The 72,089-nt window shown below is 33.3% G+C and overlaps 2 protein-coding genes across 4 annotated transcripts; one reads left to right on the top strand and one right to left on the bottom strand.

Annotated features, from left to right (window-relative positions):
- Positions 1-20,672: 20,672 nt before the first annotated feature.
- Positions 20,673-37,446, bottom strand: LOC114173692 (lysine-specific demethylase JMJ25-like). 2 transcript variants are annotated; one of them, XM_028058227.1, is made up of 13 exons: positions 37,062-37,446; positions 36,850-36,965; positions 36,539-36,638; positions 36,313-36,451; positions 35,722-35,785; positions 34,899-35,640; positions 32,963-33,292; positions 32,129-32,617; positions 30,729-30,801; positions 30,562-30,647; positions 30,027-30,146; positions 21,210-21,366; positions 20,673-21,103 (listed from the first exon to the last, which is right to left on the bottom strand). In XM_028058227.1, exons 1-12 carry the CDS (start codon positions 37,284-37,286, stop codon positions 21,286-21,288), a joined length of 2,565 nt encoding a protein of 854 aa, XP_027914028.1. In that variant the 5' UTR covers positions 37,287-37,446; the 3' UTR covers positions 20,673-21,103; positions 21,210-21,285. The 2 variants fall into 2 exon arrangements, with proteins under 2 accessions (XP_027914028.1, XP_027914029.1); XM_028058228.1 differs by having other exon boundaries at positions 21,190-21,366; positions 37,062-37,405.
- A 17,129-nt stretch (positions 37,447-54,575) lies between these two features.
- On the top strand, positions 54,576-65,300 carry LOC114174235 (lipid phosphate phosphatase 2-like). Of its 2 annotated transcripts, none has more exons than XM_028059030.1 (8): positions 54,576-54,627; positions 55,273-55,492; positions 55,591-55,678; positions 55,770-55,879; positions 55,998-56,091; positions 56,655-56,843; positions 56,928-56,987; positions 65,034-65,300. In XM_028059030.1, the coding sequence occupies exons 2-8, from the start codon at positions 55,277-55,279 to the stop codon at positions 65,234-65,236; spliced, it is 960 nt and encodes a 319-aa protein (XP_027914831.1). In that variant the 5' UTR covers positions 54,576-54,627; positions 55,273-55,276; the 3' UTR covers positions 65,237-65,300. The 2 variants fall into 2 exon arrangements, with proteins under 2 accessions (XP_027914831.1, XP_027914832.1); XM_028059031.1 differs by lacking the exon at positions 54,576-54,627 and adding an exon at positions 55,068-55,142.
- Positions 65,301-72,089: the final 6,789 nt, after the last annotated feature.

The following is a 72,089-nucleotide window of genomic DNA, read 5'->3' as shown; positions in this document are numbered from 1 at the left end:
CTGTTTAAAATTTATCTATTTTAAATCAGCATAATGGGCTTCTCTCCTCCCTACCCACCTAGTCCAGGTCATTATCCTCGTCTCTTTTATCTAACTAACTTATGCTTAATATGATCTTGTCTTTGCTTCTATTTGTCTCCGAAAATCTCTTTATTCCATATTTTTAAGTTCATTTTTCAATTTCTCTTTTAATGTCCATATAGTGTTTTCATTCACCTTATAGCTTTCTCAACATGTTCTTGAATCCTATGTGTGTACTCTACAAATCTAAAATTATAAAAGGTTTTGGTCCCAACCGATGGTGTTATGCTTCATGGTCAGGGCACAATGATCAAAGACAAACATATCCAACACATAGAAGATGTTAATGAAGATTCAAGCTTAATTTATAACTTTTTTTTGTGTTTTTAGTTTGAGTCTTTCCCATGAGGTACTTATTGAAACTTTGAATACAACACATAACCTTTATAATTGAATTACAATGAATTAAACATTTTGTGAAAACTTTAAAACAGTAAAAAATGAAACTTGGCATTTTGATGGATTACACAATCAATTAAATTGTTCTTTAGAGGTTCTATGAACAATATAATTAATTACGAAGGGAAATAACCGATGGTGCTTTTCTCGTATGTTTTTATGTTATAATTGATTGGACTTTTTTAATAATTATTTTTATCAATTTTTATAATTAATGCAAAGCGTGTTTAATCAATTAAATGGTGTAATAATTAATTATTTAAAAGAGAAGCTGAAATATTTTGCAAAATTCTTTTCGAATAATCAATCATCAACGAATATAGTCATGTATATATGTCAATATATCTTTTCGAATTGCTTTTTTAAAACTCTATAAAAAGAGTAGAAATCTCAATAATTATAATAAATTTTGCAATCGACCAAAGATATTATTATTTTTGGTTGATTATAGTTGCACTGGACATTAAATTTCTAGGACTTTAAAATGGATATATAATTTTCTAGATTTGGACTTCTCTAATATTTTCTATGATTTTCAAAAGTAGAGGCAGATTTGTGAAAATTTGTAAAAGAGACACTGGAGATTAACTTCGGCTTGTTTTAGGTTAAATGTTGGTAATTTGGATTAAGGACTTGATTAAAGTCCAAGCCCACATTCTTTTCAAATTTGAAAGCCTATATAAGGCCTTTAATGTGCCTTATTTTAGTTTTTGCTTATTCATCTACTTTGTTGTGTTGTTCTTGAATAATGGAGAACTAATTCTCTTAAGATCATTTTACGGGATCAAGATCAAATAAAATAAATTGTGTTTTTCATCAATCATTTAAACTCCAAGTTTGTTTAGAAAAATATGATGTTTGATTTGTTTTTCTCTTAACTTTATGGTTGATCTGTTTTCATTTTTCAAATTTAATTTTCTGCACTTTAAATTTTAGAATATTAATTTTCTTCACTTTAATGCATTTGATTTATTGATTTCATTACTAATTTGCATTTTATGTTTTGAAAATCTAAATCCCCAAATTAATTTGAACTATAAAAATATTAAAGATTAAATACAACTAAGTATGTTTTATCTGAGAATCGACCTAGATTGTGTTTTTTATTAAAAAATTTAGAGAACCTTAGCGTATTTGTTTTTACCTATGTGGAAATCAATATGTTGGGTCCAATTTCTCTTTCTTTCCTTTTTTTTTTCAGAAGATTCTCAAGTCAAATTCCTATTATTTGATATAAGTTTCTATGTGTCGATTTGTGTGTGGCTTTAAACATATTATATTATATTTTATTATGATTATAATAATTAGATATTAAATGAATTGTGAAATTCTTAGTGTGTTAAATGAATTAGATAATAATAAATGAATATTTATAATAATAAGTGTAACATCCCTATTTTTAATAAACTATATTATTTATTTTAAATAAAAAATTTAGAAAATATTCTATTTTTATCAATGTTTTGTATGTAGTTTAAACAGTAAAAAATATATTTTATCATGTTTTTACTTATTAAGAATAACAACAAGAAAAAAAAACAAAACTAATAAAATATATATATATATATATATATATATATATATATTTTAAAAAAATATTAGGTAAAAATATATTAATTAAAATATTCTTAAATAGGTGTGTGTATTAAAAAAAAATCTTCAAAAGAGATAAGTAGATAAGGAGAGAAGATAAAAAAAAAGAAAAAATAAAAGAAGAAGAAGAAGATAAGATCATGAGAAAAGATAAGAAGGAAAAAAAAAAGAATCTAAAGAGATAAACATTATCTCTTAATTAATGAAAGCAAAGCAATGATGATTTTGGCACATGGAAATGCTTATATATATGTAGATGGAAGAAGAAGTTACGTGAAAGATAAACAAAGTGAGAAAAGAAAGGAGAAAGAGGGAGAAAGAAAAAAAAAGGAGAGAGAGAGAAAGAGAAAGAGAAAGAAGAGAGGAAAAAAAAAATAGGGAAAGAAAGTTTAGAGCAAAGATTCAAAGAGATCTAGTCTTTTACAAATATTATTAGTGTGCCCTTCAATCAATAAGGTAAGGGGGGAGTGAGGTTAAGCTTTTATATATTAATCTTGATAAGCTCATGTGTTTTATATTAATCTTTTATTTATTTTGACTCATATATTATTCTTCTTACTTTCATTTAACTTATTTTCATTTATTATCCTCTTATATTTATTTTATTTAATCTCCAATTATATACTGATCTGTTTATTTATTTATTATATTTAATCTCCAAATATGTATTGATCTTATTTATTTATTTTATTTTTTATTTATCTCCAGTTACGCACTGGTCCTATTTATTTATTTTATTTTATTTTTATCTCCAGTTACGCACTGGTCCTATTTATTTATTTTATTTTTTTATTTATCTCCAGTTACGCACTGGTCCTGTTTATTTATTTTATTTTATTTATCTCCAGTTACGCACTGGTCCTATTTATTTATTTTATTTTATTTTATTTATCTCCAGTTACGCACTGGTCCTGTTTATTTAGTTTATTTTATTTATCTCCAGCACTGGTCCTATTTATTTATTTTATTTAATTTAATTTATCTCCAGTTATGCACTAGTCCTGTTTATTTATTTTATTTAATCTCCAATTACGTACTGCTCCTGTTTAATTTATATTTTTGTTTATTTATAACGTTCTTATCCTTATCTAATTATTTATTTAAAGTTCTTGCTTTGATTCTTATTTTATCATTATTTTTACAATTAAAAATAAATAAATGTGAAGTGAAAGTATATATTATTTTATTTAGTGAGCTTGGATATAAGAAAATTGTATGTACATTTTATCGTTGTTTTATATTCTTTGTATAGTTTATACGATGACATGAATTGATAGTCATCACATTTAATGACCTTTGAAAATATCCAAGAGTATGTCGGTTAAGTAAGAGTTAAGTCTGGTTTCAATAAGTTGAAATTAAACCAGTGTCAAAGTGTTCGTATTTGGGAAGTCACAGTTTGGTACACTGCGGGATGAAAGGCAGGGACCATGGTGGGGTCTAAGGAAGTTTTACCAAGTAGGTGAATATCTGGATAGTTCAGAATAGCGCCCTGGACTAGGATATTCATAGGCCAAACTTGGGACTATCCGATACCTGCTCGGCATCGCCAAGGTTAGGTAGTGAGTATATATCTCTTTTGTGAGCCGATGAATGGCTAATATTCTCGAGAAAGAAATAATTATGATTGTACCAATGTTTTATGAGAAATACTCAACTACCTAATCACTTCCCAAAGTAACTTTTGATGTTCAGATTGGATCATCAAAAGTGAAATATGGATCCATATATCTGGTAAAACAAGATCAAGTTTTGTGGTTATAGGTCCAAATCTAGGCCCCCGGTGTTTGCATTGTTTGTTGAGTTTATTAAGATTGATATTTAAGGCTTATAAAGACCTCACTCCTTTCATATTTTTCTTTCATATGTACCCGTTGCATGAGCAGAAGAGGAACCTGCTCAATGACAGTTGTTCAGGATATTATTGGTGGATCTTCTGAAGATTGACTCATGGATAATTTTTATTAATATATTTAGGAGATATTAAAAATATAGATAATCTTTTATTCTGATGTAGAACTCTTAATATTTTACAAATACATATTTTTGTAACATTTCATGAACAATTATAGATATGTATACTATATATATGAATATGAAGTTATGTTATTATTAATGTTCTCTCAAGGATAATCTTATGGAAAAAAAATTAATTCCATATCTTTTTATCAAAAAAATAATTATTTAGTATAGTAGTCGGGGTGTCACATTGAGTGGTATCAGAGCAGTTCCTTCTGTCAAGACCTTGGGTATGGTGTCTTCCATGTTTGTAGTCTCTACTAGTAAGTAGAGGTGCAAGTTGTTTGCTCTTACATTTTTCTTGTAAAGGAGAAATGCAAGATAAGTAGACTAATAAAAGTAAGTAATAACAACAATTAATACTTGTAGTAAGGATAAGTTTTAACAATAGTTAAAAAAAAAATCTAAAGAAAACTAAGGAAATTGTTCATTCTTTCAGGAAAAGATGAATAACGGACCAAACATTACCAATGAGTTGTTGGAAAGAATGACAATTGTCCTGGAAAATATGAGCCAAAAACAAAATGTTGAACCCATGGAAAATCAAGGATTAGAAACCGTTCGCAGGAATAATCCACAAAAATTTAAAGGGGGATTTAATCCTGAAGGTGCTCAGTCATGGATAGCAGAAATTGAGAAAATTTTCATCGCAATGACGTGTGCAGATGCAAATAGAGTCACATTTGCTACATTTATGCTCGTTGAAGAAGCTGAAAACTGGTGGAGATTTACAAAACAACAATTGGAGGATGAAGGGAGACAAATTACTTGGGAAGTCTTTAAACAAAAGTTTCTAGAAAAATATTTTCCAGAGGATCTTCGAAGGAGGAAAGAAGTTGAATTCCTTAATCTTCGTCAAGGAATCATGTCTGTAGGAGAATATGCAGCAAAGTTTGACGAGTTGTCAAAGTTTTGTCCTTACTTTCATGATAGAGTTGATGAACGTTCCCGTTGTTCCAAGTTTGAAAGTGGACTAAGACCTGATATTAAACAAGCAGTTGGTTATTTAGAGATTTCTTCTTTTCCCACTCTTGTAAATCGTTGTAGGATTTATGAGGATGATACTAAGGCAAGACAAATTCAGTGGAGACAAGGAGGGCCTTTGAGGCACAAAAGAAATGATTTTAATAATAAGAAACCTTACCAACTTCCATCTCATGCTTCGTGGAATTCTTCAGGACAAAGACATTCCTCTGCTGCCAATAATTCAGGTATAACCAACCATATCAAATGTTTCCACTGTGGAGGACCTCATCTGTCAAGAAACTGCACCACAAGGACTATAACTTGCTTCAATTGTGGGAAGTTGGGTCATTATCGTAATGAATGCAAAGAATTAATTAAGGAGCAAGGAAGTAGGGGAAGCAACAACAAAGGAAATAATCAACTTGGAAGACCAAAGACAACCGGGACAGTCTTCACGATGAATGGTACTGAAGCTGTTCAATCTGAAGATCTAATCCAAGGTAAATGCATCATAAATGGTCACCTTGTTAATGTACTATATGATTCAGGTGCTACTCATTCTTTCATATCACATGAATGTGTCAAACATTTAAAGTTACCTATCTCTTTATTACCATATGATTTAACTGTGTCTACTCCTACCAATGTTCCAGTCACGACTTCACTTGCATGTACAAATTGCAATATTTCTATAGGGAATAGAAAATTTTCTGTAAATCTTATATGTCTACCCTTGTCTCATTTGGATATTGTTCTTGGAATGGACTGGTTATCTTCCAACCATGTTCTCCTAAACTGTCATGATAAGACTTTAATTTTTGAATCACACATAGATGAAGTTTTTGACTCAAAAGAATTAAAAGAGAGTACTACCAACCACAATGAAATCCCAAAAGGATCTCAAGTATACATGATCTTAACTTCTTTAAAAGTCAAGGAAATTCCAAACATTAATAAGTTTCCTGTTGTTTGTGAGTATCTTGATGTTTTCCCTGAGGATGTCCCTGGGTTACCTCCACAAAGAGAAATAGAATTCACTATAGACTTGGTACCAGGATCAAGACCTGTGTCTATAGCCCCTTATAGGATGTCACCTCTAGAGTTAGCAGAGTTGAAAAAACAAATAGAAGAATTGTTGGATAAACAATTCATCAGACCTAGTGTTTCTCCCTGGGGTGCACCAATATTGTTAGTCAAGAAAAAGGATGGCACGATGAGGTTGTGTGTGGATTATCGTCAGCTTAACAAAATCACCATTAAGAACAAATACCCCCTACCAAGGATTGATGATTTGATGGATCAATTGAGAAGAGCTGTGGTATATTCCAAAATTGACTTAAAATCTGGCTATCACCAGATTCGAGTCAAGGCGGAAGATATTCAAAAGACAGCATTTAGGACAAGATACGGTCATTATGAGTACTTAGTAATGCCTTTTGGTGTGACCAATGCTCCTGCCATTTTTATGGATTATATGAACCGTATTTTTCATGAATTTTTGGATAAATTTGTGGTTGTTTTCATTGACGACATTTTAATTTATTCCAAAAATCATGAAGAACATGAAAGACATTTGAGGATTGTGTTACAAATTCTAAAAGAAAGACAATTGTATGGAAAATGGTCAAAGTGTAAATTCTGGTTGAGAGAAGTTCAATTTTTGGGTCATGTGATATCACAAAATGGCATTGCAGTTGACCCCTCAAAGGTTCAAGCGGTATTGCTTTGGGAACAACCAAAGAATATCACAGAAATATGTAGTTTCTTAGGATTAGCAGGCTACTATAGAAAATTCATTCAAGGATTTTCTAAATTAGCATTGCCTTTGACTAAGTTAACACGTAAGGGACAACCTTTCGAATGGAATGAAGCATGTGAGTTTAGTTTTCAAGAGTTGAAGAAAAAATTAACATCTGCACCTGTTTTAATCCTTCCTGACCCTACAAAAAATTTTGAGGTATATTGTGATGCATGTGGACAAGGATTAGGATGTGTGTTGATGCAAGAAAGTAAAGTTGCAGCTTATGCTTCACGACAGCTCAAGCAACATGAGCTTAATTATCCTACACATGATTTAGAATTAGCTGCAGTGGTGTTTGCGTTGAAAATATGGGGACATTACTTGTATGGAGCAAGGTTTGAAGTTTTTAGTGACCATAAAAGTTTGAAGTACCTTTTTGATCAGAAAGAACTAAACATGAGACAACGTAGATGGATGGAATTTCTTAAGGATTACGACTTTGAGTTGCAATATCACCCTGGGAAAGCAAATGTTGTTGCAGATGCTTTGAGTCGAAAGTCTATACATGCATCCATGATGATGGTGAAAGAATTGGATTTGATAGAATCATTCAGAGACTTGAACTTAGCTGTAAAACTTAGACCCAATAGCATATGCTTAGGAATGTTAAAAATATCAAGTGAATTCTTAGAAGAAATAAAGAGAGCTCAAGAAAGAGATCAATTTTTGCAAGAAAAGTTGATAGCAAAAGTTGAAGGAAAAGAATTTGAATTCCACAAGGATTCAAATGGAATCATCAAGTTTAGAGATAGAATTTGCATACCTGCAAAAGAAGAGTTGAGAAAGCTGATAATGGAGGAAGCTCATAAGAGTAGCTTAAGTATTCATCCGGGTGCTACAAAGATGTATCAAGACTTGAAGAAAATGTTTTGGTGGTCTGGGATGAAGAAAGCAGTAGTGGAGTTTGTTGCACGTTGTCTAGTGTGTCAGAAAACAAAAGTTGAACATAGAAAGCCTTATGGGGAACTACAATCCTTAGATGTACCAGAATGGAAATGGGAAAGCATATCCATGGATTTTGTGACAGGTTTACCAAAGACTGTGTCAGGTCATGATGCAATTTGGGTCATTGTAGATAGATTAACAAAATCTGCCCACTTTCTACCTATTAACATTAGATTTTCCTTAGAAAAGTTAGCTCATTTGTACATAAAAGAAATTATCAAGCTGCATGGAGTACCTTCTAGTATAATTTCTGATAGAGACCCTCGTTTCACATCTAGATTTTGGGATAGCTTACAAAAAGCCTTGGGAACAAAAGTTAGGCTCAGTTCAGCTTATCACCCTCAAACTGATGGACAGTCGGAAAGGACTATCCAATCTTTAGAAGACTTGTTGAGAGCCTGTGTTTTAGAACAAACTGAAAGTTGGGAGAAATTTCTACCACTTATAGAGTTCACTTATAATAACAGTTTCCACTCAAGCATAGGAATGGCCCCATATGAGGCTTTATATGGGAGAAGATGTAGAACCCCGTTGTGTTGGTATGAGAATGGAAATTCCTTAGTTTTGGGTCCAGAGGTAATTCAACAAGCAACTGAGAAGATTAAAATGATCAGGGAAAAGATGAAAACTTCTCAAGATAGGCAGAAAAGTTACTATGACAAACGAAGAAAACCTCTTGAGTTTGAATAAGGAGATCATGTTTTCTTGAAAGTTACGCCTGTAACTGGGGTTGGTAGAGCTCTCAAATCTAGAAAACTTACACCCAAATTTATAGGTCCTTATCAAATTCTTAAAAGAATTGGTTTTGTCGCATACCAAGTTGCTTTACCTCCAAACATTTCAAAACTTCATAATGTTTTTCATGTGTCTCAACTTCGTAAATATATTCATGACCCTTTTCATGTGATAGAACCTGATATAGTACAAATACGAGAAAACCTTACTTATGATGTACTTCCTGTGAGGATTGGAGATCGAAGGATTAAACAACTTCGGGGAAAGGACATACCTTTGGTAAAGGTATTGTGGAATCAACAAGATGAAGGTGATGCAACTTGGGAATTAGAAAGCAATATGAGAGAGATGTATCCCCATCTTTTTATAACCACGTGAATTTCGAGGACGAAATTCCTAAAGGGAGGGGAGAAATGTAACATCCCTATTTTTAATAAACTATATTATTTATTTTAAATAAAACATTTAGAAAATATTCTATTTTTACCAATGTTTTGTATGTAGTTGTATGTAGTTTAAACAGTAAAAAATATATTTTATCATGTTTTTACTTATTGAGAATAACAACAAGAAAAAAAAACAAAACTAATAAAATATATATATATATATATTTTAAAAAAATATTAGGATATATATATTTTAAAAAAATATTAGGCAAAAATATATTAATTAAAATATTCTTAAATAGGTGTGTGTATTAAAAAAAAATCTTCAAAAGAGATAAGTAGATAAGGAGAGAAGATAAAAAAAAAGAAAAAAAAAAGAAGAAGAAGAAGATAAGATCATGAGAAAAGATAAGAAGGAAAAAAAAGAATCTAAAGAGATAAACATTATCTCTTAATTAATGAAAGCAAAGCAATGATGATTTTGGCACATGGAAATGCTTATATATATGTAGATGGAAGAAGAAGTTACGTGAAAGATAAACAAAGTGAGAAAGAAAGGAGAAAGAGGGAGAAAGAAAAAAAAAGGAGAGAGAGAGAGAAAGAGAAAGAGAAAGAAGAGAGGAAAAAAAATAGGAAAAGAAAGTTTAGAGCAAAGATTCAAAGAGGTCTAGTCTTTTACAAATATTATTAGTGTGCCCTTCAATTAATAAGGTAAGGGGGGAGTGAGGTTAAGCTTTTATATATTAATCTTGATAAGCTCATGTGTTTTATATTAATCTTTTATTTATTTTGACTCATATATTATTCTTTTTACTTTCATTTAACTTATTTTCATTTATTATCCTCTTATATTTATTTTCTTTAATCTCCAATTATATACTGATCTGTTTATTTATTTATTATATTTAATCTCCAAATATGTATTGATCTTATTTATTTATTTTATTTTTTATTTATCTCCAGTTACGCACTGGTCCTATTTATTTATTTTATTTTATTTTTATCTCCAGTTACGCACTGGTCCTATTTATTTATTTTATTTTTTTATTTATCTCCAGTTACGCACTGGTCCTATTTATTTATTTTATTTTATTTTATTTATCTTCAGTTACGCACTGGTCATGTTTCTTTAGTTTATTTTATTTATCTCCAGTTACGCACTAGTCCTATTTATTTATTTTATTTTATTTATCTCCAGTTACGCACTGGTTCTGTTTATTTATTTTATTTTATTTTATTTATCTCCAGTTACGCACTGGTCCTGTTTATTTAGTTTATTTTATTTATCTCCAGCACTGGTCCTATTTATTTATTTTATTTTATTTTATTTATCTCCAGTTATGCACTAGTCCTGTTTATTTATTTTATTTAATCTCCAATTACGTACTGCTCCTGTTTAATTTATATTTTTGTTTATTTATAACGTTCTTACCCTTATCTAATTATTTATTTAAAGTTCTTGCTTTGATTCTTATTTTATCATTATTTTTACAATTAAAAATAAATAAATGTGAAGTGAAAGTATATATTATTTTATTTAGTGAGCTTGGATATAAGAAAATTGTATGTACATTTTATCGTTGTTTTATATTCTTTGTATAGTTTATACGATGACATGAATTGATAGTCATCACATTTAATGACCTTTGAAAATATCCAAGAGTATGTCGGTTAAGTAAGAGTTAAGTCTGGTTTCAATAAGTTGAGATTAAACCAGTGTCAAAGTGTTCGTATTTGGGAAGTCACAGTTTGGTACACTGCGGGATGAAAGGCAGGGACCATGGTGGGGTCTAAGGAAGTTTTACCAAGTAGGTGAATATCTGGATAGTTCAGAATAGCGCCCTGGACTAGGATATTCATAGGCCAAACTTGGGACTATCCGATACCTGCTCGGCATCGCCAAGGTTAGGTAGTGAGTATATATCTCTTTTGTGAGCCGATGAATGGCTAATATTCTCGAGAAAGAAATAATTATGATTGTACCAATGTTTTATGAGAAATACTCAACTACCTAATCATTTCCCAAAGTAACTTTTGATGTTCAGATTGGATCATCAAAAGTGAAATATGGATCCATATGTCTGGTAAAACAAGATCAAGTTTTGTGGTTATAGGTCCAAATCTAGGCCCCCGGTGTTTGCATTGTTTGTTGAGTTTATTAAGATTGATATTTAAGGCTTATAAAGACCTCACTCCTTTCATATTTTTCTTTCATATGTACCCGTTGCATGAGCAGAAGAGGAACCTGCTCAATGACAGTTGTTCGGGATATTATTGGTGGATCTTCTGAAGATTGACTCATGGATAATTTTTATTAATATATTTAGGAGATATTAAAAATATAGATAATCTTTTATTCTGATGTAGAACTCTTAATATTTTACAAATACATATTTTTGTAACATTTCATGAACAATTATAGAGATGTATACTATATATATGAAGATGAAGTGATGTTATTATTAATGTTCTCTCAAGGATAATCTTATGGAAAAAAAAATTAATTCCATATCTTTTTATCAAAAAAATAATTATTTAGTATAGTAGTCGGGGTGTCACAATAAGTATCATACTTTATATTTAAATGAACTAGAATTATTTTATATTTTATTGTTTTGTCTATCTATCATTTTATAGTGTAAGGCCCATTAAAATTGTTTTATTCCTTTCTGCCCTAAATTAAAGGTTTGCCCCTTGTGAGTGGGCCTAAGGACTGACCCAAAGGATAAAACTCACCCTAAGTATGCCCTAACTCTCACTTTCTTCTCACTTTCAGAGAACCTTGAGTTGCAGTCGTCAACATCTCTGCTAGGGTTTGATCACTCACCACCGTCAAGTTCCGCCCAAGCTCCTTCTTGCTCAACGTAAGTATTCCTTCCTAGTTCATGTTGGTCCCCCTTTAATCATCTTTCGTTTTCCCAGTTAGGATTTCCTGTTAATCTCATCTATTGTTTCTGTTCCACTTTTATTTTAGCCCTGTAGTTCTTCCCTAGAGTTGTTGTGCTCGTGGTCGTGACGTCAAGGTCCTTGCTAACCCTTTTCCACGTACGGAAAGTTAGGGTTTTGTGAAATCGTTGGTGTCCATGATTGCTTATGTAATATTCGTGTGATTTGATGGTCTGTATACTGCTTTGAGTTTGTGAAATGTATTATTGCATTGTTTGCCTTGGTTTTTGGTCTGTTATGTGAGTGAACAGTGGGGGAGGACTGATAATCTCGCCCAAGCAAGCCTTTCTTGCCTAGGCGAGATGAGCAAAGGCTCGCCCAGGTCTTTTCGCGCGAGGGGTCGCTCAGGCGACAGCTCAGTTTGAGCAAGCGAGCGTCTCGCCCAAGCGAGGAGAGTTTCGCCTAAGCGAGAAAGCGCAGAGGCCACTGTTCCAAGATTTCGAACCCTCGCCTAGGCGAAGAGAGCTCTTCTGAGCAAGAGACTCTCTCGCTTGAGCGAGACTCCTCTGCCTGAGCGAGAGGCTGGGCGCGAATGAGTTCTAGTTTGGCATTCCTTTCCTGTTCTTGGATGTTTGGCATGTAATTGATTGGATCATTGTATGATGGCATGATGGGGATGAGTATACATGATTAGCGGAGGTTTACATGTGGTGAATTGTGAGTTTGGCATGATCTTTATATGAATTATACATGAGAGGTTGGATATATATGTGGTCACAAATTTGGCATGAGCAACGATGAACATTGATGGTTGGTAATACAGTGGCATGGTATTGTTATGGGAGGAGGCACTTTACTCATGGTTGGTAATAACGAGTTGGTACTGATTCAACATGTGATAAATGAGGGTTGGTTACGGATGTTGGTATGAAGTTCCTATGCATGATATATGTATCTATTACTTGGTTGTTTGTATATGTTTGGTAAGTGGTCAGTACGTAATCACTTGGAGTCTCTAGGTGAGACTTCATGGTCTTGCTTCAGTGGTCGGAACATAATTCCATGGCCCTTGTTAGTGGGTGTCCATGGTGGTGCCTCATCTATATAACTTGGTAAGGATTCAAGGTAAGGACTGCATCCTGACACTCTACGGAGTCAGTTAGTCTCACTTAGAGTGGACTGGCTCCTATGGTGAAAGTAGCAGGAGGCCTGAAACTCATTAAGGGCTAACCTTGTGTGTGGGGGAAATGATTCATTGTAACACTTATAACACATAACTCGGGGGTGAGCAGAGGTATCCACCACAAGTGCGAGCATCCGCAGAATTCGACCAGGTTATATGTATCTGGATGAGTCGAGTCGAGTCTTAGTGTATTGGTTTGAAAAGTCATAACATGCTTGTGTTTAAGACTCCAGGACTTCACTGCTATACTATTTGTGTGTGACGTTCTTTTAATTACGCTTATTAATTAAATGGAACGTTACATATAATATTAAATGAATACTTAGATATATATTATATTATGATTATAAACATATATGAAATAATAGTGATAAAATATTATTATTATTATTGGAAAACAAAAAGTTGGATAAACCGATACGTTGAAGGTCTTATCTCTTCCCTGTAGCAAATTAGAAAAGAAAATCTAGAGCAAATTAGCAAACTAGCAGAACTTAAAAATCAAATAGTCAAATTAGAATTTAACCACGAGTAATCATTATATTGTGCCCTATAAATTGTAGCTTGGGTGAGAGTGAAATGAAAGAAAGATAGACAGTGAAAAACAAGGGAAAGATTGAGTGCAATATAAAAAGAGACGACGAGATCAAAGAAAAATTGAGCTAAGGGGACATTTATTATTTTATCATTTTATTTTATTATTTATTATTTATATATAATTATTTTTATTTATTTATTTATATTAAGAAGGGTGTTCTTAATCTCATTCTAATTTTTATTTACTTTCTGTTACATACTAATCTCATTTATATAATTTATAGTTATCTTTAATTATTATTAGTCTCATTCATTTAATTTATATTTATCTTTAGTTGCATACTGATCTTACTTATTTAGTTATATTTACCTTTAGTTTTTTAGTTATATTTACATTTAGTTATGCACATGTTCTTTATTAATTATTTTTATTGTTTATTTTCAAATGTTTATTATTTTATTGGTTTGTGGCAATAATAAAGTTTAGGATAAAATAAATTTGATTATCATAGTTGGAGGTATAACATTAGGAATTTAAATGATTATGTTTTACTCAAGATAAGATGTTTTTGGTTTATTTTTGTTAGCCATAATAAAACTCATTTTCCGATTAATCACTACAAAATTAATTCAAATATTTATAAAGCAAATGAAAAATATAGTGAATCAAAGAATTTATTTATTTTTATCTTATTTCAATATATTGTGATTTTACATTATATTTGTCTCACTTCTCTGCTTTGTTGTTTGTATATGAAAAACAAAATTCAAAAACTCACTTTAATTAGATGGACATTCTAAACATGCCAAATTCATTCATTGCAGATATTATAGCCACTTTTCCAAGAAATTTTTGGCATACAAATGTTGTGAACAATTCAGTAACCTTCCAAGAAACAAGAAGTTTGATCCTTACTTTGGTTGTGACTGTGACTCTAGACAAACCTAGTCTATCTCTATTTTTTACATACCTCTAGTTACATACTAGTCTCATTTATTTAATTTATATTTATCTCCAGTTACGTAGTGGTCGCATTTATTTATTTAAGTTATATTTATCTCCATTTATGTATTGTTCCCATTTATTTACCTATATTTACCTCTAGTTATGCATTGATCTTGTTATTTATTTAATTAATTTTATTGTTTGTTTTTAAATATGTATTATTTTACTGGCTTATGGCAACAATAAAGTTTAGGATAAATATAGAGTGGATTATTGAATTTGGAGGTGTAACCTTAAGGATTTAAATGACCAAGTTTTACTCAAGATAAGAAGTTATTAAGTCATTTTTGTTGGCTATGATGAAACTCATTTATCCCAACTAACCACTACCAAATTAATTCATATCTTTATAAAGTAAGAAGAAAATTTTTATGGATTTCAAAGAATTTACTTTTGTTTTTATCTTATTTTAATATGTTGTGATTCTACATGATATTTGTCTCACTTCTTTGTGTTATTGTTTGTATATGAAAAAGAAAATTCAAAAATCTCACTTTAACTAGATGGACATTATGAACATGCCAAATCTTTTAGTGCAGATATTGTAACCATTTTTCTAAGAAATCTCTCGCAAACAAATGTGGTGAACAATTTGGTAACCTTCCAAGGAACAAGAAGTTTGGTTCTCACTTTTATCGTGACTATAGATATACCTGTCTTCATACAAGGACCTATAGTAATTACTTTCGTTAAGTCACTCATGGTTCATGTTAACCGCTTGATTAACTTTTCCTCCTCTACCGAATGAAGTCTAGTAATATATACCCGAGTAAGAAGGAAAAGTAAATAAATAATATTTCTTCTCCTCCTAGTACTAGAAAAACGTAGAATGTAAAATATATGATGTAAAATATAGGATGTGAAAAGTATTGTAAAATATATAAAGTTTTTGTAAATTATTTTGTGTAACAATTTAGTATATATATATATATATATATATATATATATATATATATATATATATATATATATATATATATATATATAAGATTATGATCTTAAGGATACATCTTATGTTTTATAAAAAAATTTGAGTACTATATACTAATAATGATTAAATTAATTATCTTAGACAAGGATAAATGATCCAAATCTTTAGGTTGGATTATGATCCATATTTTTTTGTCTAGAAGCCATGTTTAGGCTTTACATGTCTTGAATTCCTTGTTTTAGCCTTTCAATTTTGCTATTTTCTTTGTGTGGTGATTTGCGCATATAATTCAGTTTGTGGTGCAATAATTTTGCTTCTAAATGAACACTTTTTCTCTCTTGGAACCTTGGAAATGTACCTTCAAGTCTAGATAACCTTGGTTATCTTAATGTCCAATGAGAATTTTCCTTGTATTTGCTTAATTACCTGATCACCAATTCTTAATTCTCTTTTGCTTTATAGTGCTTTTAATTTTCTGTTTTGAGTTCACACTTGTTAATTAGTTTTTGACAAGTTCTTTAGAGTTAAGATTCCTTTGTGTTTGTTTCAACTTCTTACTCTATTATTTTTTTCATTTAAGTTTTCATTCTACTATTTTACTTCTTGTTTTTAAATTACAAACTATATGATGAAGCATTGGTAGTGCTCATTTCATTTTTGTGCCAAAAGTGTTATTGTAAAAAGTGTTAATAGAAAGAAAAAGAGCACAAAAAGAACAAAAGAAAAGTGCCAAAAATAATTACACAAAAAGAGTAAAAGAAAATGGCAAATTAGTGCACTAGAATCACTATTATCATTTGTCTTTTGAAATGTTTTGTGTGCCTTAACCTTGATGTTTTCAAATCTAGAAAATATTACACATGTACGTCTTGGCTTTGAGCTTGTTGAGTGTCTTAGTGCACCAAAAGTATCCGGCCTTGAAGAGATAAAAAGCAACTCTTGAATTCTAGATTGTTTTTGGTTTTTATAATCCATTCTAACACCTTTCTTTAGGTAAATCATTTTGTGTGCTTCTCTTATTTATTTACCTTATTTTTAGCTTCTCATTAATTTGTTATTCTTTATGTATGTTTCACTTATTCAATCCTTGAGTTTATCATTTCTTTAATTGAGTTTTTCTTGTTTTCTTCCTTGGTTTCTTTTGGTTTTGGTGTTACATTTTGGTGGAGGGCTTTCTTTGGAGGTGGACCAATTACTCACGGTAGCATCTTAGGAGGTGGAAGTCAAAGTGGAACTCCAAGCTATAAGTGAAATTCACAAAGGGAAAGCAAAACAAACACTTGAGTGAGCTAAAAGAAAAGGAGTGGAGTGAAACACTTGAAGATAACTTGATTTGCATTTCATTTGATTGTATTACTTTGAGTTGTATTTATTTATTTATTTGCTTTACTTGTGTAACTTGGACTAATTAAGTGTCTTGGGGGAGTCTTAGGTGTTCTCTCATCTCTTAATTACAACCATTTTCATATAGTACAAACGTTTGTAGATGGTGAGTGTGTCTTGCAACATTAAGCCTCACCATTAGGCCACTTAGTTTAGATTTCAATTCTTGTTATGCCTAATTTGTTTTAAGTAGCTAAGTGTGTGTCTTAATTCTATTTTACAAGTTTTGTACAAAGCTCTTTGACGTGGTTCTTCCTAGTAGCCACTTTGACGTTTCTATAGTCAATATAGACTTTTGATTTGTTGGAAACTCTTATAGGAACTAAGTCATTCTCCTAATTATGCATAATAGTAATCCCAAGCTTCTTAAGAACACTTGAACTAGTGAAACCCATTCACTAACTAAAATGGGATAGATGATCCCAGTTGCCAGTAGCTTGGTTAACTTCTTTTTTATGATGTCCAATATGGTAGGATCAAGCCTTCTTTATTGTTGTCTAATCACTTTAGACACATCCTCCAAAAGAATTTTGTGCATACATATAGCTAGACTAATTCTAAAAATTATAACTGAGGGATAGCCAATTGTTTTCTTATGCACCTTTCAAATATTCAGCAAATCCTTTCCTTGATTCTTAAGAAGGTTACTAAAAATGATGACTAGAAGCCATTTATCATTATCTAGGAAGGTATACTTCAAGCGGTCTAGCAAAGGCATAAGCTCAATTATTGTGGTTATGATGTAAATTGTAATGGACTAGCAAATAATATAAGTTCTATAAAATAGAAAGTTTAGGTTTGGTAGACAGTGATGTAAAGTTATATGGTATAGGTTTGTTAAACTTTATTGAAAGGTTAGACTTTAGTGGAATATTTGACTCTACTATAATATTAGACATTAATGGAATCTTAAGTACTAAAGGAAAGTTACACGACACAGGTTGGGCAGACATTGGTGAAAGGTTGGATGGAATTATAATGTTATCATAAAGTAGTGTTAAACCAGCATCAACACTTGTAATGAAAGATAAGACAGAAGATATAATAGTATTCATTTCTTCACAAATGGCACATTTGCCATCATCATATATGCAACATGTAAGTTCGTCATCCAAATTTGAAACTATAACAATTGAGAAAATTCATTATCTACATCTAAATCTACTCTTACATACTTTTGTACACACAACATAAAGGATGAAATGGTCCTTGACTAGATATTTCATGACTTCAAAAACATTGAAATGAATTGTTTCATTCTAAATTCTATATACAATGTGTCTGTATGAATATGAATCTTCACCCTTGCAATCATCAAGAATGGTCTATCTAGAATTAGCGTAGACCTACACATCGAATTTTAATCTTGCATATCAATAATGTAGAAATCAACTAGAAAAATAATTTGTTTGAGTTTTACCGACACATACTTGATCACTCTTAAAGATTGAATTGTGCTTATGTTTTTCAATTGAATGAGTACATTGGTTGGCTTCAAATATGCCAAGTGTATATAATTTTGTAAACAATTGATGGCATCATATTAATGGAGTTCAACAATACATCAGCAATTGTCAATTCTTCAATTGTGTAAGGTATGGAGAAAATGCCTCAATCATCACATTTTTGGGATAGGTAAGGAGAAAATGCCTAGACCATAGAATATTTCTTTATTCTCTTTGAATATTCTACAATCCAAGCATCACCCAAAAATAATGTGAGACAAAATTTATAAGTTAGAAAAGTCATAGAGTTATTAACCACCATATGTCATTTTCCTGAGAGTAAAAATAGTTATAATTACTTCACATGACTTTCAACTAATTCATGCACCAAATGTGTTACTTGGAGATGTAATGGTGAGTTTTTTCTTTATCTATAGAGTTGTCATGTGTCTTTCTCTAATTTTAAATAATCACTCATGTGAGAATTAATTAGAAGTCAAATAAATGTTAAACATATAATTAGTTTAGTTAACTTCTTACATTTGTGTTTTCTAAGTTTTTCAAACACTTGAGAAGTCCATTTTCTTCTTTAAAATTGTGACACTCTCCTTAAAAAAAAAAAGTCAACCCCTTTTGGAAATTCACTTTTGATTCAAATGGCAAATTTTTAAGCACAATTCATTTAAGATTAATTACAAAGGTGATGTGTTTTATCTATTTATAAATTACAATCCATTTTTAACTTTCTTTTGCAAAATATTCTTGTTTTCCATATATTTTTCTTAGATTTTTGGTGGGTAGGAGTTTGAGTCATTGTTGGACACACTTCCCCAAGCTTCATCTTTTTCAACACTTATATTGAGTTGATTAAGATTCTCTCGACCTTCTAAAATTCACATCACAAGTCATTATGTAAAACCCCATACAAAATAGAGTTATTATTCCACAAAGCCAATATTCTTTTCTTTTCGAATTTCATGATGACTAAATTTCACAAATCTACTCTTAATACTAACTCCTATAATTATTCCCAAATACACACAAGTAAAATTTCCTGAAGGTATTATAATTATTTCAAAAGGTTAGTTTTACTCTACTAGTAATTCTCATATTACGTAAGATTTTTCTTGCAAATTTGTTAAAATAATTTATAAGAAACGACTTTTTTCTGTCATTTTTTCTAAGAATCTTAATTGACATATAATTCTTTCGTAGGTAATTATTTTCTACAAAATTATAAAATTTGTAGATATTTCCTACAAAATTTGTTACAAAAAGTGTTTTATACAAAATATTTTGCAAAAATATTCATAACAATTTCTTGCAAATTTACTTTTACAGCAAAATTTGTAAGTATTTCCTACAAAAGAAAATTCAAAACAAAATTGACAGAAAATATGCATTTTTCTAGTAGTGTCTAATTATCACTACCTCACCAAGTATGAAAGTATTTTGCCACTAAAAACATCCTTTGAAAGTCTTACTCAGATATCTATCATTTAAAATTCAATTCCCATCAACGCTAGAAGTTCTAATACATCCAGAAGTCATCTTAACAATGTCAAAAACTTACAAGAAAATCTACCAAAATTCCTTCCAAAATTTGAATTCATTACAATAAAATAAATTACAATGCAATTTGCAAATACTAGAATTACTCATATATAAAACTTAAAAGTATAAAATCATTAACTTAATTAAACATTAATGATTGTTATATATAAATCCTAATAGGCATGTTAACAAGAAACAAACGACATCATAACCCTAAAACCATGAAAACTTTTTTCTTTAATTTTAATCTAATTGACTCAACCGTTCATCCCTTATGAAGGTTACTTCAAGACTACCTATTCTACCTCTTCATAATATTGTAGAACAAGCTTTATAAAATTTCCATAGCTGGATTTCCAGAGCAAAATTTCCAAAACTCGTGAAATAAATTCCAAAACAAGCTTTCCAAAAAATTTTGGAACGAACTTTTCAACACTATATAATACCTTCAGGAACAAACTTTATGAATCAAGTTTCTCTTCTTCCTCCTCTCAAAATGCAATGGAGAACGGAGGTGTAATTAAAGACAGTAATGGCAACAATGGTTGCAACGACAACAGTAAAGGTAGCACGGTGCAACAAGAGTATTTCAATCTTTTGTTAGTATGCGAGTGCAAATAGTAATCATAACGTTACAGGAAGAAAAAGCCTAGGTAGGATTTAATATAAGAAATACAGAAACCAGAAACCAAAGATGGTAAGGAAGAGGATTTTGAAATGTCTCCGTTGACAATTTTTCTTCTTACTCTTAATTTTTTAAATTATTGAAGCAATTTGTAAAACTAAACATAAAACCCAAACAAACAGTTTGGCACACTGAAATGCAACAGGGGCAACTTCGAATCTCTACTCATTTATGTGCACTCAGAAGTTCAAAAAGTACAATGCTCACATCAGCATTTGCCCACAAACTTTATTTGGGAGATGCTGAATTGGAAGGATGAACTATTGAAATTCTTAAATAAAAATAAGTAATGTGTTAATGCTGTGTTCATTTAAGAACCTCGCATCGATTGGTGGGTTGTGGAGCATAAAAATGGTGAGAACCGACAATTACATGTACACCGTTACAAGTCATGCATGATGTTTCAAAAACACTCTTTTAGGTGTGCTGGAAAAAAAAAAATATATCATTATACATAGAATTCAACATCATCATCACACGTGATTAAGCTAATGACATAAATTTACACTTCCAATGGCTTCGATTTGTTACAGATATACTTTACTCTGGAACCTTGATTAACCGGGACCTGTAAATTGAATCAAAATAGTCAGTTTCACAAGTATAATCGATTTAAGAGCTTTAAAGAACAGATAACCAGCGCGAATACAATACATGACAGATAATTATCTAACATTGGCTTTGCCTTTGCCTTTAACAGCCGTACAACGTTCTCAACAAATGCAAGAATCGCAGTCCATGCCCAAAGGGTCAGATGTCTGCAATCTCTAACCTTGATTTCTCCAACTTTTCAACGACATCATGAATTGCAAATACTGTCATTTTCTTTACCTGTTTCAAAATCAGCAATCAAGGGGAAAAGTTACACAAAATCACAGTGCAAACTGTTGATATGACTATTATTCAGTGAAATATCAGTCTAATGACACATTACATCAGTAAAGAGCAAGGTTAGTTGCAAAAGGATATATCAGACTTGGTATTAATGATGAATATTGTCGAGATCATTCTCACATTAGCAACACATTTTGATTGGGAATTGCAATAGTTTGATGCAAAAAATGCCTTTAACATGAACAACTAGAAGAAGAAGTCTATACGAAGATTCCTCCTAATTTTAGGTCTGTTTACGTATGTATAGGTTGAAGAAAGCCTTATGCCCAAGCAATCCCCTCACACTTGGTTTGAGAAACTTACTGAGGGTGTAATGTCCTTGGGGGGAACCAACAAACTCAAGGTTACCACACCCCATATCTCAACATGAGAAATTGACCTTGAAAGAAAAGCTTCTAGCTCAATTCAAGACGAAAGATCTCAAAAAATTAAGGCACTTCCTTGGAATATAAGTTGCCCACTCAAAAAAAAAATACATCTTTATCTTTCAAAGAAAATATGTTCTAGATCCTAACATGAAATAGGGAAAATTGATTGTAAGGCCACTAGAGTTCCAACAGAAAAGAATCATAGAACTAGGATTGATGAAGAAAGCTCTGCATTAAATACGGGCCCATCTAAGAGGCTTGTAGGGAAACTCATTTACTTAGCCCACCAGACCAAACATAGCTTATGCTAGGACTGTGATAGATCAATTCATGCATGATCCAAGCAAGTGATACTTAGATGATATGAGTATAATCCTTCGATATTTGAAGACAAGTCTTAGAAGGGGATTGTTGTTCAAGAAAGATAGAAATGTGAATTGATGAGAAGTAAGAAACAATATTGTCAATCCCAAGGAAGAAAAGGGGGATAAAAAATTGTAACTCAGGACTGTAACTCAACTCATGAGAGTTACAAATATTCGAAAAATAATATTCATAAACATGTGCATCCATTAAAAATAATATAGATGATAAAAATAACTCATAATAAGAAGTCTTTAAATAATATTCATAAACATGTGCATCCATTAAAAATAATATAGACGATAAAAATAACTCCGATAATAAGAAGTCTTTAGTGTGATCCAATACATAACACAACTAAAAATAGGTCATGATTCATAAAATTATTCATGCATAAAATAACTAATAAATTCATAAATCTTTAATACAAACAAAGTATCCAAGGATATCCTTCATTTTAAAAGGAGGATAATCATCCTTCTCCACCTAATCTTCATTTTCCATCCAATCCAAAGAGATATAGGAGGCTTGTTGGATAGCTAATTTGTCTCACTATTATGAGGCCTGATCTATGCTTTGCAGTTGGAGTGGTTAGTCAATTTATGCAAACTCCATGTCTTGGACATTGGAATGCCATCATCCGTATTTAAGGTATCTCAAGAAGGCTCCAGGACAAGGTTTGCTATATGAAGATAAAGGAAATGTCAAGTCTCCGGGTACTGTGATGCTGATTGGGCAGGCTTCCCTATTGACAGATGCTTTACTATGGAATATTGTGTCTTCCTTGGAGGAAATGTTATCTCTTGGAAAAGTAAGAAGCATCAAATCCAGTGTTTCATGAGAGAATTAAACACATAAATCGACTGCCATTTAGTTTGAGAAAAATTGATGACCAAGGAAATTTGTACCGAGTTCGTTGGGTCAAATGACCAACTTGCGGATGTGTCGACCAAGTCAGGTCAAATGACCAACTTGCGGATGTGTTGACCAAGTCATTAAGGGAACCTCGGATTGAGTTCATTTGTTCCAAGCTTGGTTCATACATTTTGTATGCGCCAGCTTGAGGGGAGTGTTAGAATTATTACTTCTATGTAGTATCATTAACCCTATGTATAGGGTGTAGAGTGTGGGAAACCTCCTACTGTAGTATCTAGTTCTGCACCTAGGGTTCTAGTGCAGTCTCTTAGTCTTCTATGTAACCTAGTATCAGTTTTTCATTATAAATAGAAGAAAGTGAGAGTGCTCCCACAAGCCCACTACTCATTTTTCAGTTTCAATCTCAAGTCAACCTACTACTTAATATATTTCACCCTAATTTCAATGTATGATGGTGGCTTAAATTCAATACCATGTTTGGCAACCAACTCAAGAATCATCCTGAACACTTTACTTTTTGCTACGTTAAATGAAATAGTATTGTCGTAGAGAAATGGAGCAATTTCTTGACATGCCTCCTCCCTCTCACTTTTCTTGAAAATGGCATTGATAGCAGTTTTAGTGCCCCAACATCCTTTGAAGTTCATGTTAGATGATGCTTCACTTGATAAATTCCAACCATTAATATTGTTAGAATAAATAGTCTTAAAAATGATTCATTGAACTGTGTTGGACCTAGTACCTAGGAGCATGCTTTAGATCTAGTTCCTAGGAGCATCTTCTAGAGTTCTCTTCTTTCCTCTCATCCATTGTATCTCATGTACTATAAATATGGAAACCTAAAAGGAGAGAATACACACTCTCACATTCAATCTAAAATCTTCTTCACTTTAATTTCAAGTTGGTGTCAGAGTGGGTCGATCCGCTCTGCCTGTCTTCGTCAAAGGAATTGTCACTTGGTCTGCATTTGTGGAACTTTGGTTCCTTGGCAAGGAGTTTCATGATCATTTGGAAGGAGACGGAAGCTCAGTGCCACAAGATCAAATTCAACAATGGAAGAAAACTGATTTTCAGCTTTGTGCTCTACTTTGGCAATCAGTAGAGCCCAATATTTTGAGTACACTTAGGGCCTTTAAAACATGTCATTCTTTTTGGAAGAAGGCCCAAAATATATTTGCAAATGATATTCAACGCCTCTACAATTCGGCTAACCGACTAGCTTCCTTAAAGCAATCTGACAATGGCATGATAACTTTTATGACTGAAGCTCAATCTGTTGTTGAGGAATTAAAGGTATTCTTAGAAGTTGACTAATTAGAAGAAATTAAAGGAAAGTTGGATAAGTTTTACATGGTTATGATTCTTCAAGCAATGAATCCTGAATTTGATCATATTAGAGATCAAATTCTAACTAGTCAAGAAGTCCTTCTATGGAGAACTTGATAACACGCCCCTTCGTATTCCATTCCTTAAGCATAGAAATGTCCAAGAGAATGTTGAGTCTTTTGCTATGATTTCATCCCTTGGTAAGGGAAGTCGTGGTGCTAGAGGAGGGTGTGGTGGTAGAGGTCGTCCCCAATGCACATATTGTAAAAGAATGGGCCACACTCAAGAGAATTGTTATTCATTACATGGCTTTCCTGGAAAGACAGTCAATATTTCCAAAGCTGAAAGTTCTGAGACAAAGTTCTCTGATGAAGAATATCAAGAATATTTAAAGTTGAAATCCAGCAACCTAGTTCAATCATCTACAACTCCTAGTTTGTCAACGGCCTGCATTTTACAATCTATAGAGTTAAAACCCATGGATTATTGACTCAGGTGCATCTAATCATATTTCTGGTAATATCTCTTTGTTCTCTTCTCTCCCCTTTCCTAAAACATCTCATTTAATTACCCTTGCTAATGGATCCAAAGTAGCTTCCCAAGGAATTGGTCAAGTTTCTCTTTCTCCTTCTTTGAACTTAAAATATGTTCTTTTTGTTCCTAAGTGTCCCTTTAGTCTCATTTCTTTAAGTCAATTAACAAAATCATTAAATTGTTCAGTAACCTTTGATGCCAACTCTTTTGTCATATAGGAACATGGTACGGGTCAGATGATTGGCGAAGGACATGAATCTAGAGATCTTTATTAACTTGGTTCTAGCCCATCAATATCTTGTGTTGCTTCATCTCCTAAATTGCTACATGAATGCTTAGGACATCCTCATTTGACAAAACTAAAGAAGATAGTTCCTAAACTTAATAGTCTCCGAACTTTGGAATGTGAACCATGTCAATTAGGGAAACATGTGAGGTCTTCTTTTCCTAAACATGCTGAATCTAGATGTGATTCTGTTTTTTCTACTATCCATTCTGATATTTGGGGGCCAAGTCGTGTGTCATCTTCTGACTTTAGATATTTTGTTACTTTTATTGATGAGTTTTCTGGATGTACCTGGGTTTATTTAATGAAATATCGTTCTGAACTTTTGTCAATTTTTATATCTTTTTTAAATGAAATACGAAATTAATTTGGAAAAATAATCAAAATTTTAAGAAGCGATAATGCTAAAGAATATTTTTCCTCTTAATTATCTAAGCTCTTAAGCTCACATGGCATTTTGCATCGGTCTACCTGCCCTCATACACCTCAACAAAATGGTATAACTGAAAGGAAGAATAGACATCTAGTTGAAACTGTTCGTACCTTATTGCTTGGTGCAAATATGCCTGTTCATTATTGGGGTGATGCTATCCTAACCGCCTGTTATCTCATTAACGAGATGCTTTCTTCTCTTAAAAATAAAGTTCCTTATTCCATTCTATTTCCAAAAGAGCCTCTCTTTCATATTACTTCACGTGTTTTTGGTTGTGTATGTTTTGTCCATGACATGTCTCCAAGTCTACACAAACTCTCAGCCAGATCCATCAAATGTGTCTTCCTGGGCTATTCTCGTCTTCAAAAAGGATATCAATGTTACTCTCCCGAGACCAAGAAGTATTACATGACTGCCCATGTCACCTTTTTTGAGCAATCTCCTTTCTTCCCTACTACTACTTGTGATTCTAATTTTGTTCAACATGTTCTACCTATTCCATTCATTGAGTCTCCTGCTCCTATAGTCCAAAATATTGTATCAAATCCTACTGAGCCATTGGCACCACCTATTTTCACTTATCAACGCAGGAACCAAATGGCTAGCCCAATACTTCAAGGTGAGTCCTCTTTTGAAGGTGATTCTCCATCATCACTTGGTACCACAACTCCTGATCATGATGATTTGAATTGGCCCATTGCCATCCGCAGAGGTACTCGATCTACTCGAAAACCTCACCCTATTTACAATTTTCTTAGTTATCACAGAGTATCTCCTTCCTATTTTTCTTTCATTTCTTTTGTCTCTTCTATTACTATTCCTAAAACTGTGAAAGAAGCACTTGATCATTCTGGGTGGCGACAAGCCATGATTTCTAAAATGTAGGCTCTTAAACACAACAAAACATGGGAGTTAGTTCCTTTTCCTTCTAGGAAAAAGACAATAGGTTTCCGATGGGTCTATGCCATTAAGGTTGGACCCAACGGTGAAGTTGATTGACTTGAGGCACGATTGGTGACCAAAGGATACACTCAAATCTATGAACTTGATTACAGTGACACTTTTTCACCAGTAGCCAAAATGACTATCGTCAGACTCGTCCTTGCAATGGTAGCCATTCGTCATTGGCCCCTTCATCAACTAGACATTAAAAATGCTTTTTTGCATGGAGATCTTGAAGAGGAAGTTTACATGGAGCAACCTCCTGGGTTTGTTGCTCAGGGGGAGTCTAATTTGGCTTGTAAGTTACGTCGCTCTCTTTACGATCTCAAGCAATCTCCACGTGCTTGGTTTAGGAAATTCAGCAACATTGTTCAAAACTTTGGACTGAAACGCAGTGAGGCAGACCACTCTATTTTCTATTGCCTCACCTCTCCTGGAAAATGTGTCTACTTAATAGTGTACGTCGATGATATAGTGATCACAGGCAATGATGCTGGTAAAATCTCTCAGTTAAAAGAACACTTATGTCATCATTTTCAAACCAAGGATCTTGGAAATCTAAAATATTTTCTGGGCATAGAAGTAGCCCAGTCAAAGGAAGGAGTTGTAATTTCTCAAAGGAAATATGCTCTTGACATCCTTAAAGAGACAGGTATGATTGATTGTAAACCACTGGATTGTCCCATGAATCCAAATCAAAAATTAATGGCAGAATAGGGAGAAGCTTTCTCTGATCCAAAAAGGCACAGAAGACTAGTTGGAAAACTTATTTATCTTACTATTACAAGACCAGTTTTGTCCTTTGCAGTTGGTGTTGTAGTCAATTCATGCATAATCCTTCTATCAATCATTGGAATACTGTCATTCGTATTCTAAGGTATCTTGAAAAAGCTCCAAGACAAGGACTACTTTATGAGGATAAAGGGAATACTCAAGTTTTTGGATATTGTGATGCTGATTAGGCTGGTTCTCCTATGGATAGACGTTCTACCACGGGATATTGTGTTTTGCTTATAGTCTCGTGGAAAAGTAAAAAGCAGAATGTTGTTGCATGATCATCTGCTGAAGCAGAGTATAGAGCAATGGCATCCCTAACATGTGAACTTATATGGGTTAAACAATTTCTAAAAGAAATAGGTTTTTGCAACATTCAACCAATTAAGACGTATTGTGATAATCAAGCTGCTCTCCACATCGCTTCTAATCCAGTGTTTCATGAGAAGACTAAACATATTGAAATTGATTGTCACTTTATTCGAGAAAAATTGATGTCCAAAGAAATCAACACGGAGTCTGTAGGATCAAATAACCAACTAGCAGATGTATTAACAAAATCCTTGAGAGGTCCTCGGATTGAATTTATCTGTTCCAAGCTTGGCACATACAATTTGTATGCTCCAACTTGAGGGGGAGTGTTAGAATAAATAATCTTAAAAATGATTCATTGAACTATGTTTTGGACCTAGTACCTAAGAGCATGCTATAGATCTAGTTCCTAGGAGCATCTTCTAGAGTTCTCTTCTTTCCTCTCATCCATTGTATCTCATGTACTATAAATATGGAAACCTAAAAGGAGAGAATACACACTCTCACATTCACTCTAATATCTTCTTCACTTTAATCTCAAGTAATACTTTCTCATAATATTTACATTTCACATTTCTTATCTTCTCATCAATAGAAACACAATGACTTCATACAAGATCAATCATTGCTCCAATTCCACTTCCTCTTTTAGGAGGATCACCTAAACCACCAATGTCATTTTTTCCTTCAAATTCTAAATAAAATCGAGAAGCAAGGTAGAACATAACGAGCAGAATAACAAAAAAAGTGTGAAGGACAAACGAAGCGATCAAAACAGTGTAGAATAGACAGCAACCACCAGCAGTTGTGTAGGCGAGAGCTAGCAAATGTGAAGGTAACTGTCGAGGTTTGTGAAGACAAGTGTCGCTGATTGGAAAGGCAATCACCGAAAACTATGAAGGAGAACGTCAAGGACTATGAAGGCAAGCGTAGATAACAATTGTAGTGTCAAAAATGGTCATGACTAGTAAAGCTTTTTGTATTATGGGTCTTCTTTGTTTACAATTTGCAATGGCAACCCAAGTAGAAAAAAGGTGATGGGTGTTGGGCTTTTTTCAAGTTGGGTTGGGTCATTTTCCTAGTCAACAATGGATTTTTGAACTCAAGCATCACAGAATCAGAAGGATTGATGTGGCCCATGATCCCATGATTCAATGAGCATCATTGAGTACTTGCTTCAATCCGCACGTACTATTCACCGTCCACATCAGCATGCTACATCCTCCATAATCCCAAGATTGCGAGTTTCTACTTACAATTTAACAACATTGGTGAGAAATGAAATCTAGTTGCAAAGTAAAACGATGAAGCTTAATTCCTAGTTACAATTACGAGACAAGGGGTTTGTGAATTATTGTCGAAAAATATTTTGAATGATCTTAAACTGAAGTGTGAAGAACCTATAACCCTTATTGCGATAAAAATAAAAAAATAAAAAAAAAATCGGCTATTAGTTTTGCTTTCAATTTAATTCAACATGATAGGACAAAATACATTGAGATAGATTGACACTTAAAGAAAGAAAAATTGGATAATGGTCTTCTCGATGCTTTCTACATCCCATCAAGACTTCAGCTTGCATATTTGTTTACAACAGGCCTTAATGGTTTCATGGTCTCAAATGCAATAAAAACTAGGAATGATAAAATATTCATCACAAACTTCAGGGGGAGTGTTGGCTTGTAAAAAGATATTGCTGAGTTTCATGAAGATATTATCAATCTTTGTAACTACTAAATCTAAGATATTGTACAATACTAAAAGAGATATTGTAATCATTATTTTAGGGGTTTATAATTGAACTGATAGAATCAGATTTTTTTTTTCTTATATCTAAACTCTTTTACTAAAGTTGTGATTATGAGTTTGGCCTACGTCCCAACTGAAACAAATGTTATCCAAAGTGCCAAGGCTTTCTCCTATTTCTCTAAAATTTCAGCAATAAACATTTGGGAAAACATCTCTTATTTTTTCACATCAAATCCTTCACAATGAGAATTGGATCTCCGCATCTCCACATACATCTCCACCACATGCTTTTATGATCTTTACAACTCTTACGCATCCAACATGTAAAGCCAAATTGTTAAACTCAACAAATAACCCCACTAAATTCCAAATAAATTTATTTAGACTACGTTGCAATAGAAAAGCATCAATAAACACAATCATTCCATTTAACAGAACATCAAAAACAACAAATTGACACCTTTTCCTCCGCTCAAGTCTATCAAACCGGACACTATATTTAACAAATTATGTGTTAGTAAAGCATAATTTCCAAAGCCATTAAGACTAAAGAACAAAACAAGAGATCCTTTATCTCAAAAATGGAGAAGCAAATAAATGCCAAAATCAAATCACGAAAATTAGTTTGGCGTACCTCCAATTTGTCCTCTGTGGACTTGTGATTTATTGGAAGTGTGCGAAATTCTTCTGTCAACCGAAAACACTCTCCAACATTTTCAGGGGACACAAAATCCAGCGCAACCTTGATACATGACTGCAAAAAGAAAACATAAATCATGGATGCTAACATGGAGTTTATACATTTTGAAGATGAAATAAAATCAATCAAGCGACAAAAGGTTGGCTAGCAACAAGGAATTTCAGTGGTACATAAGATATCAGAGATTTAAACCTCCATGTTGCCATTGTACATAAAGTAAAAATAAAAATTACAATTAAAATCAAAAAGCAATCAAATTTAATGTATCAAAGAACATCCTAGGGATGTAAAACCAGCAGTTTTCACTTCCTGAAAAGTCTTTCTTTGCTGATGAAAGATCTAGGCTTAATTTTAGGTACTAAACAAAGATACTACCATTGAACGTTAGAACCACACCTAAAATAATAACATAGCATTTATACACTTCTGGACAACAAGGATACCTACAAGCCTGCAATAAACAATTTACCTTCAGATTTCTGACTTGGTGAGGACAACCAGCAGGAATAAAAACAGCATCTCCTAACTTCTGAATAAAAGTCCAGGGCTCAATTCCTATAAGAAAGTACAGAACTATAAATTTAGAACCAGCTGAACAACTCTACCAATCAAAATCTGAAAAATCATGTTACTAACCATACTCCTCCTTAAGCTTCTTCTTATGCTCCATAGTCAGATAAAAAGTCTGGTCATGAATGGGGTGAATAACCTACATTTCCAAAGATATGTCATTCAAGAAAAAAATAAAGCATAATGAGTGAGGGAGACTCACGGACTGCTGGATTATCTATAGTTATGTCTGCCAAAGTGAAGTAAATAAAACATGATTATTTGAATAACTAATTAGCATTTTGGACTGGTAATTACAATACCACGTTATTCCCTATATGGTAGGAACTAAGAATTGAAATGCGAAAGAAAAGATATTTTCATTGAATTGAGGGGAAAGAACAATGAATAGGAGAGAAACTGGACTTCTAGGGTTTTCCCTTCATAAGGAGTCAATGCTCAATTAACAATAACGACAAATTTTCCTCTATCTTATCCTTCTTCCCCTATTTATATATAATTAATCTCTAACTAATTCATTAATATTCTAACTATCTGAATCTCTTTATATCCTAACAATGCTCACCGCACATAAAAATCAAACTTGTCCTCAAGGTTGAATTTGAAAACTGTAAGTTCATATTGAAATACTTGAGAATAATACAGAGGAGTTAGAATGAATTTGAAAGAGTTCGTATTCCCCTCTCTTAGAGTCTCATATATAATAGCTTAGGATGCATAGGATACAGTGAATAGAAGAGACTTCTAGAAGACATTTCAAGGAACTAACTCCAGCACAAAAAACACAACACCTAACAATATATCCTATTAAAGTTTATCACTTGATCCAACAAACTCGGTGCAGATTCCTTAGATAACAAATTTTCTCGGATGAAATGGCAATCAATTTCAATGAGCTTAATTCTCTCACGGAACACTGGATTAGAAGCAATGTGGATAGCAACCTAGTTATCACAATACATCTTCATCGGCTGAATGTTACAAAAATCTAATTCTTGTAAGAACTGTTTTACCCATATAAGCTCACTAGTAGGAGATGCTATTGCTCAATATTCAGCTTCAGCATACAAGCAACAATATTTTACTTCTTACTTTTCCAAGAGACTATTTCCTCCAAGCAAAACACAATATCCTTCTACAAAATGCCCATAATGTCATCAAAGTGAACGGCCCAGTACCCAAAATAAACAAACAAAAATAATTTATTTTTATTCTCAACATAACTATTCACAACTATCAATTAGCAGCATTATCTTCACCCAATCCTTTTTGAGGTGCAGATGTAATAAATTTGTTATCAGAAGAAAATAAGGGAATGGAAGAATGTTCATATTAAAAGGGTGCAAAGATACAAATATTACAAACATAACCCAGCAGTAAAAGTATTGACTAGGAACTAAGTTTATAAATGACTCAAGTTGACACGGAATTTAGACAGAAAGCAGGAAAACATTTTACTGATTTACCTGCTTTAAGGGGCAGCAATGGACATGCCTGAACTCTCGGAAATGCTTCTTCAGATATTCTTGCAATTTAGATACATCCTGCCTCCGAAAAATATCCCAGAGAGCACCTTCAGAAGCATCCCCCCCAAACAACAAATCATTTTCTAGTTTTGTGTCCACTTTGTCAACCTCTTTGACTTCTGACTCACATAAAAGACCATCCTCCTTAGCAGTGGCAATCTCATTATTACCAGATTGATGAAACTGATTGACTGCTTTCTGATCACATAATCCACCTTCATGCTCCATGACTTGAACACTATTCTGGTTGTCCAAAGCATTTATGGTAGAAGATGAATTATTAAGCATGTAAGTATTAGTTTCTTCATCATGATCATTACCACATAACTCTCTTTTGTCTTGCTCAAAATGGTTTTCTTTCAACTTCTCAATGGCAGTAAGTTGCTCAGAATTCAATTTCACTTCAGCAATGTGGGTCAAAACATTTACCTAAAACAGCCAAATTATTAAAAATGATATACCAGTTCCTTCATTGATAAGCATTCATTCCCTAACACATTCACACTTACAGCAATAAATACAAAACACTAACAAATATTTGATCATGAACAGCTATGCAACTGACAGATGTATTTTGACCCAATTTACAGATTTTCATTTCCTTAAAAGGACTAACGTGAATGTATGACGATTTCACAAATCATAAAATGTCAGATGTCAGAATATGCACCTCCCAATATAAAACTCCTTAAAATAATAACTTGAAAAGTTCAAATGTCAGAATATAATTTTGAAAATAACAGGACAGCAAAAAAATAAGCAAAAAGAGCGTACTGCATCTGACATGTCACAATGGATCTTAGTAACAGAATCACCACGCCCAAGCTCCGAAGGAAATCCATAAGCAATATAAGACTTTGGCCCCATGTCTGGCTTTAGACAACCATCAGGCAACATCACAGCAAGGTTAAGAGCACCTCTGAGAGGATCAGTATATTCCTTGAAGGGTAAGGATGATATGAACTCAGCACAATGACGAGGCAACTGTTCCTCAAATAAATTAGAAGGTGGCCAATCCTTTAATTTCAAAATTTGAGGCCAGCCAAGCCAATCCATTCTACCTTCTGTATACCCAGTAAAGAATTGGTGGATATTAATTCCCCCCTGCATTTAACCAACAACTCAGATGAAAAATTCAGAAAATCAGCAGCAACAGAATAAACAAGTGAATTTAAAGCAGTGAAGGACACCAATGTACACCAATGTCTTGTGTCCCATATTTTTTAATTTAGTTGTATCTTCCTACCATTACTTTGAAGGACACACATCTCATCAATCATCACTCGTCACCACTTTGGTGAGATAAAGCTTCACCTAACGACCTAGGAAAGGGAACATAAGATAACAAGTATAATGTACGGAAGAAAGTCAATTATAACCAAGGTTTGTATTGTGGGGAGAAGGGTTAGGGTAGAACGTATACATCTTCTGAATAACAATATGCCTATCATTTTCAAAGTAGACTAGATCAAGCATGGGAGATGGCGTCAGGGAAGGATCAGGCTCCACTACAGCATTATCCATTAAAATGGGTCGTCACTAGAATTTCAATAGGTCGTGAGCAACATTAATATACCTAAAGAAGTGTTGGAGAAGCATCCCAAGCTATGGCCGAGTTATCTGGTGGTAATGAAGAAAGATTAACAACGGTGGAAAAGTGATTCCATATGTCGTCATTAGAAAGAATGAGTATAGTATGGAACAGGCTTAAAGAAAGAGATGTCAACAAACACAAAAATACATACAAAGATCAAAAGAAAAACATTGATAACCTTTTTGGGAACAATGATATCCCACAAAAACATTGATAACCTTTTTTGGGAACAATGATATAGAAGAAAGTTTTTCTCGACCAAGTGTGAGGTTATATACAAAACACATGGTACCAAAGGGGCTTAAAACCAACAGCTTTGACAGGATTGTTTCCAAGCTGGGAATGGAAAATACATATTAACCAACTTGAGGGAGAGAGTCAGCAATCATATTTTATTACTTCCATATTTAGCATATGTATAATAGGAAATATCTCTGAATCATAGAGATCTGATGATGTTAGTTTTGTTATTATATTTCCTAAACGAGTCTTCCAAGCTTGTGTGTGTGTGTGTGTGTACATATGTTGTATTCTTAGCAATAAAATCATTCTATTGTACCCCAATATTTGAGACTCAATATCCATTTCTTGAAATTGTTGGGAGAGGCAGCATTAAGCAACAAGGACTTAAAGTTTGTGAGTAATACACAAACCACATCCACAAAATGATTTCTACTTACCACTGTACCACCCTTATTGTGCATTCTGTTTTGTTGACCAACATTCCACCTTGGACTTATATCTCTTTATGACCCAGATGGTAACATCTACAAACTGTTTCTTGTAGTGGAACCATCCACCAAAACTTTATAAATTTTCAGTACTTTCCAAATTATTTCTAGGACACTCAGCACTGATAACTATGGAATTCAGTAATTAACAATTTAAGTGTACCAAAACAACACCCAATCCAGAAAACATGAAGTTACTTAATTCAGCAAACATGTAGGATATTCAACAACATAAATATTGGGACAATTAAATTATTTTACAAATGCCATTTTCAACTGTAGTGGTCCAGTATAAATAAGTAACATCATTAAATTAAATAATCAAGCATAAGTTTAATAAGCTCTCCAAGGTCTAGAAAGTTAAAGACTGAGAAATTAAACAGACCTCACACCAGTCTAAGCAATCAATTGTTTCCACGTCCAAATGTTGACCGCGTTTGGTAGCACTAGCTACATGACGTAATGCTCGCCACATGACAAGTGGTTCCCAGCTTAAACCAGAAGTGCACTCAAGCACATTGCTGACAATGACAGGCTCCCCCTTTTCCCAGTGCCACTGAAAATGATTTAAATCCTTGTCCTGTAGATCTACAGCCTTAGGACAGTATAAATAGTTGTCAGCCATATTATCACGAGAAGCAGCCTTCCTCATATTACTATTCTTAACATCTGTGTTTCTATCCAAACCTAAACATGAACAGAAGCTGTCAGGGGGCTTAAATACATTCTGAATCTTGTATGCCTGCACAAGTTCTTTCCCTTTACAAACTAACTCAGAGATAAAATGTTGACCCAATATACTTCTCAGTTCAAGAAAACCATGGTTGCATTCATTGTTGACTTTTGGACAAGGAATACTACCATTACTTTGGGAATGCCACCCGGATCTTGACCATTCGTGAACCTCAGCCTTAGCACCAGCATTTGATGCATTTTGGTTTTCCGTTTCAATTTCTTTACCACCATGCAAGTAACCACGTCCTTTCCAAATAAAGTCCAACACAATTGGATCTGCTCCACCTACAAGCTGCCCACTACGAAGCTCACGGCAACAGATGAGACAAAGGTCAAAAGAGCATTTTGTGCAGCTTCTGTGGTAATCGAATATTGAAGTTTTGCAGTTGTCACTACATGAGAGTGTTAAGTTAACAACTAAGGAATATGGGATAACTGAGGAATAAAAGATCAGAAATCAGAAAATTCCCAACCAGTACACACGCTCTTGTAAAGAGAAATCTGCCTTAACTATATTTAGCTCGGAGACTGAGAGCCCTGTAGTGCACATCCCAAAAGCAAATTATACAATGCAAAAATATGGATATTGTACTGAACTGACAGGGGTGTGAGATGAGATATAAACTCAAGCTATGCTGCTAAAGTGCAAACAAGAAAAAAAGTTCAAAACATGTAACTGATCCAAGAGAGAGAGAGAGAGAATTAATTCTGATATAAAGAACCAAGACCAGTAAATACTCGCTAGAATAACAAACTAGAAGGGAAACTAGAAAAGTAGGACATGAAACAGTCAGGCAGTTCGAAAGCTAAAAGGTCATCCATGATTGTAAAACAGATAATTCTCTCTTATTACATTCAAACTTCAGTGAATAGAGATCTGTGGCTTCAGGCATCACTTCAAAACAATGATTTAGTTGTGTGTAGCATAATTTGTATGGTAATTTAGCACAAATATACACTAATCAAACCTAGCTTCGCTTCAACATCAATTTAATCTCTTTAAAGAGTAGCATGATTCACACAAGAATAAGCTTAACCAAGTCTCGCACAGGAAAACATAATACCTTGAATCTTAGCTTCTATCTCTTTCTCAATCATCTGTTCTTCATCCAGCTGCCTTAGAAACGGAAGAAGTACTTGCAGCAAATACAAAGAGTGTTCGACCTTCTCGCCCTTATCTCTTGTAGGATTTTTCTTCATTTGCTAGAGTAAACCAAACAGTAACATTTCAGTGCCGAATACAGAAAATCACAGGAAAAAGGCAATGTATAGAAGGGGAGAAAACCTAACATTAATAAGTTGAACAGAGCTCAGGCATGCTTTGCAATTGCAATTACCACGGCACACAGGACATGCCTTAGCAATATCCTCCTCTTTCAAATGAGGATACCTAAACAAGATCAAAAAATGAAAACATTGGTCAAGTAATCATCTTTCATGACAAAACTCCGCAATAACTTCTCATCTCAGGGCATTGATCTCGCAACTGTCTCTATCATTTAAGACTTTTCTCCCAACAATAAGAAACAGTAGCTAGCCGCCCATGCAATATTGTAAACATGACAAGGAAAGGAGAAAAACAAAAAAAGGCAAAGTTATACCAAGCTCGTATACAGAATAGGCAAAGTTTTTTCTTGGTACAGGTCGAGCACCTCACAACACGACCTTTATCGTTTCTCTTACATTGGTGGCATGTTAAGTGCCCCTTTTCACAATACTGTTGATTGAGAAACAGAAACAGACATCAAAAGCAGTGCTTTGTGAAAAGACAAACTCAAACACGCATCCGCATTTGAATGATAAATAATGTCACCTTAGCCCTTTTCTTGATGACTTTCGACATCATCTCTTGTTTACGACCCCTAAGACCATACGGTTTCTCAGCGCCAGACATTTCAAGCTCATCATTTTCATCGTCCTTCTTTCTTTTCCTACTTGGTCTCTGCACAGAAACCCCACCGTCATCGTCAGCAGCATCCAACATTTTCTTCTTTCTTATGTCTTCCTTTTCCTTTTTACTTTTTCTGCCGCGCTTCATTTTCACTCTTTGAACACGACCAGAATCCAAAGACTGTGTTTCTTCGTGACTGGGATTTGGATTTGCATCCACACGAGGATTTGGATTCCCTTGCCCCACTGGAAAGAGACTAGAAGAAGTTTCACACTGTGAACCCTAGCTTTGTTTACCCCGGTTCAGTCCTATGTCATCTCATGACTTTGATGCGCACACGTGGACCCAACCCCTTCGTCCACACGTGCTATATTCTTTTCCGATATTGCTGTTTATTTTTTTTTATCTGCGAAAAACAGCGTATCGGACGTCTCTATAATTTTTTAAATATATGTGATATTATATTAATAATATAATAATAAATGATAATATTATAATAATATTAAATTAATATATATATATATATTAAAATTATATTTATTAAAAATAAAGTGAAATATATAAAAATAGATAAAAGAATAATTATTAATAAATAAAGAAAAAATAAAAATATCTAATTTTGTAAAAAATTTGTAAAAATAACTGTCAATTTTTAAAAATTTAATAAATTATTATATTTAAAGGATAAAATCGATATTTTAAAAAATAGACAAAAAAAGATAATATCTTTATATATTGTATTTAGATAGATGACCATTTTGTAAACATTTGTGTTTAGAAAAATAAAATTAAAAAAAGGTAATTATTTTGAATTAAGTAAAAGAGTAGAAAAATAAGTGTGTAACGGTTTGACTAATTTGATTGAAGAGATAAATTGAAATAATATAATATAATATACGTATAATTAAATTATTTTATTTTATAAAGTAATTTTAATTAAATATTAAATTATAACTTTATCATACTACTTTTTATATATTTTTGTTATTATTACATATTATATTATAAATACTAATACTATTTTATCATTTTTATTATTATTTTATTATAAACATCGGTATTATATTTATTTTTTTATTAATTTTAGAGAAAACAAATATGCATAGACGTATATTATCCACTTTTTTTGTAAATAAATAAAAATAATATTATTAAGTAATTTTTTTATTAGAAAATAACATTTTAGAAGTGACAGTGGTTTAAAAATAGTAAGACTCAATTATTTTGTATTTTTGTGGTTTCTATTCCGTGTTTATAATGGTAGAGAAATACAGATTCAAGGTCAAACTTGACCTATTTACCTTTGCAAGAGTTGGGTAAGAGGGTAAGGCCTTTGACATGATCTCTTACCCTGAAGATATGAACATTTAGTAGGTTGTATATTGATGGATGAGGAAAGCTAAGTTTTGATTTAGCGGTTGAGAAATGATATTGGGGTTTAGAATCAACACTTTGAACTGAGGGAGCTTCAAGCACATATTCTTGTGATTGGATGCTATAAGTTTTACAAGAGGAGTTGAGTCCAAGGGTTAGGATAAGGAGCGATATCGGCGTGCATTTTGGTAACAAGGTTTTAGAAGTCAACTTGGTTCTACATACCAGCTATGTTGGAGGCCCGAAGTTTGGAAGGTTCGAGACTAAGACTGAAAAGAGTAGAGACTATGAAGTGTATAAGAAAGGAAAATCTCTGTGGGAAGATAAGATGGGGTCGAGATTTAAGGATTAGTGAAGAAGGGTGATGTTTTCTGAGTAAGGGGGAAATCAGTTTATTGATTAGAAGGAAGTATAGTAGGGGTTTTATATCATATCAACATCAGTAGGAGGTAGTTGGATCTTCTCAGCAACAACAGTAATCCAAGTCAGGAGTGGAAGGGATGTTCTAAGTAATGTGGTTCACACGGGAGAAAGGTTTGACCTTTGACATGAGGTGGAGGGTTTCAAGTACCAAAAGGAGAGACATATTTTTAAGTTTGTTCTTGTGGGAAAGGATAGTTAGTAATGTTCGAGAACAGTGAAGGGGAAAAGGAAAAGAAAAGTTTTGTGTACCTGAAAGGGATTTTGTGATAGCTGATGTTGAAGTGGTTAGCATGAATGATATAAATTCAAAGATACAGGGTTTAAAGGTGGTGCTTAGACTAAGGGTTTGGTTTCACTTGCGATTGTATACCCATGGTTGCCTACAAGAGGGAGTTGGATGTCAATAGGACGGATAAGGTACAGGTAGTAACTCCCTGGTACCCTACTCGCTTGATAAATATCTGCCCCGAACTCATCCCCATATTCATGTGGGTATCCATTATACAGATACCTGAACATTTTTTTAATATCTACGGGTACTCGCAGGTATTTACAAAATAAAATTTCAAAATATTTAATAACATATTTTAATCGTAAATTCAAATAAAATATAATACATAACACATATATTTCAAAAAAAAATCCAAATAACCCATTTAAAAAGTGTTGAATGACAATTTACAAAGAAATGAAATTTTTTTAATAACCCATTCAAATCAGTGTATTAATATTTTAATCATGTTTTTTTTAATTTAAATTAGAGTATAACAGGTACGGGTATCCACGGGTACGAATACTATGATACATGTACTCATCCCGTTAACATGCAAGTATAAAAAATACTCGTACTCGTTACCCGCGAGTATCTATTTCCTACCCATTGCGGGTTTTCTCCGCGGATACCCGCAGGTACGGATTTTTTTGACATCCCTAGTTACGGTTAAGTGGAGATTGCTCGAGTGTGTGGTATGTCTCGTGGTGATCAAAAGATTCAAATTCAAAGTTAATTTGAATTGTTTCTTTTACAAGGTTTAGGACATAATTTCATGGACAAATTGGTTATTTTCCCAATCTCATTCCTATAGGATGTGATACCTAATAAAGTGATGTTCTTTAATTCAAAAAGATAAGACAAAGGTTGCATATCAAGTGTCGATCAAGCTTAAAGGTGGGGGCAGAGTTTCATGTGAATCAGAGTTGTCTAACTAAGGTAAGTGAAGAATAGGCACAAATTATCTCAGTTATGAAAGAGTTTTTAGTCGTGTTCTGAAGCAGGTACTAGAATTTTCACCTAAGAGTGGTGGGGTTCACTATTGTACTGGTATCTAAATCAGAACTAATGTCAATAGTTCCTAAGTAGATGGTTTTTGCTAAGAGTGTGAAGTAAAAGAAGTAGGTGGAGGAGCTGTTAGAGAAGCAGTGGTTTAGACTCAATGTAATCACCGAAATAACTGCATGTTTGGTGGATCTTGTAGGAGAAGTAGTGTATGTCAATTGTTCAAGAGTAGATCTTGGATAACGAAGGAGTGATTATTAGGATGTATGGTTCTAATTAGTGGAGGCAATGTTGAGAGAATGGAATGCTAAGACTATCAATGAAAAAGGGAAGTTCAAAGGGCCTTGCATGTTTTTTTTAAGTTGTGAGGGGGGTTTCTCAAAGGTGGTTGTTTCCTTGTCACAACAAACACAAAAAGATCATCCTTTTAAGTAAAGAAAGAAATGGGATTATGCGTGGATCAAAGTAGTGCAACATAATGGTGGTAGGTTATCTTTCTCAATAGGAAGAGATGCATGAGGATGACTATCTTACTCAAAACTTGGTGGTTGATGCAATAGGGAGTTCTCTAAAGCAACAAAGGTATCATTCTTAGCTGGATTAGTTGAAGGTGTTTAATGATCATCAAGAGATAAAAGTGTGGATTTTCACATAGGAAGTTGGACAGGAGAAGAAAGAGATGATCAGAGCTATGGTTTCAAGTTGGGATGTCAACTTATAAGTGATAGTAGATATGTAATCAAGAAAAGGGTTCAAGTCCTTGGTTTGATGTGGTAAGAGAAAGAGTTGGTGGAGAAGTATAAGAATTTGAGTTGAGAAGTGAAGTTTTGAGGAAATTTCATTAGTGTAGTCACATGACTAGAACTGGTGAGTTTCTCAAAGTGGTTGGGAAAAGGCAAATCGAACATTCCTAGTATAAGATGTATCATAGAGTCGTTAGGTATTAATCAAACCAATGGTTTCAAGCTAAGAAAAGATGTGGTTCTAAGGATATGATGGAAGGATGTTTACAGGTTATTATTTTAAAAGGTGTTAATAGGGTGTCAAAATTTGGTTTGGTCATTGTAACAGTTAACGATTTTAGTTTGGAAGTGGGGTAGTATTGTTATGGACTTTGTTGCCATTGGCCCAAGTCATTAAAGGAAGCATTATGTAATGGGGATGGTGGTGGATAGGGTGACCAAACGTGTTCACTTCTTGTTGGTATATTAGGAGTCATGTGTGATCAAGTTAGTTGAGTGGTACTTCAAGGAGGAGATCAAATGATTTGAAGTGATAACTAACATGCTTAGATTGAGACCTAAGGCTACCCTTGGATTTTGGTAAATCTATAAGAGGTAATGAAAAGCGTATGGAATATGATTTCAATATCTCATATACAATTTGGTTGGGTAGGCATAAAGGATCATTCAAGTGTTAGGTTTGAGGTTGAGAAGTTGCTCGGTAAGTATTCACCAGACCAATCTACGCAATTGAACACTATATCACTTACTGTAGAGGCAATGTTTTCAACTAGTTAAGGTATTGTGGTTGATAAGTCGGATAAGTCTAGGTGGTTGTTATAAGAGAAAATTAGGAGAGCATAATTTTCTTTCTACCTGAGGAGTGAATTTTCGAGAACAAAAATGTTTCTTGTTGGATAGAATATAAAACCCTAAAAAATGGCATTTTAGAAGTGATAGTGATTTAAAAAACAGTGGGACTCGATTATTTTATGATTAAAGGGTTTTAATATAAATAGTTTTGTTATAAATGAGTTTCATTATTTTAAAACACATAATCTCTCTATAAACCATTTTTTTAGAGTTCTCTGAGTTCTTTCTATGAGTTCTTCCTTTCTGCTAGTCTGATTGAAGAACCGAGACCGTAGAATTGATCCTTGCGGTAAGCTATTTAATTTAGATCGATCAGTTTCTTCATTCCTCTAGTTTGTTGGTATGCTTATAAATATTTAATTTTATTATTTTATCTTTTAGGTTTTGTATATATATTTTTTAATTTTAGATTTGTTTCTCACATTTACTTGTGTTATAGGATTGACAAGTGAACCAAATCACATAAGTAATAAAGTGAAAAGTCCAAGTATCATTTCCCAAGAAGACTTGTGCAACATTTGACAACTCTTGCAATTAATAACTCAATTAGACAACAAATTTCATAAAAAATTAAAATAAAACTCTCTTTGTATTTTTATCAAGGATATGATTTGCAACAATATATGAAAAAATATTCACTGAGATTGGGTTTCATGATTCAATTCAAAGAAAAAACACCAAACAATATATTTTTAATTCCTTCTCTAGCATTCACACCTTTTGTAACAAATCTTAATGTCTTATCAATAAGTCTAAACTTGAATAATAAAAACCCTATTTCTTGCAATTTTTATTACAAGTTCGCATTAATGATCAAAATTATGATGTTATAAACGAATAAATGTTCCACATTTATGTCTAGCATGTGAAATCTATTAGTTGTTCTATCCTAATTAGGTTTCCCAAACTATCTTTCTATTAGCAGGTACTCCCACATATGCAATCGATCTAGAATATGCAGTTAAAACAAAAATAGAACACAAGAGTGATGGAAAAGAATTATATTGAACAATGGATTCACAAAGAGTTAATAATACATTACACCCAACCCTCATGAATAAGGGAGTTAGCTACTCCTTAACATTTCGAATACTAGAATAATGATGAATGCCTCCAACCTTCATAATGCGCATCTACCTTATCTCCTTTTAGGTCAAGTGTCCTTCTCACCAAAAGAATTATTTTGCCATAGCTCCCCCAAAAGGGGTTTTATTTACCAGAAGGTTTGTTCCTTTTGACCTTTGTCAAACCCCCTTATTTATAGGCTTATTTGGACTTGGACTAAATTTGTAGCTTTGTACTTGAATTTGTATTGGAGTAATCAACTTTATCAATATCTTTTCTTGTTGATAACTTTGATAGTCAAATTTTGTTGACATTCTTCTTAATTTCTTTGATATTTCCACTTATCTGCAAAATATTAAATATGTAAACCAAATACTTATCTTTTCCAATTTTATTAAATAAAACCCAAAATATTTAAAAAGATAATAATACAATAACAACAAAAGATAAAACTAAAAAAATGAAATAAAACATGATAATGCCAATTATCAACTTGTAACCCCAAATGACCCAAAATAAAAAGAAATTATCGAGTGATTTAAATTTAACACCAACTAATTGTCCATATATACTTTCTAGAGTATTCAAAATTAAATTTGAACAACTCTTAGAAGATGTGACTAAGAAGCATGTCTTAGGCCGAGTGCTTGCATGTAAGTTTTAGGTTAACATACCTTTTTGGTCCCAATTTTCGTCACGATGAAAAGAAGCACAATATCCATATCCCTAATCAAAATGAGGATACTTTTATTTGGCATGGATATTATGGTGGGCATACTGACACATACATCCCATACAGTCAAAACCTATACTACTATGATGTTCACTCTCTTTATTCGTTTGTTATGAAGGAATTCCCAATGCTTGGGGGTATATTGGTCTAGCATTCTGATTTATAATCCATTCCATTAGATAACATGTTTGGGTTCATTGAAGCTTATGTGTAATGCCCACAAAGTATAAAGAAACCTTTTTTACCCTATCGGAATAAGGATGACACTCTTCTCTTTCCCACTAGTACCTTTTTTGGGGTTTACTATAGTGAAGAGCTCAAGTTTTGTCAAATTAGTCTCAATTTTGTTTTTGTACTCAAATAGATCTCAATTTTCATCAATTTTGTTCAATTTGGTCATTTTTAGCTAATACCGTTTAAATCATTAACGACCATAATAGTGACTACCACGTGTCACTTCGTGGTTTTTAAATTTTTTTAATGTTTTAATATTTTTTTTAAATTTTAAATTTTTTTAAATGTCCATGTATCAACCCAAACACATGTCACATGTCAAAGTCAATGTTTTATATTCAAATTGGTTTCTATATTCATTGTTTTTGTTCAATTTAGTCCCAATTTTGTTTAACATGAATCAATTTTATCCCTCTTCGAATTGCGACTAAATTTAATTTTTATATAAAATTTATAATGATGTGAATTTTAATATATTTAATAAAATAATGTGAATTTTAACATAAAAATTAAATTTGGTCTCAATTCGGGGAGGGACAAAATTGGTTCATGTTAAACAAAATTATGACTAAATTGAACAAAAATAACGAATATAAGGACTAAATTGAATATAAAACATTGACTTTGACATGTGGTACGCTATTGGGTTGACATGTGGCACGCTATTGGGTTGACACGTGGCACGCTATTGGGTTGACACGTGGAAATTTAAAAAAATTAAAAAAGTTTAAAAAAATTAAAAAAATTAAAAAATAAAATAAAATAACCACGAAGTGACACGTGATAATCACTCTTCATGACCGTTAATGATTTAAATGATATTAGCCAAAAATGACGAAATTGAATAAAATTGAGGAAAATTGGGACCTATTTGACTACAAAAGCAAAATTAGGACTGATTTGACAAAACTTGATGAAAATTAGGACAAAAAAGGTATTTTAACCTAAGTTTTATTATTATTACAAAGTTCAAGCTTCTATAATAGTTATTTATTTTCTATAATGAAACTAAAAAATCATTTCTCACAAACATGTACACTATGTAGTTTAAAAAACGAGGACTACCTTATGCACATTTGCTAATCTTCCTACACCCATCAAGAAAATATCTAAATGCAAAGGACATAGACGATGTAACTTCAATTGAGATACAATCCCCACAAAAAGAATAATTGCATAAAACTGTCATGGACCACATGATTCATGGATCTTGTGGAGTAGTAAACGAATCATCATCGTGCATGAAGAACGACATATACTCATGATTTTATCCTAAAAGATTCCAAGAAAATACAGTGATGGGTGAATAGGGTTATGCACAATATAGAAGAAGAGACAACGGTGCAACTATTAGGAAAAATGATATTCAATTAGACAAATGATTTGTAGTTCCTTACAACCTGAAATTCCTCCTAAAGTTCCAAGCCCATATCAATGTTAAGTGGTGTAATCAAAGTAGTTCAATCAAGTACTTATTCAAATTAATCAACAAAGAATATGATAGAATCACAACTACTATAATTGCTAACCATATTGATCCATCAACAATTGAACCTGTAGATAAGATAAAGCAATATGTGGATTGTAGATAAATCTCCCCATGTGAAGCATGTTGGAGAATCTTTTCATTCCTTATTTGTGATGCCCCGACTACTATATTAAATAATTATTATTTGATAAAAAAATATGGAATTAATTTTTTTTTACCATAAGATTTTCCTTAAGAGAACATTATTAATAACATAACTTCATATTCATATATATATTTGTATAATATTAAGAGTCTTACATCAGAATAAAAGATTATCTATATTTTTAATATCTCCTAAAGATATTAATAGAAATTATCCATGAGTCAATCTTCAGAAGATTCACCAATAATATCCCGAACAACTCTCACTGAGCAGGTTCCTCTTCTACTCATGCAATAGGTACATATGAAAGAAAAATATGAAAGGAGTGAGGTCTTTATAAGCCTTAAATATCAATCTTAATAAACTCAACAAACAATACAGACACTGTGGGCCTAGATTTGGACCTACAACCACTAAACTTGATCTTGTTTTACTAGACATATGGATCCATATTCCACTTTTGATGATCCATTATGAACATCAAAAGTTACTTTGGGAGGTGATTAGGTAGTGAGTATTTCTCATAAAACATTGATACAATCATAATTATTTCTTTCTCGAGAATAATATATATTTTTACTTTACATTTATTTATTTTTTAATTATAAAATAATGATAAAATAAGAATCAAAGCAAGAATTTTAAATAAATAAAGATTAGAATGTTATAAATAAATATAATAATAAAAATATAAATTAATCAGGACCAATGCATAACTGGAGATATATTAAATGAAATAAATAAAAAGGACTAGTTCATAACTAGAGATAAAATAAATAAACAGAATCAGTGCATAATTGAAGATAAAATAAAATAAACAAGTAGGACCAGTGCATTACTGGAGTTCAAATAAAATAAATAAATAGAACCAGTGCATAACAAGAGATCAATTAAATAAAATAAATAAACAAGACCAATGCATAACTGGAGATAAATTAAATAAAATAAATAAACAGGACCAATGCATAACTGGAGATTAAATAAAAATAAATAAATAGGACCAATGCATAATTGGAGATTAAATAAAATAAATAAACAAGACCAATGCATACTGGAGATAAATTAAATAAAATAAATAAACAGGACTAATGCATAATTGGAGATTAAATAAAATAAATAAATGAACAGGATCAATGCATAATTGGAGATTAAATAAAATAAATATAAGAGGATAATAAATGAAAATAAGTTAAATGAAAGTAAATAGAATAATATATGAGTCAAAATAAATAAAAGATTAATATAAAACCCATGAGTTTATCAAGATTAATATAAAAAGAGCTTAACCTCACCCCCTTACCTTATTGAGTGAAGGGCACACTAATGACCCTCCTTACCTTATTCATTGAAGGGCACACTAATAATATTTGTAGAGGACTAGAATATCTTTGAATTTTTGCTCTAAACTTTCTCTCTCTTCTTTCTCTCCCTCTCTCCTTTCTTTCTCTCTCTCTCCTTTTCTTTCTCCTTCGTTCTCCTTTCTTTCTTTCTTTCCTTCTCACTTTTTGTTCTTTCACGTAACTTCTTCATTCCATATGTATATATAAGCTTATGCATGTGCTAAACTCATCATTACTCACATTAACGAAGAGATAATGTTTATCTCTTCATCTTATCAGTTTTTTTCTTTTTCTTTTCTTTTTCTTTTCTTCTTCTTTTTCTATTTTTCTTCTTCTTCTTATGTTCTCTCCTTATCCTCTCATCTCTTTATATTTTTTATTTAATACACACACATATTTAATAATATTTTAATTAATATATTTTTACCTAATATATATATTTTTTGTAATATATATATATATATATATACATATTTTATTAGTTTTGTTTTCTTCTTATTGTTATTCTTAATAAGTAAAAACTACATCATGATAAAATATATTTTTAATGTTTAAACTACATCATAATAAAATATGAAATATTAGTAAAAATATAAGATTTTCTAAGTGTTTTATTTAAAATAAATAATACAGTTTATTAAAAATAGGGATGTTACATTATTCATGATAGAAATCCAACTGTTGAGAGATTACTTTTCCATCTACCAGGTGAGAACTTAGTATGTTTTAAAGATGTGGACAACATTGACGACCTTATTGGTAAACCAAGCATCACTAAATCAATGTTCAGAAGCTGGATGAATGTAGCAATAAATTTGCAGAGGCTAGAGAATGAACATACAATCAATTTGTATTGAAGTTTGTTTATGTAAAAAAAAGATAAATGTTGGAAACTAAGGAAAAAAAGAAACACAATTGCAAGACTTTTATGGATACCACCTACTACAGGAGAACTTTTCAAAGGACAACATTGACAACCTTATTAGTAAACCAAGCATCACTTAGTCAATGTTCACAAGTTAGATGGAATGTGACTAAATTTGCAAAGGCCAGAGAATTAACATACAATCAATTTATATAAAAGTTTATTTATGTAAAAAAAAGATAGATGTTGGAAACTACGGAAAAATGGAAACACATTTGGAAGACTTCTATGGATACCACCCAGTACAGGATAACTTTTCTAGTTAAGAAGAATGATAAAAGTGGTGAAAGGGCCTTTATCCTATGCGGATATTAGAATTGTTCACAACATAGCATATCCAACATTTAGAGAAGCTAGCATCATGTCAAGTTTTCTAGCAAATGATTATGAATTCATAAAGGCTAGTAAGGAGGCCAATGACTAAAGTTCAAGACACTACTTAAGAAAATTGTTCGTAACAAATCTAATTACAACAATGTTAACAAACTAGAAAAGTTTTGGAACAACACTTGACAATGGCTTTATGATGGAATCTTGTACAATGAAAGAAAAATATCCAACATACCAAGTACAATGCATTCATGTTGCATATATCTTATACTTATATAAACATGTTGTAAATGTGTTTTATTTTTAAATCGTCATTACTAACACAACAAACCTTTTTCTCCATATCTTAACATAACGAATCAACAACTTCAAGGTTTAACCTTGATTGAGATAGAAAAGTTGTTCCAATCATATAGAAAAAGTTTGAAGGAATACCCAAGAATTCCTTTTCCTAATAATTTTACTGATGTCAAATAAGAAACAAGTTGATAAATGCATAATTAGATTGTGAAATAATTGTTGAAGATCAACATTAGGAATCAAACTTCAAGTCCTTAACTAGTAAATTGTTTTACTATGACCCATTATTCAATTTTGTTGTTAACAAAAATAAATATAAGTATTAATGAATTCCATTTACAAATGAACAAAAACAAATATTTCACAAAGTAACAAAAGTTGTATACAAGAATAAAGGAGGAATGTTCTTTTTATATAGATATGGAGGCACAGGAAAAACATTCATGTGGAAAACAATCCATCTACTCTAAGATCCAAGAAAAGAATTGTCTTGATTGTTGCATCAAGTGGAATAACTTCTGTAACATCCCTAAGGAATATTACTGATATTAAATAAATAAAATTGAAATACAATAAATACCGCATTGAATAAAACTATTTCCCAAAACAAGGGAAATTTAAAACTTTAATATGTAATAAGCTATAAAACCAGGAGTCCATAATTTCATAAAACTGAAATAAAAGCCAATGGCTCCCGCCAGATTTACATGATATTCTCAAAGCTAAAATGATAAAACATAGAATATATGTATATACAAAAACATCCCCTGCTAGCCCTCGCTCCGGTCTAAGCATCTCCTGACCCACCTATCACATCATCTGCTCCCGGATAACAAGTTATCCGATCATCGCCACACACACAAAGAAAGGGTGAGCTATGCACAATAAAAATATAAACAGATATAAGAAATAAACATGTTTCCCCAACCCAAAAATAACATAACTACAATTCTCATATTTTTCAAATCACCCAACCATGACCTTATAGTCCTTCATGAGTCATATGCATGAACTAGATCTTGGGACTTCACTGTGCTTCCACGAAACTAACTCATTCGTGGTCCAACCTTATGAGTCTATCCCGCTCATAGTCCTGCCCTACAGACTCCTCGCCTGTAGTAAAAACATCCAAGTCTCATAACTTGGACCCTGGCACGCACGCAATCACCATACTATGTGTAACATCCCTGGCTACCCCTCCTCGGGCCCCAGAGGCTGTCAGGTTACTACAGCCCAATGCACCCCAACCCCTAACCCTTCTCCGTCCATTCATACTGGGTGGGTTGTTGCCAGTGGGAATCGAACCCCCAACCTGACCTTTAACACCTCTGGCTCACCAGCAGATGCTACCAGTTGCGCTGCAGCACAACTGGTAGCATCTGCTGGTGAGCCAGAGGTGTTAAAGGTCAGGTTGGGGGTTCGATTCCCACTGGCAACAACCCACCCAGTATGAATGGACGGAGAAGGGTGAGGGGTTGGGGTGCATTGGGCTGTAGTAACCTGACAGCCTCTGGGGCCCGAGGAGGGGTAGCCAGGGATGTTACAAAACACCTCTGGCTCACCAGCAGATGCTACCAGTTGTGCTGCAGCGCAACTGGTAGCATCTGCTGGTGAGCCAGAGGTGTTAAAGGTCAGGTTGGGGGTTCGATTCCCACTGGCAACAACCCACCCAGTATGAATGGACGGAGAAGGGTGAGGGGTTGGGGTGCATTGGGCTGTAGTAACCTGACAGCCTCTGGGGCCCGAGGAGGGGTAGCCAGGGATGTTACACTATGGACTCCTCATCCAATAGTAGCCGACGGGAACATAACAGTTCCTTGCCCATCGTGCGCCCGACGCATGCAATCACCATACTAAGGACTCCTCGCCCATTAGTAGCCGACACGAACTCAACCAATTCCTTGCCCATCATGTGTCCAACCACCAAGCACATCCCAGACCTCTATTGGACTTAGTCCTTCAAGCCCAAACACCACACCACATGCATATACAACCTAACCTTCATAAAAACAGCCAAAACACACTCACAAGCATGTAGAAACATAGTAATTCGCATAAACTCGCTTAAGCTAGGGACTTCTCGCCCGAGCTAAGCCCTCAGCCTCGCCTAGGCTAACCCGCCTCGCCTGAGCGAGCTTAAAACAATGACCACACCACGTTATCTCGCTTAGGCGAGATCCTCTCGCTTAGGCGAGATCCTCTCGCCTGGGCGAGTCACACCTTTGCCCAAAACAACACACAAACCTCGCCTAGACGAGGTTTCAACAAAAACATCACAACTGATCCCGATATCTCGCTTAGGCGAGACCTTCTCGCCTGAGCGAGACCTTCTCGCCTGAGCGAGACCTTCTCGCCTGAGCGAGACCCTAGTTTGCTCAAACCTCCAAACTCCCTCGCCTAGGCGGAAAATCGCGCTCAACATACCTGATCTCGTCGCCATCTCGCTTAGGCGAGCCACTCTCGCCTAAGCGAGGGTATCACTTGCTCAACACTAAAACAGCTTGCCTAGACGAGCTACAAGACCTCTAAACCAGAAACGTAGCTCTGCAATTCTCGCTTAGGCGAGATGGACTCGCTTGGGCGAGACTTGCAGGGTTTTGCCTCTGTACACACTCTCAATTCACCAAATCCAATACCAAGACACTTCTAAAACACGATCAATACAATGAAATGGCACATCAATTCCAGAAGCATGTTTTATACTCATTCAATCCACACAAAATACAAAACCTAAATATCCACCTCCATTCATTAGCAAAAATCCTCATTACCATGAATTCTTGATTGAATTTGCGAAGAGACTAGGGATTAAGTGTGGGTTTAATGGCTATTCAAGCCCCTTAGTTGGATGATTTTTTCAACACCTAATGGTTACCTTTGTCCCTTCACATTCATACCACAACTAATAGTTAGCAAAAATAAAGCTTATTCTTTGCCCACCAAGGTTTGAACCCGTGACGTTCTACCCATAAGGCCATAACACAACCACTATGCCAACTCACACTTAGTTATACCTTCCAACCAAAAGTAGTTTACATCATCAATCCCATACTCATACATATTATTAAAAATTAATAATAAAATAACAACACATAATTGACATACATAGGACTCGAACCCAAGTCCTCACACATAATCAAAGTACTCTCAATCACATGAGCTAGCACTTTTCCACGTCACGCCAACCAACAATTAATACTATAAAAGCTCTTTTTCTTCACATTTATTAATTAATTAATTATTTAATTAATTAATTTCACGGGTCTTACAACTTCTCTTCTGCTACCAGGAGTAAGAACAACCCATTCAAAATTCAAAATCTCAATGCTTACTAGATAACTTAGTTTGTAACATTTTCCAAGGATATGAGTTGTCAACATTATTAAAACGATCATATCTAATCATCTATGACGAAGCACCAATGGCTCACAATTTTATTTTCGAAGCATCGGACAAAAAATTGAATGACATAATGAAACAAAAAATGATTCTAGCACAATCTTTAGTGAAAAAGTTACAGTGTTTAGTGGAGATTTTATGCATTTATTCATAGTTATCGCACGAGAATCAAGATATGATATTGTTTATGCTATTACTAACTCCTCCTATCTTTAGGATCATTGTCATATATTATCCTTAATAAAGAACATGCGTCTATCACAATCAAAATTAGACACCACTAAATAGAAGAAATTAAGGAATTTGTTGATTGGATAGTCGAACTTAGTGATGGTAGTTTGGGTGAACCAATTGATGGTTTAGTTGAAATTGGTATTCCACAAAAATTTTTTATCTTGGATTTTAATGATTATATTCAAGCTATCATCAACAACATATACCCAAATCTAATAGAGAACTACTCAAATGACAACTACTTGCAATCTAGAGCAATTTTGGCGAACAGAATAGAAATTGTTAACGAAATTAATGAATATGTTTTGTCCTTAACACTAGGTATACTCTTGATAGTAACATCATGATTTGGTGTAGTATGTTTAAAGATGTGCATAATATAATATTTAATGCACGCTCAATGTATTGTTATAAGCTAACATAAGTAATATATCAATTGTGACAACATTGCCAATATTGAAGAAATGATGGTTGATGTATACGATTAAATTACCCTAGAATTTCTAAATACTTTGAATACATCAGGACTGCCAAATCATATTATTAAACTCAAGATTGGGGCAACGATTATGCTTTTGAGAAACTTGAATTAGGTTGAGGGATTATGTAATGGCAGTAAATTAGCTGTGAGTAGACTAGGACATGTTATTGGAGCAAAGGTAATTACATGAAATAAAAGTGGTAATGAGGTATATATACCTCAAATGTCTATGTCACCATCACAGTCCCCATAGCCTTTTAAGCTTATTAGAAGACAATTTCTCAGTTATCCTATCATATGCCATGATAATTAACAAATCCCAAGGTCAATCTCTAGCATCAATAGGATTGAATTTTATACACGACACTAACACGTTGCATTGACACGTGACACTAACATTGACACGTGACACTAATACTACCACATGACACAATGTTGACTTGATACATGAACACTTTTTTAAAATTAAGAAAAAAAATTAAACAAATTTAAAAACTTTTAAAAAAAAATTAAGAAGAAAAGCAAAAAATCATAAACTAACATGTGACATACACAATTCACATACCATTATCGATTTAAACATTGTTACAAAAATTGAACAAAAATAACGAAAATTAAGACTTGATTGAACATGAAAAAAAGTACTATTTGAATAAACTCTATGAAAATAGACCAAAATAACATTTAGACTTTTTTTTTCTCTTTCTTATTTGTTGAATATGTGTATGAAAAGTGTTGCTTTTTTTTTTTCTCACAGATAAATTATGCGCTTTATATTATAGAAATGGTAACTTCCATTGTCTTTGTATCAGAGAAAATTTTAAGATTATGATTTTTGGTTAAATGTTAATGCTTTTACGTTAGACAAATAATATATTTTGATACGTAATCTTAAATTAATCTATTTATATATATATATATATATATATTTTTTTTTTATATCATAGAAAATATTTATTTTCTAGATTAAAAAGAACTCGTATATATATATATATATATATATATATATATATATATATATATATATATATATATATATATATAATGATTTCTCTTGTACACAAATTTTTTCCAATTTTAAATTTTAAGTGATCTTATTTTAAGTAAAAATAATTATATTTCTATCTTTTAAATGATCATTCATTTAAATTTACTATTTTTTAAATGAAAATAATTATTTTATTTTTGTAAATCATTGTTTATTTAAATTTAGTTGTGTATTTTAAATTAAATTAATTATCTAAGAATAAAACACATGAAAATAGTTATGAAAACAAATCTTTTATATAGAAATATAGATATAGAAGATTACATATTTATATTTTACTTTTGATTATATACTTTAAATTTGTAGCATTTTGAATCTGAACTTTCTCTTATTTACGCAACACCCAATAAAAATGATAGTAAGGTAAATTACCACATCAATAAAAAGAACTACACACATTACTATTACTTCATGTAATTATATATATATATATATATATATATATATATATATATATATATATATATACTTTTTTATGAAAATATAAATTCTATGTTGTGTTGTGTCTATAACATTATTGTCATTCAAATCATGAGTTATACATCAAATATTTATAACATAATGATGGTCACATAATTAAATCTCAAAACTATTTATATATGCAACAACAAAAAAAGAGGAGATAAACTACCCATATACTCAAAATAATCAAAATAATTGCACGCACCACTCTTTCTTACTACAATTACTTTTTTCTTTCTTTCATTTTCATACGAATATAATCGGTAATATGTGCTGCTTTTTTATTACTACTTTAATTCAAATTATGAATTACATATCAAATAATTTTTTTTTATTTAACTAAATTATAAATTATAAAAATAGAATTAATATGAATATTAAATTTTAAGTTAATAAAGTGAAATAATAATGTAACTAAAAAGTATAGAAGTGTTTGTGTGTTCTTCGGTGTATGTATATATAAAAAACAAAAGCGTCATTTTCATTCTCCATTTAGGAGGCTTTCCCCTTTTGTCACTTTCCACGTAAGCCTGGAGGCATTAAACATACACTTCCTTTCCTTCTTTTAAATTCCTCATTCTCTCTCCCACTCAGACACTCTTCCTCTAAATTCTGTTACACCGAACCTTTTGCAGGTGAGTTCCTCCCTCGTTTTCTTCTTCCTTTTAATTAGTAGCATCGCTCTTTATGCTCATGCAATTTCTAACTGTATAATTCCAAAGTCTCCAAGTAACTTCGTACACTAGATTCCTGTTCACAAAGGTGTGGAAAATGATACACTTGCAAATGATTCACATTCTTTGTCAAAATTCCAAAATTCCAATATGTAATTTAACTGATAGTTCTTTTCTCGGAGTTCATGTATCTGATCTGAGAATTTTGGTTTTCTACCGGTGAGTCTTACTATAATGTGTGGAAAACTCAGTTGAATTTTGCATATGCGGGCTGTGAATTTTTTGGCTGAAGGTATGTATAGTTGTATAGAAGATCAAATCGTATCTGTAATGAGATTCTGGACTTAAAATGGCAACGACAATTAACATCATTGCATTACATATTTTTCAGGCATGAGCAAGGGACAGAGAGAGTATTATCTAAAACACTGAAACTCATAAAATTGAAATTTGGAAGTTACTTTCATATTGCCATTGTATTCACTATGTCCCGGAACACTTTGAAAATTATTTATGTTCCACCTTTTTTTTTATCTGGCATTGTATTTCTCTAATTTGTTCTGTGTTTTTGATTTTCAATGATTCTATTTTTTTCATGTGCTTCAGAAAAATGCCAGAAGATCAGTTAAACAGACGTACGATTAGATCACATGGTGCTAAAGTTGCAAGGACACATATGCAGGACTGGTTGATTCTTTTGCTTCTTGCTATCATTGATGCTATCTTGAATGCGATAGAGCCATTTCACCGTTTTGTTGGACAGGGGATGATGACCGACCTGAGATACCCATTGAAAGACAATACTATACCCTTTTGGGCTGTACCAGTACGTTTTCACTTCTAAGAACTATGCATCCTTGTCAAAATTGTCCTTAATGGACATTCAAGATATGAATTCTGGAATTTCAAATTTAAAATTGACAGATAGTAGCAATAGTGTTGCCAATAGCTCTCATTCTTGTTTACTATTTCTTCCGAAAGGATGTTTATGACTTCCACCATGCTATTCTGGGTACCTTTCTCACCTTCAGAAATCTATTCCTGTCCTTATTTGAACATTACTCTGTTATAACCTATCCTATGCATTGCCAATTGCTATTCAGGCCTTTTATTCTCTGTACTCATTACTGCGGTGATAACCGATGCTATCAAAGATGGTGTGGGAAGGCCACGCCCAGACTTCTTCTGGCGTTGTTTCCCTGATGGGAAAGGGGTGTGTTCTCAATTTTATAAACAGAATTTCTTAATTAATACCTTTACCATGTGATTCGTAGTTGGTTTTACTTAGTGGTATGCTCACGAAACATGTTATTGATTCATGATATGTTCAGGTGTTTGATCCAGTAACAACAGATGTCAGATGTACGGGAGACAAGGCTGTTATTAGAGAAGGGCACAAAAGTTTTCCGAGTGGACATACCTCTTGTAAGTACTAAGAATAACCTCGGGTTCTGTTAGGACAATGGAAAAGAGGGAGTTACAAATTGTTAATCCCCTGACTAACTAATTAGTATTGTAACTGTTGCATCTGACTCTTTCCTTCCCACAGTCCTAACCGGGTCTCTATGGGACATCCTCCTCCATGTTCTACATTTCATTCGAAACAGTGGTCTTATTGCTTCTTTAAGTCAGCATAGGTGATAAATTGATAATCTTAAGCTTCATTTCAAAAAGCATACCGTGTTTTAGAAGAAACAGGGTTCAAAGTTGAAGTTAGAATTGCATATTCATTGATCAAAGTTCACTCTATCATGGTATGATATATTTTTTTGAAGAACCGATAATTAAATGATATTAAAAACTGAGTTCCATTTACAAGTCTATGTTGTCAAGGATAAAGTTTTTCTATGTAAATAAATATAATAGGAATTACATTGCTGGAAATTATCATTGAGCATTTAAGGTGTGCTAAATAGACCTATTTATATAGTTTGCTCTCCTTTTATAATAATATATACTAAAAGAAAAATGAAATTATTGGTATACAGGGTCCTTCGCTGGTCTTGGTTTTCTTGCATGGTATCTATCTGGAAAAATTAAGGTGTTTGACCGTAGGGGTCATGTTGCAAAACTTTGTATAGTGTTTTTTCCCCTTCTCGTGGCATCTATGATTGCTGTCTCTCGTGTTGATGATTATTGGCATCATTGGCAAGATGTTTGTGCCGGAGGGCTTATAGGTATGTTGAAGACTGGATTTTCTTTAATGATTTATAACATAAATATACCTTTCTCCAGACATTTTTATACGAGATTTTTTGCAGGTTTGACAATCGCTTCCTTTTGTTACTTGCAATTCTTTCCACCTCCATATGATAAAGACGGTATGTCCATGAATTTGTTCTTCCAAACTTTTATTATATGTTTTTATTGTATTGTGGGTTAAGAAGTGTTTTTTCTCGGTGTTTGTGAGAAGTTTTACATCGATTAAAGATAGGTCAAATTAAAATATATTAGTGGGTGTAGAATCTCATCTTACAAACCAGTTTAAGGTTTAGTTTAAAGTTCATTTCTTAACATAATATCAGAACTATAGGTTAGAGTCTATCTTAACGAAATTTGATAATTATTAGATATATTATTCTACCTACTATCGAATGTCTAAAGTATATTTCTAATTAAAAAATGGATAGCGATAATTTGGCCATGTAAATTTTCTCTTACTTATGTATATCTACTTTTTATTATGTTAATATGATATTTTATTATTAAAATCAGCGGCAAATGTATTTTAAAAACGAAGGTGGTGTCAAATGTCATTTTTCCTTAAAACATACATGTTACGGGACCTCTTCTAATCTAACCGAAGGTGTCCTTCAAGCTTGTATCTTATCGCTGCTAACCCTCTAACTTCAATTATGATGTTATCATTTGCACACATTGCATATCTCATGACATTCTTTCTTCCTTCCTTTACAATCGGCCCAGCCTCAAAAACACTCATTTGTTGTATCCTTTGTATTTCACTCAAACACTTGAACTTGCTTCCTTTGGATTACTTGGGCAATGATGTTCACTGTTAAAATGTCATCTGTAGCAACTAATAAGAAGAGCTCCAGACCACGCGGTCTGCGTATGGTTGCTTTAAAACTTAATATACAATAAAATTAATGGCTCCCTCCATTAGTTGAGTTGTTTGCTGTATCATTGTATCCTTCTTTAAAACAGTGTGCATAACATATATGTGTTCCAAGTTTGCGTGAGTACATTTAGTTTCTTCCTATCTGTTTTGGCTACTTTTCCCACTGTTACAATCGGTTCAATTTTCTTCAATTTAGTAGTACCTACAACTCAGCTTAAAATAATCCAAAAGCTACATTTGTTCACACCCAGCTCTGCCCAACCAATAGCAACAATACACTTAAAACATATAGTTTATAGTGTTAGCAAAGGCACTCTATCTCTGAAAATATGATTTATTTCACTTGTGTATTTCATATGAACAAGACACTACAATTTATAGGACTTACATTTGACTTTTCATCTGTAAGCCATAATGTCTCTAATTATTATAAAAACATAACACTAATCATCATTAACATCCAAAACATAACACATAAAACTTTTGACCTTTCCTCTCCTAAAACATCACAAATGTAACCACTCATAAAGTCTGCTCAATAACTCCTAATTTAAGTTTATCCTAACAAAATTCCCCCGTAAACTTAAATACTTCTTCCATCTTTCATTCTGATTAGATTTTTATAGTTATTGAACAACACAGTTGGCAATGGCTTTGTAAATAAGTCCATAATTTGATCTCTGCTTCCCACGTGCACCATCTCTACATTACCTTCCTTTACCTATTCTCGGATGGAATGAAATTTCACATCAATGTGCTTACTCCTTCCATGGTTGACCGGATTCTTTGCCAACTCAATAGCCAACTTGTTATCTACTCAAATTACAATCCCTCCTTTTTGTTTCATCTCCAGTTTGCTTAGAAGATTTCTAAGCCATATTGCATGACATACACTCAATGATGCTGCAACGTACTCAGCTTCGCATGTAGACAATGTCACTATAGGTTGCTTCTTTGAGAGCCAGGTAAACGTCGTGTTGCTCATGAAGAATACATACCCAGATGTGCTTTTCCGGTCATGTACATCTCCGCACCAATCACTGTCTAAGTACCCTACTAATCGGTAATCGTCCGACCTAGTGTAGTATAATCCGAGTGATATTGTTCCCCGCACATACCTCAATATTCTTTTCAGTGCTCTCCAATGTGTGTAGGTCGGCTCCTCCATGTATCGATTTACTATACCAACGCTTAGTAACAAATCCGGCCTTGTACTCGTCAAGTAACGAAGACTTCCAACCAAGCTTTTGTATTTGTTGGCATCTACATGATCTCCTCCATCAAACTTTGAAAGTTTTGTACCTGGTTCCATTGGGGTTGAAACCGGGCTACACCTTGCCATCTTGAATTTACTCAAAATGTCCTCGACATACCTTTCTTGAGACACAAAGATGCCTGTCTCAAGTTGTTTGACTTCCAGCCCGAGAAAGTATCTCATGTGTCCCAAGTCCGTCATTTCAAACTCTTTCTCCATGGTTCTTTTGAACTTCTTGATTAATTCTGCATCATTACCCATGAATACAAGGTCATCAACATAAAGAGCTATAAACATTATCCTACCTCCATGCTTCTTTATATATAGTGCGTGTTCAACCAGGCATTGTTCATATTTATTTTCCACGAAATAAGTGTGGATTCGGTCATTCCACGCCCTTGGAGCTTGTTTCAGGCCATAAAGAGCCTTCTTCAACCTCAACACCTTCTTTTCTTCACCTCTCCTCATGTAGCCGAGTGGTTGCTCAATGTAGACCTCTTCCTTTAACACACCATTCAGAAAATCTAATTTTACGTCCATTTGGAAAACGGACAATTTGTTCTAAGCTGCTACAGAAATTAGTAGACGAACAGTCTCCATCCTAGTAACAAGTGCAAACACCTCGGCATAGTCAACTCCTTCTCTCTGTCTATAGCCTTTTGCCACCAATCGAGCTTTATATCACTCTATCTCACCTTGTGCGTTCATTTTCTTCTTGAAAACCCACTTTACTCCAATAGGCCGAGCTCCTTGTGGTAACTCAGATAGTTCCCACATGTTGTTACGTTCTATAGCAGCAATCTCCTCATCCATTGCCTTCTTCCATTTCTCATCCACCACGGCTTCTTCAAATCTAACATCTTTCGATTCTGCCAAAAGACATACAACATGTACCTCGTTAGTTGTATTATATATGTCTTGTAGGCTCTGAGTTCTGGGCTGCAATGGTTCTTCTTCCTCGTCAGAGACCTCCTGTTATCTTGTTGATACATTGTCCAAATTTCTTCTTTCACTTGCCGAGCTTCCAAAGGTAGTTTCCGAGCTCCCACTTGTCGTTGTTATGCTCTTAACTGTCACTGTCGAGTTGTTCCATTTGTTCTCCTCATCTATTACAACATCTCGAATCATAAGAACTTTGTTTGTTACTGGATTAAACAATTTATAGCCCTTTGTTTTTTCATCATATCCAATAAAAACAAGTTTCTTACTCTTGTCCTCGAGCTTGGTTCTTTGTTGCGCTGGAACATGAGCATATGCTACACTACCAAATACCTTCAAGTGAGATACACATGGTTTCTTTCCACTCCATGCTTCATGTGGTGTCTCTCCATTGAGCTTTGCATGAGGACACCTGTTCTGCACATATACTGCACACTGCACTGCTTCAGCCCAAAATTCTTTTGACATATTCTTACCTTTCAACATTGCTCGAACCATTTTGAGAATTGTCTGATTCTTCCTTTCAACAACTCCATTTTGTTGTGGTGAGTATGAAGCCATCAAAAATCTTCTAATGCCGAGCTCCTCATAGTACCTCATGAACTTGGCTGATGTGTATTCACCTCCTCTATCTGACCGAACAACTTTAATTTTTGTGCTCGTTTCATTTTCAATCAATACTTTAAATTTCTTAAACACTCCAAATACTTCAGATTTCTCCTTCAAAAAATAAACCCATGTCTTTCGAGAGAAATCATCAATAAATGTTAAGAAATACCTCTTACCACTGAAAGATACAAGAGTAATTGGTCCACAAACATCTGTATGCACCAGACCGAGTTGTTCCTTCACCTGATACTCAATTGTCTTTGGAAACGAGGCTCTCTGGTGCTTGCCGAGTACACAATCTTCACAGAAATTCTTCTTAAATTCTATGTTTGGCAATCCACGCACCATTTCTTTCTGTACTAGCTCGGTCAACCCTCCAAAGTGCAAATGGCCGAATCGAAAATGCCACTTCATTACTTCATCCTCGACGTCGAGTTTCAAACACCTCAGCTCCAGTTTATACATTTTGTTTTGTTTCATTTCTACTCGGGTAATAAGGTATCCGAGTTTATCCCTCAACTCCAGCACTCGATCTTTCATGATGACTGAGTACCCCTTTTCCATTAACTGCCCCATACTCAATATGTTGGTTTTGAGGTCGGGTACGTAGTACACATCCCGAATTGTCCCAATTCGTCCATTCTTTTGAGAAAAACATATCGTACCTCATCCTTTTACCATCACCTTGGAAGCGTCTCCAAATGACACATGTCCAACTTCATTTTTGGAGAGCTCATCAAACATATTTTCATCTCTGCACATATGGTTACTAGCTCCAGTGTCTAGATACCAGATCGAGTTGTTTTGGACTCGCAAACCAAACTTAGTGTTTGTGCTAGAGTTCGGACCAAGCTCGATATCCAAGCTTCTTGTCAACAACATCTCATCCTCATCAGTTTCCTCCCTAGCCAAATTCTTCATATCATGTGCCGAGCTCGCTTCGCTACTAACCATCAACAATATTTCAGCTTGTTCTTCAACCTCTTCTGTAAGAAGATTGGTTGATTCATTTCTCCTATTTTGGGATCGACAATCCTTTGCAAAATGACCGGTCTTACCAAAATTATAACACTTGACCGATTTACACTCATTTGCATAGTGACCAGGCTTGCCGCACTTGTAGCACTCACCATTGTTGCCTGATCGACCTCTTCGGCCTCCACCTCGACCTCGGCCTCGCCAATTTTGCTAGCTGGGAGCGTCGTCTTCGTAATCATCTCGACCTTGACCACTACGTCCTCGACCTCTGCCTCCAGGACCTCGGTTTTGACTCCCGTGATCTCTTCCTCCTTTGCCCCGAGTGTTCTGAGTTTCAAACGCCTTTTTCTCCTTGAAAGTTGTCCTTGCTTGGAGAGCTTGGCCAAGGTAGTCCTCCTTCGTCTTTCTTCTTCTTTGTTCATAGGCTTCTAGAGACCCAGCAAGCTCCTCCATCGTGAGCTTTGAGAGGTCTTTAGATTCCTCTATAGCACACACAATGTTGTCGAAGTCAATTGTCATTGACCTTAAAATTTTCTCCACAACTCGGTTTGCAAGCAACGACTCCCCATTCTTGCCAAGTTGGTTTGCCACAGTCTCCACCCGAGATATGAACTCGGTTACCCCTTCGTTCTCCTTCATCAGCAACCTCTCAAACTCTCCTCTGAGAGCTTGAAGACGAACCTGTTTCACACGGTCATCTCCCTTATATGTTTTCTCCAATATCTCCCACGCCTCTTTTGAAGTTATAGCGTTTGCTAACTTCTTAAGGCCTGCATCGTCCACAACTCGGTACAATGCATACATAGCTTTCCTATCTTTGACTCGTGTTTTTTTTTCAACGTAGCAATCTGGGCAACTGTTTGTTCATCAAAATCCTCTGGCTCTTCGAAGCCACCTTGAACTACATCCCACACGTCTTGGGATCCGAGGTAGGTCTTCATCTACATGCTCCACTTACCGTAGTTGGATTTTTGTGTCAGCTGGGGTAAGAACATATTATTGGCCATCACTCACACTTTTTTCACTCTCAGACACTCTGGCTAACTGGCTCTTGATACCACTTTGTTAGCAAAGGCACTCTATCTATGAAAATATGATTTATTTCACTTGTGTATTTCATATGAGCAAGACACTACAATTTATAGGACTTACATTTGACTTTTCATCTGCAAGCCATAATGTCTCCAATTATTATAAAAACATAACACTAATCACCATTAACATCCAAAACATAACACATAAAACTTTTGACCTTTCCTCTCCTAAAACATCACAAATGTAACCACTCATAACGTCTGCTCAATAACTCCTAATTTAAGTTTATCCTAACATATAGTTTATTGCATAAACACTGCACCATGTTTCTAAGTAAGAAGGGACTAAGGCTATGTTGCCATAACAAATGTGCGGCTTTTTTTATTTATTTATTTGGAATCCATTTTAACTTGATTTTGTAAAAAATAGTCTGTGTAATTTTTTTTCCGAAACAGGGATCAAGTCGTTAGGGTGGAGGACGACATCAAAGATGAAGTCGTCCTCCATCCAGTCGGTTTCTTTCTTTTTCTTTTTCAAAAAACAAAGTCGTCGTATAGAAATTCGGTTTTTTATGTGAACAGTGAAGTTGTCGTCATATATGACGACTTCACTTTTAAGTTTTTTTATTGGAACAATAAATGATAAAAAAAAACATTTTTATTATGCAATTTTTATTATGTCATTTTTATTATGTAATTTTTATTATCTAATATATTTTATTAAATTAATTTATTGTACCAATAAAAAACAATTACAAAAGAAAAAAGAAATATAATTTCTACTGTTAACAAAATTTTGTAAAAAAAAAACAAAACTGCAAGGTTAAAGAAACTGAAAAATATAAATCTGCAAGTTTAAAAAAAAAACCTAAAAGTGAAGTAGACGACGACTTCATTGTTCACAATAACAAAAATCATCCCCTATTACGACGACTTTACTTTTTACAAAAAAGAAAAAAATAAAAAACTGGCAAGGTGGAGGCCGATTTCACCTTTAAAGTCGTCTTCTCAACGATTTAATCCAATTTTACAACAAAATTTTCAACGAACCCTATTTTACTAATTTATAGTCAAAAGGATCCGAAATAAAAAAACCCAAATGTGCATAATAGCAAAAGTCAAACAGCTCAACTTGTAATTTAACGGTAACAATGAAACAGATAGTGAAAACAATATTTGCAGCTAATAAAGCATGTTTATGGAAGGACATAAAACTGAGGAAACAGATGAGTAAAGGATTAACTAAACCCACCATATTTCCACCTATTGCCCCACGTTCTTTGTACATAGGCACACCAAAATATAAAATTGTTGCTTGCAGGTCGTTGCTTTCACCTTAATTATGAGCCTAGTGCTATGAAATAAAAAAATATAAGTAATATTGTGTAAATAAGTTTTTTACTATCAGTAATTATTTAAATTTTGAAAATTTGATAAGAGAAAAATAATTCTTTTATTTGAATTTAAGAATAAAACAATTTTTTTTATAAATAATTATTTAAATTTAAAAAATAATAATTGAGTTGGTAAAATTAAAAAAAAAAGACACCAAAAATATGTATCTTCTTTATATATAGTTATAGTTATAAATAAATTATTTTTTTATTTTACTCTTAATAATATTTTTAAATTATAATAAAAATTCATAATGAAAATTACTAATACAAAATATAAAATAAAATAAATTAAAACGTAGTAAAGAAAAAAATTAAATTAATTAATAGTGGAAATTAACTCCAGATATTAAAAGACAATTTACCAACGTGTAAATGTTTGATTTTATATAATCAAACTTTTATTTATAACGCGACTTCAAAATAAATATAATGCATAATAAACTATGTATTTAGTTATTTTATTTTTGTATAATAAATAAAATCACACAAGATAATTATATATATATATATATATATATATTTATACAAAAAATTATGAAACAAAATATAGAAAATGGAAACATGCAATAACATGACGTGTTTTACCAAGTATGTGTTAATGATCATGTTCCTTGGAAATACAAATGTAAATCTAAGTTTCATATTAAGTAAAAATGAGAAAGTTGAGTACCATACAAGGATGAGGACCCATAAATTCACCGTCTTAAGATGTTGGATTAAGAGTAGTGTCAATCCCTTATATGTAGGTTAAGCTCATGTCTCATTGATGTTAAGTCTTCTAGCTGATCTTTCTTGAAAGACCCAAGAATATTCATTTTGGTTAAACAATTCTTTCAATTTTATTGCAAAGTTTGTATCAACTTCACTAGCCTTCGTGAAGTTGTGAGTATGATGAAGAGCGAACTTAAGAACTACATATAAATTTTGTGCTTCTCCTTAGAATCTTCTAACTATCTTCTGTAGCTCGTTAAACTTTATAATCATTGTCTATTGTTCTTTTGTAGATTTTGAAGTAAAACTTTTTCTTTTCACAACCTCCTAATATTTTTACGTTTTTGTGACAATTTCTTTTATAGGATGGGGACCTCGTGAATATTTCCAAGAATTAGTTGATCCTAATACTTCTTCGAACAACAATGACGATATTTGTGCACAACAAAGTGACGTTCAGATTGTATCTTTGTGTATCCCTCCCCAACATGATGGTGATGCACGAGTAATTAATACATTGAATTCCAACCCCACGTTAGATGAATCACAGATTGCACGGGTTCTCTGACTTACGGTACCTTAACGATGTAGGTTACAAAATAAAGTTCAATTGAAATTCTTTTGTAAAACAATACTATATATAATATATTGACGGTTACATAATGCATTTATATCAATTACTTAGCTTGAGAGATGTTGGTTGGAATGAAATATCTTGTTATTTGACTTTTAGTTTATTATCTTGTTTTTTTTTTTTCATTTATACCATCTTGTTCGTTAATTTGAAGTTACTAAAGAGAATTTTTGCATCCAATTAAGATGCATATGTATATACAAATGTAGTAGAAAGAGATACTAGTTTAAATTGAAACAACGATAGAGGTAGAATTTTTCTTTACATCAATTTGAACATCAATAGATGTAAACAATATTTTTTTTTCTTATAATGGTTAAAACTATATCCGATTTAGACATTAAATAATGTAATGATTGTGGCAGAATAAAATCACTTTTTTAAATTCTAATTTATTTTATAAACATTCTTGTGTAAATTGAACAATGATTTATTGTTTTTATAGAATTGCCATCATAGGAGTATAACATTGTCCCAATGAACAACAAGAAATGTGTTAACAATGAAATTGTTATTGCAATTAACGAGACGTGACATAGTATAAAACAATACTTAATGTTGACTACTCCAACTTGCACTCCCACGTGGCAAATACATGTGCGACATCTATAGGTGGAAAATATAATTATTTTCAAATGAAAATGAATCAGCAATTTTTTAACGTGGCAAGTTGTTTGTGAGTGAATCAGAAAATGTAATGTAAGTAAAGAAATAAAAGAAAGTGATAAATGAAGTCAAATGTGAATCACATAGGGACATGGACAGAGGTAAGGGTTTGTGGCATGTTGTATTCATTTTTCTTAGAGATAGTTCCATCTCTGGTTGTGGTTTTTGCATGGTGTGACACAGCGGCGCATGTGCGGTAGTGGCGCGAGACATAGATGAGGGTTTGCACTTGTGGTGCATTCTTTTCAGAGGCAATTTCGTTTCTGACGTTGGCTTTGTTGTGCGGTGTCTGTATGAGGACAGTGATTGTGTGACAATGGTGCGGGATAGTGGCAATGGTTTGTGGCGTGTGGCACATTGCTTCCAGAGGTAGTTCTATCCCCGATGGTAGCTTTGCGGTGGCGATGGTTGTGTGACGACAACGAATTGCAGCTCCAAATTTCAAAATATGGTTTCTTTTTTTGTGAAACTGATAGATTCTCCAATCCTATAGATCCAAGTCCCCTTTGCTTCCCACCAAAGGGTTCAATGAGTTCAAAGCCTTCATTAGATGTCTGCCTAAGTTTAAGTACCGGTAAGTTTCCACACACTCTCTTTCTAAATTTGATTGTAAGTTATTCATGACATACCCTTGGCCATGACTAAGCATATTCAAGAAGAGCTAGAGTCATCTATGCAAGATGAATCAAAACTCTTTCTGTTAGGCCATTTTGGAGCATCTTTAGTAGTGTAGAAATATTTTAGACTTTTTATTAAGGGTCAAGTATTGTAAGATTTTCTTTTTAGGCCTTGTATCATAGGCCAAATAATATAGGGTTTTTGGTCAACTTGGGACAACAAAAGTCAACGTTTATAGTTGACCCAAGTAATTTGCGCCTAAATTAGTTAACCACGAGAAGTTAAGGTTTTTAACATAGCTTGGTTGCCTAGGTGGAGGAAGTCCCACATGGGGAGTTATGGCCATGTGGCATGCCCATAATGGAGAGTATTTTTAATAGGTAGTGGCCATGTGTCATATTTCTAGTGGGAAAACCTTTTGCAAATTAGTGACCACATGACATTTTAGGACTGGAGAGCTTTTCTACAAGTTAGTGGCCATATGTCCTCCTCTCAATGGAGATGATGTCTAGACTTGTACCGCTATACCTTTGGTGGCCAAGAAGGGATTTTTAGGGGTTTGTGTCTAGAAATTTCGGAGACACATTCTTCTATTAATAGATATGTCTCCCCCATGTATTTTCAATTCAACATATGTAATGTTATGCTGCCAAATTATTTTGAGCCATCATACTTGTCTTATTAGTCAAGGTTAGAGCATCCCGTGTGGTCTCCTCTAGGCACCTTTTTTAGAATTGGCCAAAGCTCTCAAGAGAACCATCAAACACCACTACCACACCATCCAAACCACTAAACTGAGACAACTTTAGTGTCCTTCCAGCTAGCTTCGATGTCCATCCCCCATTGCTTCTGCCAATAATCACTTCATAGCCTCCCTCATCTTCATGCTTGGGCCTAACTTAGCTTGAGAAGGAGTTTATCATTTGGTATCAAAGATGTGGTCTTACAAGAGTTAAGTTTCTTGGTCTTTACCTATCTTATTGCTTTTATTTGTTGTCCATGAGTTGTTTTTTATTGTCTCCATTTTCACGTTACTTTTGTGCTTTTTCATGGTTCTAGTTTTTGTTCTTTCCTTTGAACCATTCAATTTTTACCATTAGCTTTCCATATCTAAAAGTGTTTGTGATTTTTATTTTCTTGAGTAATTCTTCATTTTACCATTTGATTATATCTTGTATTGTTAGGTCACTTTTATTTTAAATCCATCCATGGTGTCTAGAATACCAAAAGAGCCAAGAAAAATGTTGAAAATCATGTGCTTATGAACACTACCACTAGCTTGCTTTGTGTGAACTTTTGATGTAGTTTTGCTCACTATTTTTGTATTGATTATTGGTCTAAACAATAGCTACATGTCTTGGATTTGAGGCTAAAAGAGTGTCCATAGTGCACCATTAGCTCATTGCTTGTGTAGACAAGAAACACTCTTTTATACTCTAGTTATTTTTTATTTTTTGCACCCATTCTAGTGCCTTCCTTTTGAGCACTTAACCTTTGTTCTTAGCTTTTTTTTCTTGCTTGTCTTTCCTTGATGATCGTGATTTTGTCCAAGTGTAAACTCCTTTTGTGAATCCTTGTTTTCATTACCTTTGTTTGCTTTTTCCTTGGGTTTCTTCTCGGTTTTGGCTTGATTTTATTGTAGAAGTTCTCTTTGGAGGAAAATTGACCCTTGAGATAGCATCTTGAGGGAGTGGAGACCTATCTGGACCTAGAAACCTTGAGGAGGAGATACAAAGAGGAGGAGTGAAACATCTTGGAAAGGAACAAGCACCATTTAATTGTATTACAATTTTTGAGTTGTAAAATTGCCTTGTTTTTACCTCATGGACATGTTAGGTGTCTTGGGAGAGTCTTTGGTTCTCAATCCCATCTCCTAACTTGAACCTATAAACCATATTTAAAATCATTTTTAGTTGGTAAAGGCTTGAAGGTTCTAAGTGCCTTCTAACTTTACCATTAAGTTGTATAGTTAAATTAGCTTGCTTTCTTTATTTGCTTTCTTTTTGCTTATAGTTTAGTATGTGTTCACTTGTGTACCAAACCTAATTCCATTTTAAAAGTTTGATGCAAGAGGTCTTGATGTAACTTGGGTTAGGAAAGGCTTGATTATTAAGTAATCCTTTGTGATTCACATGCTTTTCTAGGAAGTGAACTTACGATCCTTTTTCCTCTTTAACTCTCTTAAGGAATTTCTTTTTGAAATACAAGTTTGTTTGTGCATTTCATATTTTTGAAAACCCTAAGCATGTCTCAAGCTCCATCATACCAAATTGGAAGTGATTCTAGTGAAGAGGCCCAACCAAGTTTGATAAAACTTTTGTCACCTAGAGATTCAATCAAACTTGATTTTCTAGTAATACTAACTAATATAGCATAATGATCAACCAAGGATCAATTTGAAGGATATGCAAATGATAATGATTGACTTAGTAAACTTATCTTGTGGAAAAGAGGAAATCTATCAAAATATTTTTGAATTAAAACTAAGACAACCTTAAAAGACTATGCACATGCAAAAATGCAGATTATTTGATGAATTGCCTAAATGCAATCTGATGCATCTAAGATGTTTGACAAAATGCTAAGACTAACCAAGGCCATAGATGTGTGAATATGCAATGTCATGATCCAAAAATCGAATTAAGATTACAGAACACTTACGATACCTAATGAAACCTAATTGGATCAACAAAACAAGTCGAGAATGCAAATATGCAAAAAATGAAAGTCTGGAAAAATCCTGAGAGCACCTCATGTGTGTAGATACATGGTAGTGTTCGAACTCAAAATCTATTGCATGAATAAAAAATGTAATGATGCAAAATATTTAGGTATGATCTCTATTGAACACAGGAACAAGAATCACTAAAAAATGATAAGTAAAACTCGAGATCCTAAATGATGAACCCTAATTAATGGTTTTAACGAACTTATGAACAATTGTAAAATTGAATATAATGAACGATGAATTGGATGCGGAAATGGTGCAGAAACCATGCATGTGAGCTCACGATGAAGATGCAAATTAGAATCGAACACAAGAAACGCAAATTAATCGAAAACGAAAATCACAAGTGAGTGGAACAATGGTTGAACGTAGCAGAAATGAGAATCATGATTCAATTCAGTGATTTATTTATGGTTGATCTTAGTCAAACAACCTTGGATATCTAAGTAGGATTATTGTGCATCCTCTACAAATTTAACTCGTTTCCAAGTTGAAACCAGTGTTGTTGTAGATCAACATCACTTAATCACTCCAAGTTGTATCATCAACTCACTTCAACCATGAATGATGGAAATCATGGTCATTAATTGATAGAAACAAACAGAAAACAAGAAAATCATAGCTTAAAAGATGTTTACAACAACTGGAATTAATATAATGAAGGTATGACTTACAATACAACTCAAAACAATAAAGAATTGTGGTAGAAAAGTGCAAAAAAATGATGCAGAGAAGTGTCCCAGAGCAGCAACGTGTGGTGTGGTGGAGAATAGGAATTGGTATTGTGATGGAGGAGAGGAATGATGGTGAATGGTGTGTGAATTCTGGTGTGTGTCTTTCGAATGTGAATTGGCGCCAAAGTTAACCGAACCAACACCTGTTACTAGTTGTACAGGTTTCATTAACTACCAACTACCATAAAATGTGCCTATCTACTTTGCAATTTCTACTTGGAACTTGGGTGGCAAGTTTCCCAGCAGTTGTGCTAGCCTACTCTAGGTCAATTGTTCATGTTTAGTGGTGCTTCCACGTTTATGACCCGCTGCAGTAAGTGAGTATGTCCAACTGGCTCATAAAACTCCAAACTCCTCATTCACAAGCTTTTCTTCAACTTAGTCTTGCATGACATTAGCTCCACATCACAAAGCAACATCTTCTCGCACTCAATTCCAATCCAGCAGCTCCAATCTAACCCTCTGGCTGTACTTCCACTAAAAGAACAAGTTAGCATTCACAAAACCAAATTTCACTATGCCTACAATGTAAAAGTGAGATTTAAGAGTGTTATGCCTAATTGGACAATATTTCAACCATCTCAGAGTCAAAACAAGTGTATTTCAATGCCCTAAAGCTTTCCCAAAGGTTGCTTGTAACATCCCGTTAGGATATTATGGATTTTAATAAAATAAAGAAAAATAAATAAACATGTCACATTTAATAATACTTCATTTCCCAAAACGTGGGAAATTTAATTTTTATTAAATAAACAAGGAGTACTCAAATCCATAAATTCTCAAAACCAGAATGTTATTAAGCAAACACCCGTATGGGTTTACAACTTATCTCAAAACCATAAAAAAATAAAATAAAAGATTCCCGAGCTATCCTCTATCCCCAGCTAAGCTCCACCACAACCACCTGCATCAACATTATCTGCTCACGTGTACCGCGTACACGATCATCGTCAATCACAAGCAGATAGGGTGAGCTTAACAGATACAACATATAAAATGGCACACACATATATAACACATTTATATATAAGCAACACATCCATCCCAAATGAATTCCATCCCTTTTAATTCATACCACTTGGCCACAACCAGGTTATTCGTGTTTTACATCTTCTAGTGATTACTTCGAGGTGACTTGCTGCCATACCTATCGGCTACAACCGATAGAGCACGTGCGGGTACCATTGCTACGGATCATACACTATAACGCCAGGTGGAGTTCCCAAATGCGAACATAGTTCGCAACGTCCCAAGACTACCAAACTCGTCAGCCAACTACTGAGGAGGGCAATCTATCTGGACTCATCCGTACTGGCCACAACTAGCACACTCACACCGACAACACTCACCAACCTGAGCCACAACTCTAGGGTTCCTCGTGTTCATCCGCCATCCCGAGCCACAACTCAAGGAATACCACGTGCTTAACCCCTATCCCGAGCCACAACTCAAGGAATACGTTTCGAGCCACAACTCAAGGACCACCAGCAATCCCACCTTTGAGCATCACCAAAAGCATCATAGATCACGCCTATAGAATCAACAACACCATTACTGTTGCAGTAAAAAAAACGTCTGGCGGGAGATACGTACCGCCAGGCACTGCCGCTTCCAAACCGCCTGGAAGGTATGATGAGTCAAACCTTGGCTCACATTCAATAATTAACTTTTGGGGAATTTAATATTATTTTTGCGCTTACAAATTTTATATTAGTTGCATCAAATTTATTATTAAATATTCTTGAGTTTAATAATGCAAGTGTAATTTAATTTAGGTCCTCAAGGGTGTAAATAATGAATATTTTAATTCATAAATTAAGTCCCAAAATAGGAATTTTGGAGAGAAATAGTTCAGGTACTAAATGCACCCCCAATCCTCATGTTTACACCCCTTTTTCCAATTGGAAAATCTATTTCTAAAATAAAACATTTCTGGAGCTAGTTGTGTTAGCACTTTGTTAGACAACAACTCTATAATCTTGTGAACAAACTTTATTCACCTCTTGTGTTATATTTGTTCTTACAATACATTATATTTATA

This window comes from Vigna unguiculata, chromosome 2, assembly GCF_004118075.2.
Source record: "Vigna unguiculata cultivar IT97K-499-35 chromosome 2, ASM411807v1, whole genome shotgun sequence".
Taxonomy (NCBI): domain Eukaryota; kingdom Viridiplantae; phylum Streptophyta; class Magnoliopsida; order Fabales; family Fabaceae; genus Vigna; species Vigna unguiculata.
Note: the sequence above shows the minus strand (reverse complement) of the source record. Positions and strands in the feature narration are given on the sequence as shown.

Excerpts from the sequence above, each read along its gene's own strand:
- LOC114174235 (XM_028059030.1), top strand. The coding sequence starts at position 55,277 with ATGCCAGAAGATCAGTTAAACAGACGTACGATTAGATCACATGGTGCT. Across the intron at positions 55,880-55,997 it reads GTTTCCCTGATGGGAAAGGG|GTGTTTGATCCAGTAACAAC; the intron begins GTGTGTTCTCAA and ends TGATATGTTCAG. Across the intron at positions 56,988-65,033 it reads ACCTCCATATGATAAAGACG|GATGGGGACCTCGTGAATAT; the intron begins GTATGTCCATGA and ends TTTCTTTTATAG.
- LOC114173692 (XM_028058227.1), bottom strand. The coding sequence starts at position 37,286 with ATGAAGCGCGGCAGAAAAAGTAAAAAGGAAAAGGAAGACATAAGAAAG. Across the intron at positions 36,452-36,538 it reads GCTCTGTTCAACTTATTAAT|CAAATGAAGAAAAATCCTAC; the intron begins GTTAGGTTTTCT and ends GGTTTACTCTAG. Across the intron at positions 30,802-32,128 it reads ATTGCTGCCCCTTAAAGCAG|GTTATTCACCCCATTCATGA; the intron begins GTAAATCAGTAA and ends TTGGAAATGTAG.